At 42.3% G+C, this 72,089-nt stretch overlaps 1 long non-coding RNA gene across 1 annotated transcript; it reads left to right on the top strand.

Annotated features, from left to right (window-relative positions):
* The first annotated feature begins 26,118 nt into the window (after positions 1-26,118).
* Positions 26,119-52,116, top strand: LOC308185449. Its single transcript, XR_013943390.1, has 4 exons — positions 26,119-26,274; positions 29,047-34,831; positions 37,141-37,359; positions 46,416-52,116. It is a non-coding gene; the product is annotated as an uncharacterized lncRNA (long non-coding RNA).
* Positions 52,117-72,089: the final 19,973 nt, after the last annotated feature.

Here is a 72,089-nt window from a genome sequence, read left to right as displayed (position 1 = left end):
AACAGCACTACATGCTGTTTTGCACACTCTTATTAGCATTTTGATGTGACTTATAACAGACAATTCAATACAGAATGAAAAAGAAACATCTGGAAGAGGAAGAACCGTGCCTTGTTAACCAATATGAATTTCTCTGTGGTAAAATAGGCAATTCATGGGTGATTGGTTTAGAAAATATTTGATATCTTTTTTAGGGAAAAAGTAAAATGTGTGCATTGAGGTTCAGTGTATTGTACAAGCCTTTCTTCTCCAGAAGCCAAATGATCAGGTTTATACTCAGAAATAAACTGAATAAACAGTAATTTGAACATTTAATTATCAGAATTTCTTGTGTATTCACACATGGCAATTTGGAAGTGAATTCACTATTTTTTCCCTTATGAGCTAATTTCTATTGTTTAAATATATTTTCCCATGCTGACTTGTAGCTTATGCAGATTTTTTATCTGCATCTCTGATACAGCAATAACAGATGTGATCTCAGGCAGACCTTATCCTGTTACCTTTGATGCAGAAAATTGCTGAGACATAAGCTACATGTTAGTGAATTGCAAAGAAGAAGCAGGGAGACTAAAGTTAAGTACATAGTCTGTGCATTATGAAGCACAACCAAATGATCTTTTCAGTGTATTTCTTTCGTAGGCTTTCCTCCCAAGATCTCCAGACATTACTGCTGTGAAAAAAAAAATATCTCTAACTACTCCATCAGAAGACTATCATGTAGGGCAAGATGACTTGGAAAGCTTTACTTTTTTGTTTTAAAACATTTTTTTTTTCAGAACATAGTTTGCATGTTGTAATTTTGAGCAGCTCATTAAAACAGCAAGTGTTGCAAATGTCTTATGTTTTCTTTGTACTGAAGAAAATTGTGAAATCTGACTGATTAGTCAGTTCCTGTTTTCATTTTCTATAAATCTATTCTTGTTTCAATTTCTCCTTTGAGGCTTTGAAAGAATTGTATCCGCACACACACGTATTTATGCTTTTCATATTGAAATAGCTACCTCAAGTTGCCAGTCTTAATTTAAAATCCTTGGCAAGGAAACTCTGGTACTTTTAAGCTTGGTTGTAGGGTGTTCAGCCCACAGTCTGTACTGGAAAGTTTTTCTGCTGCCGAAGGGTAAGCCTGTGGAGCCCTCTCAACAGCAGAATTGTGATGGTGGCTATCTGTGAGCAAACAAGTAGCCTTAAGACAGAAAGTCACCCTGGAGAGTGGAAATGTTTACAGTGCCCGAAGAAGAAAGCAATCCTGAAAATGGATTCCCTCCGATGTGCTAAGGGAAATCCTGACCATGCTGAAACCTGTGGGGAAAAAATCCTCCCCTGAGGTTAGTGGAAGCAGCCTCCACTGCTGACTGCTTTGAAGCACTCCGTGGTATCTGTGCAAAAGCAAAATTCACCAAAAGACATGGGTTGTGAGGCCAGCCTGTAAAACCTTGCAAGACTATCAGCCCAAACGTTTCAGACATCTGCTCTGTCATGAGACACCTGGTTTCTCCATGCAAGAATTGCTTTCAAGTCCCAGTTTTCCAAGGACGGGTACCTAAAGGGTTTAGAAATTACAGACTCCTGGAAGCAATGCAACCCTGCGTATGAACACCAGGCCTTTTACAGGGCTGCTTGCTATCTGTCTTGGAGGGAAAAGCTTTCCTCTACACATATTCCAATATTTACGTTTGCATGAGGCAATTAGTCATTGTTCAGGATGAGGAAAAAAAATGGTACATACTGTAGGTAAACAACTGCAGATATTGAAATTAAAACCTAAGGAGGAGAAGCCAAGAATAGCTTTGCAGATAACCTGAAAGCTGGGCTTTGTCCTGCTGCTTCCAATCGGCCAAACTGGCCAATTCAAATACGCAGTTTCAGTTTTCAAAAATGCACTTTCTTTATTTGCACTTATAGTTGGTTGGAAACATCCCGGTTAGTCATATTTGTCTATCAGTTTTGCTATCAAAAGCACTGCACAATGTATGCAGTGCTACAGACTTCCAGTGTTGTTAGAGTGCAGGAAAGAAGAGTAACACAATTCATACCAGAGAGGAAGGATGTGTTGTGGTTAAAAGACTGCAAGAGGCATGCTGGGCATGCCCCCCATTTATTTATTTTTTTTTTCAGGAAGGTTGCTTCTGAGACTGAACATTTCTTCTCTGTTGCTGCTGCCTGACATCCTCATTTGTTGCATGAGCTACCGGTTCCTTTCAGCTGCTGGGAGTGAAATGTTTGAGGAAGCTGTTCTTGTGAATTATGCTATCCTCTGGAGTTGAGCAGTTGTGTTTTGGTAGGAAGACACTTAGGTAGCATTACTTTCCAGGTAGATGTCTCTCCAGACAGCAGGAGCAGTGGCTATTCCCTGGCTGTTTTGATGGCGATGATATGAGTGGAGTCAGAGGATGCTCAAATATTTCCAGCTAGCTCAGCATAATGGGAGGCAGGTTCAATTCAGTGGCCACAGATGTAGGCTCCTGTGCAGAGAACATATGCTTGCTCTCAAAATGTGATGAGTTTTTTCACTTCCAGAAAAGATATGATTTTAATCACAGATCTCAAATACTTGGGAGTCCCTGCTTCTGCCAGACACAACTTGGCTGGGGTGACTCTCTGAGCACATTCAGGTATACAGCAGCTTTTATAGACTCCACTCCCAAACGCGTTGTGTCAGGCAGTCACTACAGTTTGGGACCCAACTTGATATAGGTGACAGTGCTAACGACCAGGGTCCAGAGAGGCAGAGCAGGATCAGTGGGGGGTTATGACCCCAGAAAATTGGAGGTGGTGGCAAGATGCATCTCAGGAAGTGCATCCTGGAGGAAATGTTGCAAAAGGTCAGCTCAGGGCAAATATGTGCTGAGTCCATAAACAGCCATGATGCTGCCAATGCTTTCAGCAAGCCAACTATCAACCTGGATGCTGTTGTGAGAGCCTGCTCAAAGAAGGCAAAGAAGCCCTGATGGCAAGCATCCTGCTGCCTGTAGACATGCCTTATTCACTGTGAAGTGCAAGGTTCCAATTTTTTTTTTTTTTTTTTCCCAAGACAGTGCCAGATGTCAGTACTGCTGTGTGAAATGCCGCAGAACATGGTTCAGGCTCTTGCACGGCACTGACTCCCTGCCCGCTCACTGTGCTCTGTGCATCTCCTTTCACAGAAGAGAAAATCTATGCTGTGTCAGTGGGTCGCCTGCTCATCTTGAACATGTCATCTGTTGTTCTGGTGAGCTGGAAGCAGGTTGCCTAAGGCAAAAAGTGTGGGTGCCTGACTAAGTGTCTAATGATCCATAAGCCTTTCTCTGGAGTTTGTGGGGAGGAAGCACGTACCACGAGACAGCATGGGGGAGCTGCTCTCATTATGTCCCCCCGAGCCTGGCTGTAAGCAGGTTTGGGCACTGTGACGCAGGAGTTCAGCATCAGTTACAACACCCAGAAAGATCTAAGGGTGTCTCAGTCTCACTACCTGAGGGTATATGCATAGTCTTTTGCAGGCAGATAGTTTTGCTCTGCTTGTGCTCAGGACAGGAACACGAGCCAGGCTGCCCCCACAGAATGTTTATGGCCACAGACACAGCATCGCACTAACCACAGTCATATGGCTTCTGGTTCTGGCTTGCTTCTGGCTAGCTCAGTGTGTTGACAGAGTGTGCTTGTTTCTGTATGTGACATGCTTTTAGGAATTAAACTGTCACCCCAGTGAAGTGGTGACAAGGTGGAAGTCATCTCTTCTCCATGGGCTGTGATGTTGCTGAGCAGGGACTTGTACCAGCTTGCCCTTCTGCTCTGTGGGTAAAATCTGGCCTCCAAATTGTGCTTGCTCCTGATCTGTTCATGAAAAAGCTGACTGTCATCACATGGCATGATGCTGAGGCCACAGAAACCAGGATGAGAAAGGTACTGCCGCCCATCTTCCTGCTGCCTGCACTGGTTCAGTCATCAGCTCAGACTGTGTCCAGGAACAAAGTTGTTCCTGGTGTCCTGGGGAATGGCTGACACCAACAACCCATGCTTCTGCTCTCCATGGTGCCCTCAGTGCTGGCTGGTGCTAGAGTGAGGGATTCATTTATCAAATGGAACAGCACTTCTTTTAGGGCTGTGTCTGGTATCGTTGCTGTCTGTGGCATTTTCAGTGACAAAAGCATTTTATCCTGTCCAGCCTGAGTCCAGTTTCAGTGTGCAGGTCTCATGGCAGAGAGTATGAAGAGGAAAATACTGGATGGATTTGAAGTCACCAGCATGGGAGCAGAGGACTAGTCTCAGGGAACACAGGGATTTTGGTTTATCCTGCCTCTGTTTCCTCTTTTTTTTTTTTTTTTTTTGTCACCAATACCACATAAGTTTTGGTATTCTGAAATGTGAAAATGTGAGATTGGTAGCAAGCAAGAACATTAAAAGCTCCAGAAATGCCTGATCAGAAAAGTAGTAAGTTTTTGAAATAAAAATAGGTGAGTGTAGCTATAGTTTGTTAACCAAACTACTTTTTGTCTCCAAGACCGAATATTCTTGAACACTGTGCAAGTCTGTTTAACTAGATTACTTACCACTTCTAAGGAAGGGTGGGTGGCCTAATACAGCCTTCATGGGATCTTTGTGGCCAGAGACACCTCAAACGTAGCCATATGCCACATTTTCTGAAATAGTCTTCTCATTTATATAGGTGATGGGACAACCATATGCAAGGGTAAGTCCTAGCAAATAAATATTTGACATTGCCTGAGATTCCAGAATTCCTGTTTACACAAAGGTTGTCTATCACCTCAAAGGAGAAAAAGGTGGAGTGAGAAATGATGATCCCATTTATTAGCCATCAGGGTGATGTTGTTCAGTGAATAAAATATTCAGACAATGATGGTTGTAGCTCAGTAACCCTTCATGACTTGTTGTCTACCAAGGTACCTTAATTTACCTTATTTTATCCATGGTGTCTACATAGGCTGTGATATGAAATGTTAAGCAGTTGTCTGTTTGCAATTTTATTATTGGACAAGTGGGAACTGTAGTTGTGCATAATAATGACAGATACTTACACTGGCAGTGAAAATGCTACCCTACCTCATGTGCAGTCCTGGCATGCCTTCTGGACAAATGTTCCTCCAGCATCCTGAAGGGGTTAGCATAAGTGTGCATGTCCTCACATGTGTGTGTAAATGTGCAAATTCTTGTGACTGTGCTTGCTCATGTAAAGAAATATTTTGTTTGCCTTGGAAGGCTTTTCCATTTCTTTGACCTATCTATTTTGTGAAAGTCACCTTAGATTTAGCTCTTGGTGTTTCCACTCAATTTTAGAGAAGCAAAACTTACAGAAAGAATGACAAGAAGCAGAAATAAAAGAAGCACTCTTAGACACTACGAACTCATCAAATGTCACGGTTCTTTAACTTTCTTTCAACGATCACTGAAAATTACTTCTGTTGTAAGAAGACGTTTGTAAAAGGTGATTGAATGCAATCAATGTTTGAGTAAGCAGATAGGCTTTTCCAGAGATATTTATAACTATGTGGCTTACATGCGGTTTTATATCCATTAATATCTGATATCTAGAAATGTGATCATTTTACCAACAAAGTGACATTTACACAATTCCATCATAAAGACACATTACAACAAACACAGCTTCCTGTATACCGATATAGTGCAGATTTATATTGATATTGTTCTCCACTTAGACATTACTGCTTGAATGATGGAGTGAAAATGTTCTGAGAGCAAACACGTATTGATGAAGATCCCTGAAAGATCCCTGATATCTATCCAGCACCATAAACCAAGGCGAAAATCTGCCCTAAATTCAGAGCTAGTGTGAGTCCTACACATACATACGTGCTTGAAACTAGATTGTTAGCAGTGACTAGGAGTGAGTGGCATCCAAACAGCATTTTGCATCATTGCCATATGTAAGAAAAATATGTAGGAAAAGGGAAGAAGGAAACACATGGAGGAAACGCACTTTTTCTCCTCTTCCAAAAAGCAAAGCAGGAATGTACTTCAAAGTCTAGTAAAGTATTTCATCTTAGGAGAATGCTGAAAGGTTCAATGACACAATAGTCCCATGGGATTGTTTTAATACAAGCAAAGCATAAAGGTTGCACCCTGTGGTCAACTTTCCTTAAGTATTCAGCATTCAGGGAACTGTGAGCATCTCAGAAGGACAACAGAATGATTTAAAGTATTCAGAAACTCATTTAACATATGATGGCTCTCTGGAAAGACTTCAAGAGAAAAAACATGTCTTACCAAGGAAAAGATACTGTGAGGTGACCTAATTCTGGTTTACAAATACCTGAAAAAATCCCATTTGGGAATTTCTGCTTTTTACTCCACAGAAACCAAACCTCAGGGTATGACCTCACGTTAATGAAAGGGATGTTTTATTTGCATACACATTCATCAAGCAGCCTAGTAATGGGATGTGGGTTGACTCCCTAGTATGAACCACATGAAATGGAAGGGCAAAAGGAGCTAAGGGAAAGCTGTTCTTGCTCAGATAAATAGAAGCTGAAGGTCCCATCTTCATGTCTGCAAGGCACAATGGTCTAGGCCAAAGTTATTAATTAACCCTCTTTGTGTCTTAGTTCACAATGCACACAGGAGATCATAATACCTTCCAGTCTTATCAGGGTTATGAGAGGAACAATTGCTTGATTTTTGGCATAACCTCAGACACTGCATGGCTGTGTGTGATACACTGGTTAAAACAGTCTGATATTTGCCATTATCCTGACTTTGTACTTTGGATAGCATGACTTTTTCCTCATAAGGAGTGCTCTGTTAGGTCAGATCCAAAGTTTTTCCATCTCATAACTTTGTGTCCAGAAGTCACTATCAGGAATGTAATGGAAACTCCCCTGAAATATTTAAGGCTCGGGGGAGATCTCATCAATTTGCACTTTGCTCTTTTCAGTGGTGCCCAGGGCCTGGACAAGAGGCACTGGGCACGGAATAGAACACAGGAGGTTCTCTGTGAACATCAGGAAGCACTTTACTTTGTGGAGGACGGAGCACTGGAACATGTTACCCAGAGAGGTTGTGGAGTCTCCCTCCTTGGAAATCTTCAAAAGCTGTATGGACATGGTCCTGGGCAACCTGCTCAAAGGTGGCCCTGCTTGAGGACAGGAAAGGTTAGACCAGATGACCTCCAGAGGTCCATTTCCAACCTCAACCATTCTGTGATTCTGTGACACAACATAAAGACATCCTTTTCTTATTATTCCTTCTTGCTTTCTGTCAGGCTTAAAACATCAGAACCAAATGTTACTGCCAGTATGCTAGGGTTAATAGCTACCAATGGATTTATTCTTCATTAATTTGTTTATTTCCTTTTGAATCTGTTGAAGTTTTTGGTCCAGGGCTCTGCAGTTTGAGAAAGTAATTCGTTTCCAGAGTGTTTGAAAATGACTACTTGATAATTTTACTAATTTATTCAAAGAAGTTCATACTTCTTTGTTAATGTGATATCATGACTAATTGATTCCAATTTACTCTCTTTGATGATTTTGTATTTTTTTTCTTAACTATCTGGAGAACAGAGACTTCTGTCCAATGTAAAACTGGTGTTCTGCAAGTATTTCCCCAGATAGCATTTAAATGTAATAGTCTAATCTGAAAAGAAAGACCTCTGCACTCACAGTGGAGTGAATGCAATCCCTAGGAGTGTTGCATGTATGTAGAGAGGAGTAGAATGGTTCTTGGAAGCCACGTTGTCAAACAAAGCCAATTCATATCATCACTGAAAATGAATTTACCTTTCCTATCATGTAGCTCTCTCATCTGGTTACCCTGTGACATTTGCTCTACAACAGCCACTCCAACCCATCTGAAGTCATTAGCTGACTAATGTGAAACTATGCCTGTTTCAAACACAGGAAAGAATGAGACTCTATGAGAACATGTCTCTCACATTAGTAGTTCCCCTGTATGTCACCTCTGAGGCCTGATGTATCAGTGAAGGTAAGATACATTTTTCTTCCCCACTTAAGAACAAGAAATGTACAGTGCAGTTGAATCATTTTTTCTCTGCAATTATCAATTTTGCAGTAATGAATAACACATTGGTCTGGCTGTAGGCTAACTTCTTTAGGTACTAGAGTCAGCAGAAGCTTATATGCATATTGATTTCAAAGCATGTAACTCAGATTTACAGAATGTTTGATGTTGGCCAGGACCTCTGAATGTCATCTTGTCCAACCCACCTGCTCAAGCAAGGCCACCTAAAGCAGGTTGTCCAGGACTGTGTCCAGATGGCTTTTGAATATCTGCAAGGAGGGAGACTCCACAATCTCTCTAAGGAAGTGAAAGGGAGGGGAAAAAAATGATTAAATTTCCTTCAGTATTCTCAAGATGTGGAACATTCGATCAAGGAACATTAAAGGACATGGAAGATGGTGCAAACATAAGGTAGGCAGAGAATGCCTAGCAATAATAAATTACTTTTCATAGAATCATAGAATATCCTGAGTTGGAAGAGACCAAAAAGATCATTGAGTCCAACTCCTGGTTCCCCAAAGGACTACCCAAAAAATCAGACCATGTGTCTGATGAGAGCATTGTACAAATGCTTCCTGAACTCTGGCAGAACCATGACCGCCATCCTGGGGAGCCTGTCCCAGTGCCCGACCACCCTCTGGGTGCAGAACCTTTCCCTAACACCCAGCCTGACCCTCCCCTGTCCCAGCTCCATGCCGTTCCCTCGGGTCCTGTCGCTGTCCCCAGAGAGCAGAGCGCAGCGCCTGCCCCTCCGCTCCCCTCGTGAGGGAGCTGCAGGCCGCCATGAGGCCTCCACTCAGCCTGCTCTGCTCTGGGATGACAAACCAAGGGACCTCAGCCTCTCTTCCTATGTCTTGCCCTTCACCATCTTTGTTGACCTCCTTTGGAAATGCTCTAAAAATTTTGTATCCTTCTTATATGGTGGTGCCCCAAACTGCACACAGTACTCAAGCTGAGGCCACACCAGCGCTGAGGAAAGCAGGACGATCACTTCCTTTGACTGGCTGGCAATGCCTTTCTTGATGTACCCTGGGGTACGGTTGGCCTTCCTGGCTGCCAGTGCACACTGCTGGCTCATGTTCAGCTTGCTGTCGATCAAAACCCCCAGATCCCTTTCTGCAGGGCTGCTCTCCAGCATCTCGTCCCCGCACTCTGTACATGTAACCAAGGTTGCCCCTTCCCAGATGCAGAATCCGCCACTTGCTGTTGTTAAATTCCATACTGTTGGTGATGGCCCAGCTCTCTAATTTGTCAAGATATTTCTGCAAGGCCTCACCACCCTCGATGGAGTCAACAGCTCCACCCAATTTGTTATCTTCTGTGAACTTGCTCAAAAAACCTTCAAGTCCTTCATCCAAATCATTTATGAAAACACTGAAGAGGACTAATCCTAAAATGGAACCCTGGGGAACCCCACTAATGACAGGTTGCCAGCCTGATGTAACCCCATTTACAAGAACCTTTTGGGCGTGACTCATCAACCACTTGCTCACCCATCTTATTATTCTTCTATCTGACTTCATTCTGCTCATTCTGTTCAGAAGAACACTGTGAGAGGCAGTGTTGAAAGCTTTACTGAAATCTAGTAAAACTTTTGATAAATATAATATTTATCAAAGCCTTAGCTGGGAGGGACATCACTTTTCTACTCAGCCGAGCACATCGGTGAGCCTTGAGCCTTCCTCTGGGATATGGAGTGGAAATCTCCAAATGGCTGTTATAAGGATGGTTGAATCCTCAACTCACTGTGGTCACCTGTGTTTGTTCCAGCTCTTCATCATGGGAGGTAACAAACTGACTTTCTGAAGCACAGCTGGACACTTGACCCAACACAGGTGGCTTTGTTGTTGCTCCATTGCTGCCCGTACCCTTGGGTATTCACCTGACAGCATCTGGAGCTATGGCCAACATTTACTGATCAACTGAAGACAATAGCTCTTGGCCAGGGATGAGGTCAACATAACTGCATGGCGGGTGACAAACATGTCTTTAAAGCTGCAGATCTGTCAGTAATTTGCAATCTCTTCTGTCTGCATAAAAATGGATATTGGCATTTGGAAATGCTGGATAGCTCAGATTTTGAAAACAAAGTCGGGAAGGTGAGGCGATCAGCTCCGTGGGAGACACATTCTGCAGCGGAGCAGGGGATCGAGACAGGCAGGGCTTTTTTTTCGGCATCGAGGCCACTCGAAGCAGCCGAGGGAGCCGCCAGGACCCGGCAGCCCTCGCGAGGGAGGCTGACAAGGTGTAGGCGGAGCCAGCAGCGCCCCCTCCCCGGCCGTTCAAAAGCAGCTCCTAGGGTGCGCAAGCGACCAGGAGTGCGGCAACCAGGACGTGGCACGTCAGAATGGTGGGGTGCAGCAGTCTGCGGCAGTTTGCGCGGCAGTTCGCGCAGGCGGGGTGAGCAGGGAGGGCTCCTCGCTGCTCTTTTGCAGCGGTCTTTCCCTTCGGTACTTGTAATCCCTTTGGTACTTGTAACCTGCCTGTGAGGAACCTGGTCATGGTATCAACCAGGCAGAAAAACATGGCCTCTGCATCTCTTGCAGCCTCTCCAGCCGCAGTCACCAATGTGGCTACTCAGCGGGAGGGCTCGGGGAAACACAGCCATCCAGGTCTTGGGCTGCAGGGTGTGCCCGAGTCTTCTGTCGGTATCCGACAGCAGCAGCGAGGGTTATGCCTGTGGGAGGTGTGCCCAGATTGAAGAGCTGCTCAGCCTGGTGGCGGAGCTTCGGGAGGAGGTGAGCAGGCTCAGGAGCATCAGGGAGTCAGAGAGGGAAATTGACTGGTGGAGGTGTACTCTACCCTCTCTGAGACAGACTCAGGAGCCTGCCATAGCACAAATGTCTCCTGCTACACCAAAGACAAAAGTTCCCTCATCCCGCCAGGCAGTAGGAGGAGACCTAGGCCAAGGGAGGGAATGAAGGCAGGTTCCTGTTCGGGGTGGTAGGCAAGCCCTGTCCCTGCCCACCTCACCTTCCCATCTACCCTTATATAAAAGGTATGAGGGTCCAGAACATGACAGTCAGAACAACGAAGTAGACGAAAGCCCATCCCAGTTGGAGAGGATGCCTAAGGCAAGGCAACCTATCCCCCGCATTGCTACATCAACTGTCAAAAAAGAAAGAAGGGTTATTGTCATGGAGGACTCCCTTTTGAGAGGGACAGAGGGCCCAATATGTCAACCAGACCCAACCCAGAGGGAAGTCTCCCTGTTGCCTCCCTGTGGCTCGGGTGAGAGACTTCACTAAGAAAGTCAAGCGCCTGGTACAGCCCACCAACTACTACCCACTACTAGTCTTTCAGGCTGGTAATGACGAGGTAGCAACGAGAAGTCCAAGAGCGATCAAAAGGGACTTTAGGGCTTTGGTGCAACTACTTAAAGGATCAGGGGCACAGGTTGTGTTTGCCTCTGTCCTTCTGATAGGGGGGATCGATGCTGACAGACTCATCACATTAACATGTGGCTTCAGGACTGGTGCAGCCAACAGAATTTCGGATTTTTCGATCACGGGAAGGTCTACGTGACACCGGGCCTGCTGGCACCAGATGGGATGTGCCTCTCTCAGAGAGGGTTTGCGCTCATGAGTTGGCAGGGCTCACAGATAGGGCTTTAAACTATAGTCGAAGTGGGAAGGGGATAAAACCAGGCACGCCGGTGATGAGCTAAGGGACAGTGCACTAGAATCATAGGGACTGTGTGCTAGTGAGGTCCTTCGGTCAGCTCTACAAGGTGCTGCGCATAGGGAGGCGCATTTGAAGTGCTTCTACACAAACGCACGCAGTATAAGGAATAAAATGGATGAGCTAGAAGTCTTGGCCCAGTCCCACAGCTACGGCATCATCAGCATAAGTGAAACCTGGTGGGATGAGTCCTGTGGCTGGTGTGTTGCAATAGATGGTTACAGGCTCTTCAGGAGGGACAGGCAGGGTAGGCGAGGTGGCGGGGTGGCAATGTATGTGAAGCATGGGCTGGACTGTGTGGAACTTCAAGTTGGCGATGGCAAAGTTGAGAGCCTCTGGGTAAGGATTAAGGGACGAACAAATAAAGGGGATGTCGTTGTGGGAGACTGTTACAGACCACCTGGCCAGGACGACAACGCCGGTGAATTATTCTTTGCAGAACTAAGAGATGCCTCGAGATCAACTCCCCTTGTCCTAATGGGGGATTTCAACTTGCCAGACGTCAACTGGGATCACCACACGGTTGACACGATCAAGTCCAGGAGGTTCATAAAGCACCTAGATGATAACTTCTTGGTGCAGGTGCTAAGAGAGCCAACTAGGAAAGGTGCCCTCCTAGATCTGTTGCTGTAGAACAGAGAGGGTCTTGTGGGAGACGTGGCAATTGGTGGCCGTCATGGTCATAGTGACCATGAAGTGGTTGAGTTTAGAATTTATGGTGACAGAAGGAAAACTGGATATGGGGAAAGCAGACTTCAGGCTGCTCAGGGAACTGGTCAGCAAGGTCCCCTGGGAAACTGCTTTTGAAGGCATTGTCGTCCATCAGTGCTGGTCAATCTTTAAGCACTGCCTCCTAAAAGCACAAGATCAGGTGATCCCAAAATATCGGAAGTCAGGCAAGCGGGACAGAAGTCCGGCCTGGCTGACCAGGGATCTTCTACTGGAGTTTAGGCGAAAAAAGAATGTGTATGGCTGCTGGAAGGAGGGTCAGGTGACGAGGAAGGAATACAGGGATGCTGTTCGTGTTTGTAGGGAGAAAATTTGTATGGCCAAAGCCCAACTAGAGTTGAAGCTGGCCATGTCTGTGGGAGACAATAACAAAGTTTTTTTTAGATATGTGAACAGAAAAAGGAGAACCAAAGAAAACATAGGTCCGCTACTAGATGGGGAGGGTCTCCTCACAGACAAGGACACAGGCAAAGCAGAGATGTTTAACGCCTTCTTCACCTCTGTCTTCAACACTGATGACGGGCTTCGGGACCCAGGGTACCCTGAGCTGGAGGACCGAGATGGTGGGAATAGCAAACTCCCAACCAACCCTGACCCTGTGTGGGATTTGCTGCTTCACCTGGATCCATACAAGTCCATGGGTCCGGATGGGATTCATCCCAGGGTGCTTAAAGAGCTGGCTGACGTCATCGCAGGAACTCTCTCAATTATTTTTCAACCATCTTGGGAATCTGGAGAGGTCCCATTGGACTGGAAATTGGCAAATGTCGTGCCAATTTTCAAGAAGGGTAAGAAAGAAGACCCTAGCAATTGCAGGCCTGTCAGTCTCACATCAGTGTCTGGTAAAATTATGGAGAGGATGATCCTTGAAGTTATTGAAGTGCACCTGGGGGACAATGCAGTCATTGGTCCCAGCCAACATGGGTTCATGAGGGGTAGGTCCTGCCTACAAATTTGATTTCTTTTTATGATAAGATCACCCATCTAGTTGATCAAGGGAAACTGATGTGATCTTTTTGGACTTCAGCAAAGCTTTTGACACAGTTTCCCATAGGATCCTACTGGACAAAATGTCCAGCATACAGCTGAACAAAAACATCATATGATGGGTGAGCAATTCGCTGATGGGCAGGGCTCAAAGGGTTGTGGTAAATGGGGTCACATCAGGCTGGTGGATGGTCACTAGTGGGGTCCCTCAAGGCTCCATTTTAGGGCCAGTCCTCTTCAATGCTTTTATAAATGATCTGGATGCAGGACTAGAAGGTGTTTTGAGCAAATTTGCTGACAACACCAAACTTGGAGGAGTGGCGGACTCGGCTGAGGGTGGAAAGGCCTCGCAGAGAGATCTGGACAGATTGGAGAGCTGGGCGATCACCAACCACATGAAGTTTAACAAAAGCAAGTGCTGGGTCCTGCACCTAGGATGGGGCAACCCTGGCTATACGTACAGAGTGTGCGATGAGACGCTGGAGAGCAGCCCCGCAGAGAGGGATCTGGGGGTTGTGGTTGACAGCAAGTTGAATATGAGCCAGCAGTGTGCCCTGGCAGCCAGGAGGGCCAACCGTACCCTGGGGTGCATCAAGCACGGCATTGCTAGTCGGTTGAGGGAAGTGATTGTCCCACTCTACTCTGCACTGGTGCTGCCTCACCTCAAGTACTGTGTGCTGTTCTGGGCACCACAGTACAAAAAGGACGTGAAACTGTTGGAGAGTGGCCAGAGGAGGGCAACGGAGATGGTGAAGGGCCTAGAGGGGAAGATATATGAGGAGTGGCTGAGGTCACTTGGCCTGTTCAGCCTGGAGAAGAGGAGGCTGAGGGGGGACCTCATCACAGTCTACAACTTCCTCATGAGGGGGAGTGGAGAGGCAGGTGACTTATTCTCCGTTATCACCAGTGACAGGACCTGCGGGAACAGTGTTAAGCTGAGGTGGGGGAAGTTTAGGCTGAACATCAGGAAGAGGTTCTTCACTGAAAGGGTGGCTGCACACTGGAACAGGCTCCCCAGGGATGTAGTCACTGCACCAAGCCTGTCTGAATTTAAGAAGAGATTGGACTGTGCACTTAGTCACATGGTCTAAACTTTTGGGCAGACCTGTGCGGTGCCAGGAGTTGGACTTGGTGATCCTTATGGGTCCCTTCCAACTGGGGATATTCTATGATTCTACGAAGGAGGAAGGAAACATAGCTTTGAAACAAATGAAAAAAAAAAAAAAGTCAAAAAGCTGTGATAAGGCTGAAAAATGCTTCTAAAATCTTTTGGTCTGCAAGATACATGTACCTCTGTTAACACTTCTTTGATGTCTTTAAAACTGAAAGTGGAGGGCAATTACATGCTTCTGTGCTAGAAAACAGCACTTCTGTGTGCGTGAGTGGTTTGCACGCACACACACACACACACACACACACACAGAGGAAATCTGAGTGGGCAGAGAAATGAGATAGCATTGCAATGTGTTGCTTCTGTACAGTTCCAGAGAGGCTTAGCTGTATGATGTGCCAAGCTCTCCCTGGTGTCTCAGGAGCTGTGCTGGATCCAGTCCTTCAGCTGCACTTTGGTGCCTCCAGGAAACATGTAGTTTCCCTGTGTGGTGACCTGAGATGAACAGAGACAATAATCCTGTGCTGTGACACCAACATGAGCTGCCTGTGTGGAGGACATCTGTTCCAGTCACACGATCCAACATAATAAATCTTGTTTTCTGGGCAACCCATTGCCTTGGGAGCCCATAGACCTTTGGAGATCTATGGAGAATGTGACAGTTCTGCTTTGCCTCACCGTGGGTGAGATTGGGATGGAGAGGAAAAGATATATCAGTTTTTAAGTTAAACGATAAAGGAGCTGGGATGGGAACTCTGAACCAATCTGATCAGAGGACACCTTCAGCGGGATTCACCCCTTTAAATGCTTACATTTGTCGTTTTCTGCAGGTTTGCTCAGTTTGTCTGAGGAAGAGACTGAAGCTTGTTATTCAGAGACATGTGCCTTTGGTTATCTGCTGGGCTAGTCTCTTCACTGACGTTAACTCCACCGAGGCTCACTGGTTTGCAAAGCACTTGGCCTCCTTCATCTGGTTTAATTCTCTCTCTCTCTCTGCCTCTCTCACAGTCTGTACTCTTCTCCCGTTACCCTGGAGGGTGTAACCTGGCGAAGCTCAGCCACACTCCCTGCATGAGGCTGTGGCCCTGAATGGCTCTGAATCCTACTGACCTTTCCAAACAGGTCTTTGGGGGTTTTGCTTTGTCCTTGCATGTTCCTTATAGCTTTTTTGTTTGTTTGTTTGTTTGTTTTTGTTCTGTATGAAGCACACATTACATTCTGCTTGTGATTCCCAGAACTTCTGTGTGTCTGCCTAAGTTATCTCACCTCAGATAGAGCTGGACCTCTATCTGCAGGTGGTGTTTTGTCTTCAGTCCTGTTTCTCCACCTTCACATGCACTCCCTCCTCTCACCCCCACAGGCTGCGGACCTGGACTGTGATAAAGTGTGTGGCTACTCTGGAAGGATGGCATTACAGGAGCTTATAATCACATGGGAAAAAAAAATACAGAGAGGGAGATGCATATGTGAACATATACATTCTTTAATGAGGACGAGGACTCTACTATATGTTGACTGCACTCTTTTTGAGTGTGTTCTCTATTCCTTCCACAATGTCTGCCCTCCCTCTACCCTGCTGGGGTCAAACAGTTTCGCTGGGAGTTGTGGAGAGGGTGGAGAGGAAAACCCTATCTGCCAGTATGTTATAAAAAGGTGGCCAGTTCCAGGGATTCTTCTATATCTCCCCCCCCCCCCCCCCCCCCCCAAATTTTGTTCTGGAATGTGCTGGGTTATCAGGGAAGAATTCATATCAGCAAGAAGAAAATATTTGGGGCAAGAAAGCACCCCAAAGATGCAAACTGAATTCACAAGTGGTTTCAGTGTCACTAAAAATAGTGCCTGGCACCTTTGCTGCATTAATGATTTACTGTGAAATATGTCAGTGTTTCAGTCTGGCAGTTATAAATCACTCGCATTGCTCCCAACTTGCCTTTGTCCCCAGCACCGTTACACTGATGAAGACTGAGCTCCCTCTGCATGGACCCAGATTGCACAGCTGCAGGACTCTCTAAGGATGTCATCACTTCTATCAGTGTCCAGAGCCCGTCTTATAAAAAATGAGTTCCTAAGTCTTAAGGCTGTCAACTGATGTTTTGGGGGAGGAGGAAGAGAGAGACCTTATTCTGATTTCTGAGCATGTGGACTTTGCAATAGAGCAAAGATTACATCAGAGAGTTGATTTGATCTTTAATCAAAAGCAGTATTCCCATAAAGCTACCCACAAACCCATCCTCTGGAAAATCAGGCAGACTCCTAAGCATAGCTGAGGAGCCTACATGTCATTGCCTTTACTTCTCTTGCGGTTCATGGGGGCTGGGCTCATCTGGAGGTGGATTGAGCCACTTCCAGCCTCGTCTTGTGTGCCAAATGGGCAGGGAGGATGTGGCACAGCATGTGTGGGGCAACGCTGGGCTAGGAACCAGGGCATGAAGGGCTTGGGACTAGCCGTGATGCTGGCTGCCTACTGCTGGAGCTGGAAACCACCATCTGATGCAGAGGTAAGACCTCAACTCTTGGCTGGTCAGCAGCCCTCCCAAAAAGCAGCAGCTCATGGATCCTGTTGGATTTTCTTTCCATGTGCTCACTCTCTAATCTGGGAAATGTAAGTACAGCTTGATGCTCTGTCTGTGAAAGTTCACTTCCTCTGGGGCCACATCACTGCTTACAGTCAGGACTGCTCCCCTGAGAGTCAACAGAAAGGGGATTGTTCCCATGAGTAACAGACTATCCCTCCCCCTCTGGATAAATCCCCTTGATCTCAGCAGGAGCAGTTTTAGGGGTTAAAAACTCTCTTAAACCATGCTGCCCCCTCTCCCCTCAAATGACTTGATTTTTGCAGTTTATGTCTTCATTTTTAACTTGTAGCCACACACATCTAAACAAACATGTCCTTAGTCAGCCTTGCTCTGCAGGGGGGAGCTACTACACAGTGGGTCCTCCTGGCTATAAGGCAGAAGGATACTTATACTGCAGTTTCCCTTACTCTGGATAAACTTGAGATGAAACTCAGATGAAGCCACTCCTTTCTTCTGCACATTTGTTGCTCATGCTGTGTTAAACCTGATTATCATCATTATCTCAGTTCTGTCACACTGTATAAATACATGTCTAAATAAACCAAACAGCATGACAATTTTTGTCAAGGAAAACTACAAGGAAGGATTTCATTAGGGCTTTGCAGAGAATGCTTTGCAGAAACCAGAAGCAAGCTAAAGAGTCCAGGTCTTACTACAGATTGAGGTAGAGCTATCTCCTCGAGCAGCACCTCCTAGTAGCATGGGTTCTCAGCTGGTCTGGGGGCAGGAGGACAGTGGTCTCACATCCCTTAAGTAGGATTCCTGAATCTGTCAGAATGGGATGGGACTGAATGAAAGCTCCAACAGAAGAAAATCAGGTAAACGGTATCTTACAATGACTCCTAATCCCCAGAAGTCCAGACTTTCAAAGTCTTGGTCTAACCTCAGGATATTAACCCCATAGACGTTGCACACAAAAGAGCTTGGATGCAGAAACACGAAGCATTACTTAAACGAGCTAAGGGTGAGGGGATTACTGTTTGTATGTAAAAGGAAACACAGGAGAGATATTTTAACTTATACCTTGCAGCTCCTCACTGTGGCCTGGATCCAATGCCTATAAAAGTCAGTGGAAAGACTCTCATTGACTTCATGAGAACTGGATCAGGTCCCACATGAGTTACACCTACTTAGGCTCCCTGCCATAGGTGGAGGTAGTCCTGAAAGAGAGAGCAAGTGAAGGGAGTTTAATTTACATGACCTTACAGTTCACTCTCCATCTACACATCTACAGCTGCTCTTTTTTTTTTTTTTTTTTTTTTTTTTTACTAAAGAGGAAACATCTCCAGCACTGCAGAAGAGGAAGGCACAATGCGGTCCATACAGGTATTTTTTCTTGTTGTTTGCAAGATAAGTGACTTATGAACTCAAAGCCTCTCTTTTACACTTTGAAAATTCTATCTAAAACATTTTCAGACACTTTTTCCAAAGTTATCTGTGATCCTGAGGGCTTCTGTCCTCTTGCTTATGCAGTCATCACACTGGCTGCTCCAACTGGTTTCAAGGGGAAACTGAGATCCAGATTTTCTGAAAGTCAGGAGCAAAGGATTTCTACTCCGGCAGCCAAAGGAACACAGGCAGCCAAAATAAGAGATCACATGAAGGAGATGGTCTAAACATGCCAGCTGCAAAGTGTGGAGACTCTAACAAGTAATACCTGCTTTAAATTAGATAAGAATTACCTAATGCAGAGTGAAATGAGAGAGTGGAATTAAAAAAATTAAAAAATTAAAAACCTATTGGTTGCTCCCGGCAGGATTTAATTTTGGTTCTGCTCTCTTGGCTATTCACTGAGAGACTTACTAATACCTCATGGAAAACTTTACCACTCTTTCCATGTTGAAGCACTTAGAGGAAATATGTTATATCATGTCATTTTGTTACGTTTCCTCTTTCCCCACTTTCTCCCATTGCAGACAGGAATTTTGCCTGAAAGTCAGAAACTGGATTTCTGGCTGCCGTAGACAGGCCTAGCTCTATAGTGACTTTATTAATTGACTTCAGTGAGGGCTAAACTTCATGCCTGTCCTGAACTGTTACTTTCCCTTACATGTCAGTGCTAGTAAAACATCCTTGACTAATATGCTTCAAATCAATGACCTTGTTTCCAGGTTGATGAGACCTATTTCTTCACTGATAGCTTCTTATTTTGAAGCAAATATCCTGCCAGCACCTCCATGTACACGGCAGTGTGTTGTACCTGCAAGGAACCCGTGGCTCTACAATATCCTGATCCTTTTCCTCTTCACTGAAAGAAATATTAGGTGTGCTTTGTAATACCAATCTGCCTAGAGAACAAGCTTCAGCCCTGACTGTCTGTCCTTCAGTGTCTAGTTTACTTTCTCACTCTGCTTTGGGATGCCTGTGTTGACTCCAGTTTGAGCACAAGGTTAGGATGCTTTTTTTTGATGGGGTCTTATAGCATCATTCCAGAAGGTCTTATAACATCCCAAAGCACATCCACATGCCTTTACATCAAACCCCATGTTATGCATACCTTTGTATTTTGCTAGAGAAACAACATTCTGGTGGGCTGTAATGTGTCTCACATTCTTTCAGACTGAATAAAAGAGGAATTGTACAAGTAACATCAGGGGACGACAAAAATGTTTGGGGACCAGAGGAAACCAAGTATTGTCTAGTCTGAGTATAGTCAGGCTTGCTGTAGAGGGAGGCAGCCCTAAGTTGTATGGATGTGACTTCACCTGTGTACTTGTCCAGTCTTTTATGTACTGGCACTGCTGTACCCCACGTATCTATGGATTTAATTAGGTTTAGTTTTCCTGAAGACAGGAACTAAGCTATGTGCAGTGCGTGGTGGACTTGTGTCCATTTAGGTTCAGACTAGTGAATTTAGACAGTCTAAATATTCTGAAGTGTTGCAAACATCTGGTTACACAGAAATACTATACAGTAAAAAAGAAATAATGACCCAGTGTTTCTGCCATTTCCCATCTCAAATCCCTTTGTGACCACAGGCTTTCCTTTTAGGGAAAAGCTCTCCAGCATGCATTACAGTAATACAATGCAAGATATCCAGCATTCGGTGTTAAGGGCTGTTGGTTTTGCTTGTAATCGAACCTGGAATTCAGCCGTCCTCTGAGTGTTTTATTATCCTGTCTGGTGATAAATATCCTTGTGTGCATGGTGTGAGCTCTGTGGAAGCTCTTTGCTAGGGGAAGGATGGTCCTGTGGGAAAATTATTGGAGTTTTAACTCAGACAGTGGTGTTCTGGCTTTACTGCAGCTTTTCTGTATAACCATACACAAGTCACCTTATTTTCCTTCTTTTGTACAGATTCTGTGTTCTCTGCTGACAAAATAAAAGCCCAACAGTCTTGTCTCAATTACACATAAGTGGAACAGGTGTGGGTTCTTACTGCCAGATATGCAGGACCTGTTCTGTTGTCTGCATGGATCTCTTAGGCTCTACAGTGGGGCAGCTACTTAGGAAACCATGTATGTACAACTCCTTGGAAGTAGTTTAATACATATCAAAAATCAAAACAGTAATGATTATTAGTTTCAGGTAGTCATCACAGCTGTGGCAAGGAGAATTGGTCATCCTCCCATTTTAAAATGATTATGGAAAAGAAAGTGGTGTAAATACTGACAAAGTAAGGCACTATTTGTACAAACTGAAGAAAAAGAAGGAAATTCCTGTTCTCCTTATGACTGGAACACAAAAGAGAAGTGACCAGTCCACAGCTTGTATTTCTGCTAGTGAGGTTGCAGTGCCTACCTTAACATCTTTGGTTTATTGGCTGGGGCAGTACAGCTCCTGAGCTGATACCTGCACCTGCTCCACTTACGTGTAATTGAGACAGCACACCAAGAAGTGCTAGCAATACTAGCTCCCAAAAAGCAGTCACAGTGACAACACCTGCCAGCTTGGCTTAGTCTTCCCCTGTGCAACATGTACTAGTGAATTACTGCATGCAGGAAGGGTTTATTGCTCCTAATATGTGAATCATTGACTTGTTGGACTTTGTTCCTGGGAGAGAACCATCCTGATGGATGTGACAGGTGAAAAGGCATCAAGTGTACCTCTGAATGTAAAATACAAACTGAGCTCTTGCTCATTTGCATGCCTGCGGCAGAGGGTTACTGAGTGTATTTTTGGAGCAAAAGCCACAACTCAGCCACAGAAATGTTTTCCCATTGCCGTCTGTTTGGCTTTTTAAACATTATGCAACCCAGGGTGCGTAAACAAACAGAAGGCTGAGCAATGTCAGGTTGAAATATGACTCCAAGTCTTCAGGTCTGTTAGGAAGGTCTTTGTGACTGACCTGAAGCAGGAGTGATTGACATCCTAGAGTTATTCTGGGTGTCCTTGGAGCTTTTCATGTGCAAGAAGTAAAAGTTAGTAACAGGGCGTGGTTTAGTGTGGCTAAATACAGCATCTCTTCATCTGAAAGTTAGCAATGAAATCACCAGAATGAATGAATGAAGAGTGTTAAAGATGGGGAGAGGGACACCTAGATCCATTCCAGGCTTCCCTGTCTAACATCTGGAAACATTAGGGCCCATGAAGTCACAAAGTTTAGCTGCTCATAAATAACACCAAACAAATTTGGCCATTACTGCTTCAGTACCCAGACTTTTCAGCCTGTGTGGCATCGAGCGTTGTGGTCTTCTCAGCTCAATTTGACTGATCTTCAGACAAATTGGGATCTCTGCCCATTCTCCACTGGGCTGCGTGGAGACACCCTTCAAAAATAACATCCACTTGAGAGTCAGAATTTTAAATGAAGTCAGCGGGACTCCACAACCAGAGCTCAAGTTGCTAATGGTGGTTAGGCTCTGTTCCACTTTGTGTAGTGAGGTCTGTGCTACTTAGAGAACATCCATTGTCAAAAATGTGGAAGACTTCATTATCTTCTTTCAGTGATAGTTAGGGTCTTCTACAATGTAATATGCAATAAAGAAAATAACTGGAAAGATACGCAACTACAAAGTAGCTCACATTCCCTGTTCACCCTATCTGGTGCCTGTAGGTCTCTGGAGGGATTTTTATGAATAAATTTCAGTTTATAAACAAGCTAAGTAGGAATCTATTGAGCATGAAGGTAACATTGAATCAGCTCTCTTTATCCCTTTGCCTCTTCTGAACCCAGGGATTGTTGAACCAAGGGCCCCAAAAGAAAAATACAGCTCAGAGAGGGAGATGAATCAAGTGCAAGCAGCTGCAGGAGTGAACCCCTCTGACTGCCATAGCTGAAAGCCAAAAATGACTTGGTAGGGTATCTGTGATTAGGTAAAGCTTGTAATTTGTGTGTTGCTTTAGTCAGCTCAGTGGGATTTGGGGACAAACAGCTGCTCTATGCTACATATAGTTTGGAATTTTGCGGTTTTTATATAACTTGCCATTCAATGGTGGAAAGGGAGCTGGAAAAAAGAGGGAAGGACTGGTGCTCTGAACTCAGGGTCCATGGGCAAGATCTTCTGGGGGATAAAGCAGTGTCTGATATGATGTTCTTTTCAGCTGGATTTGTAAGGAGAAGGAGTTAAGTGGCTCTTTTATTAGAGCAGAAGTAAGAACCTGAAGAATTTTCAGACTTGGTGATGAGTCTCAAGCTTCCTCTTTTTCTCAGTGGCTTTCTCAAACTACAGTTGAATGTGACAAATGTAGGAGAGCTATAAGACAAGTGATAACTTCACAGATAAAATAATAAAATCTCAGGAAAAAGATACATGCTTGTCCTCTTTCCCTTGTCACTATGCAGTAGTTTGCAAACTATTTGAGAATCAAAGAAGATACTCTTACAGACCAGCTCTGAAAAAAAGTAAGAGAACCTGGCAATGACGTATTCTGACCACTTGGCCTGGAGTGGGGAGAATTATTGGAGAAGGAGGTAAATAGATTGCAAAATCTATGAGCAATATAGCTGTGTTGAAATATTCTGGCATTCTGATAAGATGTCTGCAGTTCCAAAGCTTCATCTTCCAGAACTGTACATTTCTACATGGCAAATGTTCTGATCAGCTCATGTGCTAAAGAATGTGCTTGATTTTCTCCCTCTTCTCTAAGGGGTGGAGGGAGAGTTTTGTCAGGTTTTTCAGGTTTTGCCTGAACAGAGGGAAATGCCAGAGGGAAATGCTAAAATTCACTCTTCTGCAAAGCCTCTAACTACTTGATGAAATCATCTCTAATTTGCTCTCCAGAAATACTACATGCAGCTTTGTCCAATTTGGGGTCTTGTGGATAGGTCTGTACAATAATTTGATTAGATTACAGTTTAATCTCTGGAAGAGTAACTGGATACTCACAGATTTCTTGAGTTTAAAGCCAAAAAAACTGCAGGCGGAGAGCATATGAGTTTGACTTCCTAAATTATAGTTCCATACTATTTCATTAACTTATCCCAAAGCTGAGAGCAGTAATTGGCATCAGAATAAGGCACATATTCCAGGAAAGCATTTGGTCTTGATGTACATGTAGAGATGACATCAGGAGATGGCTGGGACATTGCTGCTCTGATGGGACTGCACCTACTGCACCAGTGATGTTGCTTCATTCTGCCCTGACTTTGCACCCTGGTGCTTTTTGTCCTTGTTCAAAGGTCTCATCTTCTCTCAGTGAAGTAAGAGTTCAAGAAGGGAAAATGGAAGTGTATTTCAATGATTCAAGATCAAATCCTTGTCGATGGAGGGCAAGGCTACCCTAGGTAGATATGATGACATTATGAAGAATATTTATCCTGTTTAGTTGATACATAAGCCCATAGCATGGTGTTTCTCTCAAACAATTCTAGGCTTTTTTTTTTTTTGTCTTGCTACTAGAGAAAATGTAGGCTGAAGGATATAGGTGACATTTAATTTGTATATGGTCCATAAGTATCAGGCAGTGGGAAATATCTTTTGAATCCTAGTGTGTGTGTTGGGGGCAGGAAGTGGGATAAATCCCATTGTGCAGGTGTGACTCAGATATAGTAACTGCTTTGGGTTTGTATGTTGTTTGTTTGTTTGTTTTCATTTCTTTTGTTTTGTTTTGTTTTAATTGTAAATAACAACAATTCTGTTAAGTAATGAAGGAGATCGGACTTTGAGGGGAAAAAATTGACCATTATGAAAGCAGGGGAGTTTCAAAAGACCAAGACAGGAAGTGAGATCATATGTCATGGTACAAAGACATGGAGGTCTTTAAAAAGACCTCCTTTACATGGAGGTCTTTAAAAGACGTTTAGATGTTGAGCTTAGTGACATGGTTTAGTGAAGGACTTGTTAGTGTTAGGTCAGAGGTTGGACTAGGTGATCTTGGAGGTCTCTTCCAACCTAGATGATTCTGTGATTCCGTGAAATCATCAGAAACTGGACACCTCATGTCTTCAGATGGTCCCAGCATTGAAGGATTAATTGATCAGTAAGGAGAGACTGCCTTCTTTGGCAGTAAAGTTTTGGAGTTTCCTGAGTATGTCATATGGAAGGGTTGAAAACATCTTTTATGGTCAGTCATGGTGTCTGGAGTGAGAAGAAGGAACTTGCCTTCCTGACATTAAACTCTTCAGCAATGAAGCCTATAGATAATCAAGGCATCCCTACCAGGCAGATTTAAAACCCAGATTCTTTCCACAGTTTTTATTTTACCAGATCTAACACAAATTGATAGGTACAATTGAAAGGGAATTTGGCAATATCTTATATCCATCACGCTGAAGGCTCTGCTGTATACACCATACAACTTTATAACCCACCAAGCAGCAGATATAGAGTAATGTTTGCAAGCTAGGACCACTGTCAAGCCTCTCAAGAATTCCCAAACATTTGGGTTCAGGTTTAAATGGGGAGACAAGGGAGGGAACGTCAATGCCGTTATATGCATACTATCACTGCCCGTGGTAGAGTGCATAAAGAATGTTTGCAAATGTAATAATCCTCCTTGAGAGACATGAACATAAAACCTAAAATGTGTTCCATATGTTCCAGGGTCCTGTTGCTGCTGTAATTCCAGCTGAAAGCATAAAACTTAGCAACCTTTATATTGATGCTAAACATTGCGTCACTGCTAACATTGATATGTTTTATGCTAATACAATTAAACTTGTTTTAACATAATTCTGGTAAGATAAACACCATTGCTGTCATGATAAACATTGCAGCTATATATCTTTTAAAAATAAAATGGAAGAAAGGCGTTATCCAAAACAATATAAAGAGAATGTACCTCTGCCATGCTCTGATAGTTACCTCTCTATTGTTTTTACTGATGAGTGTTGTGCAGAGTTGAATGTTGTTGCTGAACATGTGAAAGCTGTCACAGCTAATATTGTGTGCCTTCTACACTGAATAATAATAACAAACTGAAAATAAAAATAATAAAAAAAATTCTGTGGTTGGAGTACGCCTTCAAGTACTCTTGCGTATTGCAAGCCACCTCTAAAAAGTGTGATTCCCCATGAGAAAAGAGCCTCATCTCCCTAAGTCTGCTAGTGTTTAAATTTCTTTGTAGAGAGTTAAAGCTGCAACATCTGAAACTTGGTGTGACCATTGAATTTATTATCTTTTGACAATTATTATCTAATTATCTAAGTATTATCTAACGACAGTTTTATCTTCTTCAAAAGACTTCCCTGCAATTTTGATAGGTATCTAGTTCTCCCAAGAAGCAAAACATTGGACTTATGACCTTTAGATTCTCAGTCTGAAAGCAGTTGAGGAAAGACATCTTGCATATTTTGAGTAAACCAAATCAGCATCACAGAGGAATGTGTGAGTGCATTCAGGTAGGGAAAGTCTGGCTGAGAGCTGGCAGTGTTATAACAACCTGCTCACGTATATGGTGCCTTCTGTTTCATTTCTAATGCTCATCCACTTTAAAGGGTCTGGTGGATAAATGTTTACAGTGACTTGATCAGGTCATATCAATAACCTGAACAGCAGCAAGATCTAACCACCTGCACAAAAAGCCTGAGGGAAAACAACAACAACAACAACAACATTTCAGCTCTTTCAAATTGTTGCATTAAAAGGAGATAGGAAAGGGTTAGCAAAGTGATGGACCAACTCTGACTCTCAATGTTTCAAACCAAGCTAACAAGATGCTGTTTGTTCCTATTGCCAGGTCACGGCATGCAGGAAGACAGGAGAAAATGATGTGAAAGCTAGAAAGGAAGTCTGATGGATGTTGATACAGTTATTTTTTACTAAACTGCATTGACAACTTCATGACATTGAGGTCATGTAGCAACAAGAAGAAAGAAAATCTTGCCTGACCAAAATGGTAAGAAATGTAGTATTTCACATGGGAATTTAGAAAATATTCTGTGTAAAACAGTTTGGGGCAGAATTTACTCATATCTTGGATCTAGACCAGAATCCATTTGGGTAACCACAGTCTAGAACCCTGAAAAGGCCTAAAAATGTGGGGACGCTGCAAATGAAGCCAGACACTTCAATTCCTCATCTTCCTAGAGACAGATGTCTTGGCACTGAGCATAAATCAAGAAAAAGCAGGTGGGCAAGACTTCGTCTGAGATCTGAAAATAACTATCTATCTGAGATATTAAATGATTTATATTTTTGTTTATTAATTATTATTAATGGAGTTGGTGCATCATGCCTACAGCATAAACAGCCCCCACTCTTCATGTCCAGACAACACATTGTCAGGTACTGCTGTTCCCTCCCATTACACTCAGCCACAATTTCTAAGGGTGCCACCCTGAAAAGCTTTACATGTCCAGAGCAAGGACATGTAATAATAAATTTGTGTGTATAATTTACCACTGATGGATCTTGCAGTGTGGCTTTCTGGCTTCAGATTTTCCTTCCCCCCCATTCCACCCCCCCCCCCCACCTTCCTTCCTTCCTTCCTTCCTTCCTTCCTTCCTTCCTTCCTTCCTTCCTTCCTTCCTTCCTTCCTTCCTTCCTTCCTTCCTTCCTTCCTTCCTTCCTTCCTTCCTTCCTTCCTTCCTTCCTTCCTTCCTTCCTTCCTTCCTTCCTTCCTTCCTTCCTTCCTTCCTTCCTCCCTTCCTCCCTTCCTCCCTTCCTCCCTTCCTCCCTTCCTCCCTTCCTCCCTTCCTTCCTTCCTCCCTTCCTCCCTTCCTCCCTTCCTTCCTTCCTCCCTCCCTTCCTTCCTTCCTCCCTCCCTTCCTTCCTTCCTTCCTTCCTTCCTTCCTTCCTTCCTTCCTTCCTTCCTTCCTTCCTTCCTTCCTTCCTTCCTTCCTCCCTCCCTCCCTCCCTCCCTCCCTCCCTCCCTCCCTCCCTTCCTTCCTTCCTCCCTCCCTTCCTTCCTTCCTCCCTCCCTTCCTTCCTTCCTTCCTTCCTTCCTTCCTTCCTTCCTTCCTTCCTTCCTTCCTTCCTTCCTTCCTTCCTTCCTTCCTTCCTTCCTTCCTTCCTTCCTTCCTCCCTCCCTCCCTCCCTCCCTCCCTCCCTCCCTCCCTCCCTCCTTTCCTTCCTTCCTTCCTTCCTTCCTTCCTTCCTTCCTTCCTTCCTTCCTTCCTTCCTTCCTTCCTTCCTTCCTTCCTTCCTTCCTTCCTTCCTTCCTTCCTTCCTTCCTTCCTTCCTTCCTTCCTTCCTTCCTTCCTTCCTTCCTTCCTTCCTTCCTTCCTTCCTTCCTTCCTTCCTTCCTTCCTTCCTCTTTCTCTTTCTCTCTCTTTTTCTCTCTCTCTTTCTCTCTCTCTTTCTCTCTTTCTCCTTCTCTCTCTCTCTCTTTATCTTTTTCTCTCTCTTTCTCTCTCTTTCTCTCTTTCTTTCTCTCCCTTTCTCTCTTTCTTTCTCTCTTTCTCTTTCTGTCTTTCTGTCTCTCTCTCTCTTTCTTTCTCTCTTTCCCTCCTTCTCTCTTTCTCTCCCTTTCTCTCTTTCTTTCTCTCTTTCTGTTTCTTTCATATTTTTTTTTCCAGAATATCTCACCTGAATCTTTTTAGAAGTTAAAAGTCTAAAGCTACTGAATGTTGTGTGAATTTAGGAGAGGTTTAAAGGGTCCACCCTCACTGCCTCTCATCAGGGCTCCCTCTGAGCAGATCTGTCAGGTCTTACACCTGTGCAAAGTTCAACTGCCCAGATCAGGCCTCTCAATCTACCACCCTGGCAATTCAAAAGTATTGGCACTAGGGCCTCCCACTGTCACCAGGTCTTTACCTTCATGGTTGTCTACCAGAGCCTTGATCTGCTGAACAGCTTTCCTGTGAGGTAGAGAAGGGAAGAGGGGCAAATCACAGCCTGGGGACATGCGTCTTTCTTCAGCTGCACATCTTGACTTCTTATTGCCACGTGTGCCAGAGGGAGAAGCAGGTACCTCTGTGTTTCCGCAGCCTGGGTGGCAGTGTCATGAGCATGGCTTTGTAGGAATCATATTTGAAGTAAGCACCAAGTTAATTCCACTGGAATTTTATGGGCTGCCTTGGAAGGTTAAGACTTTTTGTTTACAGAACTTGTTAAAAGAGGATTTAAAATATTAATTGTTAAAACAAACAAACAAATAAATAAATAAATAATCAGGCAGGGATTCATTATGTGTGTTGTGGTCTTTTTTCACTTCTGAGCTACTATCTCTTAGACCTTCTTTCATCTGTGAATTATTTCTCATGTAAGCTCATTCCTAGGCATTCACCATTTTGAAATAGAGTTTAGAAATTAATAAGCACTTTGCAAATCCACACCTATCTCCAAATGCTGACACAACATCTCTGTTGCTTGCCAAGGACTTCTCAAGAATTGTGCTGTTACTTTTATGCAGGTTGTGAGTTTAAGGGTGTATAAATGATTGCTTAGCAGGCAGCAGAGCCTGCAAGTCTTGCTGAAGGTAACCTACTAGCTTGCACCTCGGGCTCAGACACTTTTTGGGGCCCCTGTGCCCCATGGAGCACTGCTAGGAAGAAAGCTCCCCAGCTGCAGTTGGTGGCCATCCCCTATGACCCCCTGTTCCCTTCTTCTCCCTGGTCACAGAAGTACCTCAAATGCTGGTAGTGAAGAAAACTGGGAGGTACTTTAAGTGCTCAGGCCGTAATGAGCTCACCCAGATATAGTGACATATACTGCACTCTTCTGACAGGTACAATTCCATCGTTTCCTGAAGCTTATTCAAGTGCCAGAACACCACTTCTCGGGACAACACTGGGTTGGGTGACAGAGTGGGACACCTGCAAACCATTCATATTTCTTGAAGAAAATACCGCTTCACAAAGACCTGAGGCAAGTATGAAAGGTTTCAAGGAAGCTTTTGTTTTGGAAGGGCTGTGGTATGATGGAAGAAATCTCATCTAGGCAGTGCAAGGAGAGATGCCCCTCTCTTTTCTTCATGCTTACTTCGGGGTGGAAGACGGAGATTCCTTTAGGTGTCATCTTTGTTTCCAGACAGGAAAACAGGGTTAATAACTTTCAGGGGGAATACTCCTTTCACCCAAAGAGTACCTACAGAAGCCAGCTTTGAATCAATCTTGCAATAGAGAAATGGAAGCAAAATAGCTGATAGCAGAAAAGCAAATATCCATGGAGGGTAACGTATTTAAAACCTCTTCAGCAACATGTAGATTAGCTCCAGAGGCTCAGTGCTACCTTCTGAATCAGTACCGAGAACAGGGGAGATAGGAGAGGATCTCCTTGGTATCTCTAGGACAAGCTACACTTCCTCTTCTCCCAGGGCCTGAGTGTTCCCATCTGCAAACTGAGGTTAGCATTATTAATCTTCTTTCTTACGTGATCAGAGAAACACAGACTAAAAGCACTAACAGGCAGGTGGTCTTATTATTATTACCTACGTAGGTAATGTCACCACTTAGTTTAGAGCCATAGGCTGTAGAAGATGCAATGTACCAGCTCAGAAACATTTTGGTTCCTGCTCTGCAGTTCCTTTGTTAAGCAGGAACACGTCTGCAGCGTGGGACTGTTTGATCTATTGACAGCCAAGGTGGTGATAGTCTCGGCCACCCAGCATGAAATAGCATTTTACAAGCAAATACAGCATCAGACTTTTCATCAGAGCCCATCTAAGAAGGTTGTTACCCAAACTGAACTAATTAAGCAGGGTCTGGGTTACAGGAAACTCCTGTGGGGTTACTTTTACGGAATGGGGTCCCCGGGAAGGAGATATCTGTAGAGAGAGTCTTGGCTCTGAGTGAGTGGTTCCAGAGCAAGAAGACACTGCCAGAGGGACAAGCCTTATCTTGGGCTCTGGGCCCCAACTCTAACAAGCTTCAAATATGTCTTGTCAGCTCATTGCTGAGCACATCAGAGCGGAGACTGGGAACAGGTCCAAGCACAGGTAGATAAAAAGGTGTGTTACAGCTTTGTCTCCTTGTATCCATTTTCCAGATCTAGTAATTAGTTTCTTTACTTTGTATTTTAGATGGCTGAAACTCGCTTTACTTTTTACCTAAATCTTGCCTGCTGTGCAGACTGATTTCAGGCTGATACGGCAACTTTGGAGGGACTCTGCAGGGAGGAACAAATGACCCTGTGTTTCGGCTTGGGACCCCAAGAGGCAACTGAGGTTCCATGGGTCCCCGGGTCACTGCACCGTACATACCTGTTTCGAGGCTGCTGACAGTAAGCCCCAAGCCACGGGTGGAAGCTTCCCAGCAGTTTGTGTGAGGCAGAGCAGAGACGCAGTGTGGTATGGAGCAGGGCGCTGAGACACAGCCTGGGAGAAATGGGGCATGGGTCTCCCTCTCTCACTATTCCCTGCCAAAAGGTTTTGAGATACTATTCCCTTCACTCTCCCCTCAAACATGTGCCTTTACGAAGGGTTTGGTGGTAAAAATCAACCTGTCATCAATAACTTGCAATAGCCTCACATAGCTGTCCAGGTACATATTTCTTTCTGTGATCTATACAAAGAGTCTCAGTCAATTTGGTCAGAGATAGGCATCTCCACATAGCTACATGAATCCCACCACATTAGCTGCTAAGTGGCCCATGCCCTGTCCACCACAGTGTTTTGTTGTTGTTGCTGTTCCAGGTAAAACAAAGGACGTCTCAGTTTGTAGTGTCCCTTGCAGGATGCCAGTGCTCACTCCGCCTTGACTCTGAGTATGTACGGCAAGTAGAGAAAATACAGTGCAGGGCATACTGGGGGGTTCTGGGACATACAGGTGTACAGGGAAGACACAGTCAAGGTTTACAAACTTTTCCAGGGTGGAAGAAATAAAATGATATTTTGGTAACACACTAACCAAAGGAACAAAGTTGAGCTTTATTGAGAAGAAAAAACAAAGTTGGTCTGTTATGCATAGTCAGTCTCTGGCACGTAAACATTACAGGAGAAAATTCCTTTAATATAGCCATTACTTGACACCTACAATGTGACATCACTTAAAGAGAGGCAAGGGTGGAAACAGATTGCAAACACAGAGACAATGTCAGAAAACAACACTGCTGTAGCTGTAAAGGGCTAATTCTGAAAGGGTGGCAAGGTCATACCTTCAGCCAGCCATTTAGTCAAAAGGCTGATGATGCTGCCATGTGTAATGGTCAGGGGCCTGTAGGTGTTAGTTCTTGTGATGTAGATATCACTGCTCAGCATGGCTTCTTGAATGCCGTTGTCTCCATTTAATCTGGTTTCTGTTTCAAATCCTGATTCCGTGATGCTTGAACCTGTGAAATCCCTTTGGTCTCCATATAATGGGAACTATGGCAGCTCTTAACAGACAAACAAGACATTTGTTGGCTGAATAATCTCTGACTGCTAATTCACATCTGTTGAATGGCTGGGATTATGGGCCTGTCTTTAGCACCATTTCAGTGAATGTAATGATAATCAGCAACTGCATCTTCCAGGCTGATAAATACTGCGGCCATAGACACACTCTGGAGAGGGTGGAGGGATTATTTTGGCTCAGTGACCATCTGCACTGCCTCAGGTAGGAGACCTGAACTGATTAGTCTTTTCTCCAGAGGACTACAGCATTCCTTCTTTTGCATCCAAGCCAAAAAATAACAACAGAAGAGGCCTTTTTCTTGTGGCATCCCAGAGGTCTTTTTTTTTGTTTGCTTTCCCCTTTTTCTTTCCATTCCTGTTCCAAATCGGGAAGTGCAGAGGCGTGTCAAAATAAAGCAATTAGACCAATTAGGTTAACCAGCCCCTCTTCTTGTCCTCCACTACAGCCATGGTGTGTGCAGTAGCATCCAGATCAAGCCAGATGGGCCTCTGACTGCATATCCCTGGACAGCTTGACTTTGCTGGCTGGAGAAGAAATCTGTTGATTGCACCCTAAGCAGTGCAAGAGGGTCATCTTCTGCACTGTTGCACCAGACAGAGCAGCACAGCACAGCAACCTGGGCAACTGACAGGGAGGGTCAGATTCTGGGCTACTCAGGTCAATTGGGGGCTATTACAAGAGGTGCTCTTGCAAATAGTAAATCCAGAGTTTACTTGGATTATTTTAGCTTCTTCCAAGCACATGTTCTTGTAAATGGGTCTGTGTGGTCTTGCAGACAGCAGGTACAGTCAACTATGTATGGCCACATATGTGTATCAGACAAAACTTGCTTGTTCCCAGTAAGCACTGCAAAACTGATTAAAACAAAAACAAAAACAACAAACAAACAAACAAACAACAACAACAAAAAAAACACATTGTTTTTACCATGATGCACAGTTAGGGTGTGGAACTCCCACTACAGGACACTGAGAACTCAATAATAAGAAAGGAGTTCAAAAGGGAATTAGAAAAATATTCCTGGAGGACAGATGCACTGGCACATATTTAAAATGATGCAGTGTATGCAGAGAGAATCTACAAACCACAGATGGAAGCTGGGGAGAAAAATTACAAAATATTTGTCCTGTTTCTTGTATACTTTTCCTGAACATGTGCCTCTGACCACTGCTGGAAATAGTAGATCACCTGTAGATGAATCTCTAGTATGAACAAATACCATAATTTCGTACGGGTTTAACCAAATTTACTTACACTCCACCACAGCATTCTTGTTATCAATATTAACTGGAACTCAGTATGAACTCAGACTGCCAGGACTTTGTTTATCTTTCTATCTAGCTGAAAAGAAATGTTATGTTTTTGAGTAAAGGGAAGAGTTATGTTCATTTTGTTGGTATCCAGTTCCTGGCCAAACAGTCTGCTCTTTGGAGAGTTTATCATATCCCTTTATCATGTGACAATTTTGTCACTTTTTCTTTGAGAACTCCTGTTTCTCATGTAGGCTAATCAGAAGTGCTCCCGGGACTGTTTTTAACATGGACTGACAGAGGTGGAGATGCACATGCACGAGGACTGATTCGTAAAACAGCTAATAGGACTTGCAAATTGCACTGCGCATTATATGTCAGGAGAGCTGGTCTCTGACCTCCTCGCTGTAGCTTGGACAGTATTTTACACTCTCTTGCCTTTTAGACTGCAATTTCTTTGTAAGTGGGCTTTTAAAAATGCTGTTGTTGTCTCTATGGCCAGGCTTCCAATGATTTTATTTTAATTTTTTTTCCTGAAAATGATACTGTCACTTAAGAATAGACACCAACATCCTTTAGAGGCTAGCCTGTGCAGAAAATGGGGAAATTTCTCTTGACCACAGCTCTTTCTCCTTAGAGATTTATTACTTATTACTGTGGCATCTTTCTTTTCTGAATATGAACGTGAAGTCTATATACTGTTTTGCTGTCTTCAGAAACCACACTCTTGTTGATGTAAAATAGTGCTACGCATTTGGTATTTTCAGTTTACAGTGCAGATGAGATCATGGAAAGTATTTAGGTTACTTTCTGGCAATTCAAAAGAAGGTAGGTAAAAAAAAAACTGTGAATTACCCAGTCTTAAAATCACATAGGACTAATCAGACTAGTTCTATTGATTAATTTGCTTTCATTAGGAAAAGCATCAAATAATATCTGCAATTGTTTGTCTTAAGAAGATATCCAGAAGCCTAGCTGTAGATCCTGACTGCCATTCACAAGGATTCATATATGAGTTGAGAACAAAGCTGTTGATCCTGCTCCAAACATTTTGCACAGCATTGACTAGTTCTGTTTTGCTTTCCTTGTATGACATGCTCCTCTCATGAAATGCTCTTGCATGCCAAATGGAGACTGCTTTTACTCCTGTTTTGCAGTCCCTTCATTTTTCCCCACAAGATCTGTTGTCACAGAGAATAATGCCTCTGAAGCACCTTGTCTAGGTTGCTGCTGAATCCTGACAAGGCCAAGAGCTACAAACCTTTTCTCCTGTGTGCTGTAAATGGAGACAGATACTGTTTTCAGCCTCAGTGTGTCAGAGGACTGTGGGGCTGTTTGCAACCATTGAGTGACATCGACAGGTTTTTGCCTACCTCTGGGACGAGATAAGGACTTGCAAATGCAAAACAAAGACAGAGATTAAGCTAGCAGGAGAGAGTTATAGCAATAGGGAAGGGGAAGAAAGCCATGAAAAGCATTAATTTTAGAGCTATCCAGCTGATATATGGCAACAGCTGCCTAGGACAACATTTGCCTGTCAAGGATAGCTTCAGGGTTTGTGGAGCTGATTCAAAGTCTGTTATAGAAAATAGGTGCTTGGGAAGAGGAGCAGGGAAGATATTCCAGTGGCCAAGAAGGATTTTGGCATAGGTTTGCTATGTCAGTAGTGGCAAGCACTATTTTGCAAGACAGCTGTAAGGGGAAGTTAATCTTTAGCTTGTCTCTTAAAGATTGCACAGTAATCTCTGTGCCTAAAGATCCCTAATGCATTTGGTCTGCAGCGCTGCCAGTGGAACAGGCACTAATGACCATCCTGTTTCAAATGAGGATTTCACAGAACCATTGCAATGTTTGGAGACATCTAGTCCAAATTACTCCTGAAAACAGGACTATCACCAATGCTAGTTCATGGCATCTCAGCTTTATCTAGGTGAGTCTGGAAAGCTTTCTTGGGTGGAGGTTTTGCAGCACCTCTGAATAAGCTGTTCCTTTGCTGCATTATCTTTGTGGTGAAGATTAGCTTTTGTCTGCAGATAATATGATGCCAGTTAAAGTCTGGTGTTTCATTGTTGTTGTCATTTTGTTTTGCTATTGCTTTTTTGTTTGTTTTTAAGCCATGAAATATTTCTGGCATTCTTACAGAAAATATATATTTAAAAAATCTTACATTGAAATTTTACATTATTATCTTAAGCATGGAGAAAATAAGTGTATGTTGTCCAACGTACACAAACTTACTATCTAGTTTCCTGAGCAGCCTGAAGTCTGCTTTCCCCACATCCAGACTTGACATTTTTCAGGAAATTTTCCTCTTATACGAAATATTTTAAACTCAACTACTTCATGGTCACTGTGTGTAACACAGCTGCCAATTGCCACTTCACCAACAAGACCATCTCTGTTTACAAACAACAAATCTAGGAGGGCGTCTTTCCTAGCTGGCTTCCTTGGTTCTTACTTGCTCATTTATACTGAGCAGCTGCAGCTCATTGGACAAAGCCATTTCAGAGCTGACAGCAATGTAAAGCTTATTGCTTTACAAAAAAAAAAAAAAAAAAAAAAAAGCTCAGTGGCTTTTTGCAGCAGGTTACTCATATTCCCATTTCAGTCTTAAAACAGGTGAAGTTCTCACATGATTTCTACTTCTTTGCAATTTTCTAATGGTCCCTGAACACACCAAAAGTCATTGCTTCATGAGAATGCAGGCTAGTTGAAGAGTAAAGCATATAACCAAAAATGACACCATATGATTCCTGAATCACTGTTCCCACAGAGTACTTCTGTATTTTTGTTGGCATTTCCAGCTTTCAGCAAAAAATAATGGATGTTTTTAACTTGACAAAATATCAATGATTTCTGTGAAAACAGATAGTTTTCAAACACACTATTTATTTTTTTGTTGTTGTTCTAAACCAATTTCCTCTTAAATGTGTTGCAGTATAGTATGTCAGTTATTATTTTTGAATAAATAAATCCAAACGCAAGCAATCATATTACATGGCCACATTTCTGAAGGGTATGGCAGTCTATTTCTTCTTATAACGTTTCCGAGAACATTTGGCTCTTCAAAACTGCTAAAAAGAAAAATAATATTATTTAGGTAACTGTAGTGAAATGTGAAATGAATCTAAAACACCACTCTTTGTCACTGTAATATGTGCATTATGGTTAGTGTTTTTTAGAAAAAATATTCCAGGATTAATTGAAACTTGCAAGAAAATATTACTTGCATCCAGAAAAGAGGAAAAAGAAGCAAAAAATAATAATAATAAAAAAAGCACACACACAATCACAAAAAAAAAAAAATCAGTTGCATAACCTTTTGGTTTATCTGTCAGCTGAAAATGCTGGCAGGTCCAAAATCCAAGTCATAAGTCTGTAGCAGTGAAAGATATTTCAAAACAGTGATGCATTAAAAAGTCTCTCTGGAAATAGCCCGACAGCCAAGAATTCCCCTCCATTAGGAAACACCCTCATTCCAAAGCCTCAGACATCTACTTTGAATACATATAATTTATTGCCCCGTCATCATAATATCATTATTATTTATTTACCTAAGATGATAACAGTGACTAAGGTCTTAGTCAGGATCAGAGCTTGATTATACCTTAAAGATATAAAATAGAAGATAATCCTTGTTTTAAAGAGTGTTTAGTGTAAACTAACAATAGTCCTGGTATTACACCCAGCAATGGAAAGAGATCAACAGAAAAGGTCTTGGTAGCAGACATTAAGATTCCCCTAGAAGATCAAGAGACATTAATCCCATTCTTTAATTCAAGCATGTGCCTGGATCTCTAAGTGTCTTGTTGCATAGAAAAGTTTGATTAGCATTTCAGTGGAGGTGCTATTTTCTCAAATATTTTATAGTATTGATGTTCTTAATACCAAGCCAAGATGCAGACACACACTGAGTCTGTTAGTTTTGAAACTTTTTTTGAAGAATGAATGAAACACATCATAATGTGTAATACAAAGTAGTTTCAAGTTGTTAAAGAAAGTTTGTTTTTTTGAGTAGGCACAAAACCATAGCTTAGATCTGCATCATTATTACTATGCTCATGAGAGGAAAACTAAATTTCCTAAAGACCTACATTTTTACTAGAAATATGTTGCTTTAAACACAGCTATTCACACTTGCTGCTGTGATCTTTAGTGACACTAAAGCACAACTGCTGTTTTTTGGGGACTAGCATATTCTCACTTTTATTTATTTTCGTTTCTCCATGGACTTTAAAGGATAGCATATGGATGTCTGTTGCCTGTGGGAGACCTGGGTCCATTTCCCAACACTATCATCTGCTTTCATTGTGGACTTAAATATGAAATGAAACAAGCAGCTAATGGAGCACATCAAAGATCCAGCCAGCCTGATATCCTGCCTGCTAACCTAGGGAAGAATGCAAGAAACAGGTGATCATTTTCCAGGCAACTCTACCAAAGATTTGTTTTTCCAGAGTAAGTAATCATTGATTCAATGATTTATATTGAGGAAATAGCTATGTCTGTGGTGGTGTTTTGGGGTTTAATATCTCTTGGTATTTCTTTCTTTCTTTCTTTCTTTTTCTTTCTTTCTTTTTCTTTCTTTCTTTCTTTCTTTCTTTCTTTCTTTCTTTCTTTCTTTCTTTCTTTCTTTCTTTCTTTCTTTCTTTCTTTCTTTCTTTCTTTCATTTTCCTTCCTTCCTTCCTTCCTTCCTTCCTTCCTTCCTTCCTTCCTTCCTTCCTTCCTTCCTTCCTTCCTTCCTTCCTTCCTTCCTTCCTTCCTTCCTTCCTTCCAACTTACCTGTTTTGTTTTATTTTTTTCCCCAACCATTTCAGGCTTCAGAGTCTACACTGCTTAGTGGCAAATATTTCAGCAGTTCACCATGAGATTTTGTGGAAGAAGTATCTCCCATTTACCTTTGCAATGATATCTACAAATGTCATTTGACCGCTCCAGTTGTGTGGGGAGAAAGCATGGGCAATCAGTTCAGACACCTTTTCCAGATCATGCGTGCTTTCCTATAACTGCCAGTTGCTTTCGCACGGCCTGAAGAGTAAGCTTGGTCATTCTTCTGGTAAACATCATGCCACACCTTTGAACAGGATGCTTGAGACCCCAATTAATGCTCCTTTTCTGACCACACTGCTGTGGCTGAAGTGTCTCTTTGGCTCCAGTAACCTCTTCTGCCACTGCACTGTAGTCTTCAAGGCTGTGTATATTCAAACCTTCAGTCCAGCTCTCAGGACTCAAATACTAACACTGGCCTCAGGTGATGCCAGCACAGCAGGCTTCCCCACTGTGGCAGGAGTCTCACATGCTGCCATGTTGATACTGGCCATCTCAGGACTGGACTCAATTTGGGCAGAATAAGGGAAGGAAAAGAGGAGTGAGGGAAGAAAGAGGAGTGAGGGAAGAAAGAGGAAAAGGAAAAATCAGGGAGATGGTCTTTTGTGTGTATGTGGCGGGGACATCTCCTGGGATGGGTGACTGCCCCAGAGAGAGAGGACCCAGAGTTCAGACTGGTCAGGTGGGAAATGCTTGTTACTTTGTCTGCCAAAATTGGATCAAGACCCTTTCAGAAGAGAGCTAGGGCTGGTGGCATGGCAGGAGCTGTAATCGCTTTATCTCCTGCTGACAGGTCCAGAGGAGCTGGTGAATTAGGGTCCTCAGGTGACCTAATCTGTAAAACAGACAGGACAGTGAGAGTAGACTCACTGTGGGCTTCAGGTGATTAGATTTCTACTGCTCCATTACCAGTTACACAAGCCTGATGTGTGTTCTTTGCAGCCCTGTCTATGGCTTCAGCTTATTTAAGGCAAATTCCAGCACTGGCACTCCAGCAGCATGGAGCTTGGTGCAGGCCACAAAACCTGCCTGCCAACCTGCCTAAACATGCTGAGGGCTCATGTGATGATCTTGTGCTACCATAAAGTAGTGCTAGTCATATCCAGCTGGCCTTAGTGACTCCAGTTTATCACTGCATGGTGGATATATGACCATCAGAAGAGGCGAGAAACATGCAATACTCCACAAAGTTGTGTGAACCAAGTGTCTCAAACTGCAGAGGATTTGCCTGTTCTCAGCCCCGTTCTGTTTAACAAAGATAAGCCATCAGGTTGCCAAGTACCTGTCTGTTTCACTGTCCTGATTCCTGCTGAGTGAATTTCTGCCCAGTTTACAACCTAGGCAGCCTAATTCTGGCCAAATTCTTCCTGTTGTTCCTTTTCCTGGAATGAAAATAATTATCATCAATTACATTGCTAGCAATTGCTATATATATATACAGTAGGAAAAAAAAAAAAAAAAAAAAGGAAAAAAAAGAGAGAGAGATTTAGTCCTCTCAGGAGTCATAAGGATTACAAGGATTGAGACTTAAGATAAATGGCTCTCAGTTTCCTGACACTTTTTCATCTGCTCTTTCATAAGCCAGATTGTGGTGGCTGGATGTCATTTCTGTACTTGTTTATATTGCAGCTTTCCTTCTCAAGGGCTAGGTTTTTTTTCCTCAGGAGAAACAGACTTTGCTTAGTCTTAGCTTCTTCAGAAGGCAACATTTCATTACATGACAATAAGGACTGTTACTGTTAACAACGTTTCTTGTAACTAAGAATAAAGCCAGGATGGTTGTTCTGAAGTCAGATGCTTGAAAACCTCTCTGGTCTGATAGCTGATTTATCTACTCTGTAGACTGAGGGGTGGGCGCATAGAATTGGTTAGCAGGAGGACTGGGACCAAATCCTTCTAGCTAGCCTTGCAGCTAGCCTTGCATGCTAGCTGCTGCTGCACTCTCCTTTCGACACAGATCTGGGCATAGGCCAATTATCTCTGTTGATGAAGCTCGATTCCGGGACAGGACCTCTGAAGTGCTTGGCATTGCACCACAAAGCTAAGTGCTGCCCCCTAGAATTTTCAGGCTATGTAACCATACTGATACAAACAGAAATGTCGTCACTGAATTTCACAGAAATAGAATCCAGGGAAAAGTGGTTTTCCTCTGTTTCTGAAATGCCCAGAGAAAAGTGGGTCCTTTGTCCCAGACTAAAAAGATAAAATAAGTGGCAAGAACCCATTTGTATCTCTATGCTAAATTTGCAAAATGAAAACCCAATGTACCTAGAGGACAATCCAGGGAATTACAAGAATCTGTATTTTCCTGTTTCAGTCACGGAATCTTCACAAAAAGCAGAGGACATAGCATGTGTGTGGCAGGGTACAGTAGGAATGGGGTACAGATCTGCACAGGGGTGTTCCCACATGACCTGTCCCACTGGGCCTTTAACCCTTAGCTCTCAGACTCTTTTGAACAGCAGCTGGGGTTCCTAAGTGAGCAGATGATCCCAATGGTAACAGGTAGGCACTTCTACCAAATGTGTGACTCGAAAAGCCTTCTAGACTGAGAATTCAGCTTTGAAAAGGTATATGAAATGATATGCATTTGAACAGGTCTGTGTTTTCACTACTAAGACTTGGATCAACTCTGGCCCACTGGTCCAGACATACACTATATCATCACAGTGTTAGAGAGGGATGCATCATTATACTGCAACAACAACAACAACAACAAAATAGTTTTAATCTTTGTTCTCTTCATTTTTTGTAGGACAGCCAAAATGGGAAAAAATGTTATGCTCCATTTGGTCCCGTAGAAACATTTATTGTTTGGAGATCTGGCAGTGCTAACATGGCTTTCCTGACTGTTTCAGCTTTCAACTCTGGGCAGGATTACTCACAATTCTGCTTTTTTGGGGGAACATCTTCCATATTTCCCATCCAGAAGAATATTCTACTCCTTAAATAGCTGCTGATAGGAAGCTTCAGATTGGTACTCTCAGTTCCCAGTCAAGATCGGATCTGTATTTATAGTGGCTTTGGAAGTTCCTGCAAGTAGTGGCCACTATACAGATTCATATGCCAAGGAATGGCTGGAGTGGCTAGGAAGCTGGTGTCCTTGTTTCAATATTTGTGTTAATTGAAAATACAGAATGAAAAATAACATTTTTAGTTGCTGTAAGGAGGGGAAACTTTCTAATGATGGGATGCAATCAATGTTATAGAGAGCATTGTGTTTGTTTGAGACTGAATAGAAATGTTTTCCTACAGACCAAATTCCCATGGAGGAAGTTCACTTCTGGTAGGGTGTTTCAAACTGAGGTCTGCATCTGGGAATTGAGTGGTGAAGAAAATAGAAGGGAGGAGAGAAAGAGAAAGTGAAAAGGAGAATAATTAAATAATTATTTCAATGAGGCCAGTGTGGTAATGAGCTCCAGATGCTTGGGATTCCACGGACAGCCTCTGAACTGGAGTAGCAATGGTGGGTGTATATATGTTTGTTTACTCCTCCCACCCTAAGTCTGACTACTGCTTTCTCTGAAAGCCAATGAAGAACAAGCCTTTCCTAAAATACCCCTTGGACTTTGCCTCTCCACTCCAGATTCTGATCTGAGTTACTCTAGGCCAATGTAACCCACGAAGGTAGTGGCAATAATCCAGGTATGTTCTGGCATAATTGCAAACACAGTTTGGCCTTCACTCTGTAAATAGTCTGTTCACAATGAAACAACAAATGAGCACATGAGCCTATACTTACAACTTGCTGGGGCCACATCCGGATCTTTGAATCCCTGTTAAATAGGTGCCAGTCAGGAACAGAACAAGAATATTACGGTAAGGGAAATTACAGCAGAATTAACCCTGGCCAACTAATGGATTTATGCAAGGTGTACAACAATATGAATAACAAAGTAGTTTGGCTATGTAGCTGTTTTTGAAATGTGCAGTTTAGAAAAAAAAAAAAAGAAAAAGAATTCCACAGCCTATCCATATCTGACATGACAACTGTCACTACAGGATGTCATCCTTTCAGATATCAATTTTCAATTCTACTATTTCAGGGAGGTGAAAAAGTCTGTGAGCTGTTGAGGGCTTATGCAGAGTAAGTGAGGTGATTCTCAATGACATAGTAAAAGGCCATATTTTGTTGGTAGCAAAATATTTTCCAAAAATTTCTGAGTTCTGAAATCTGTATTACCGGGGGAGTGTGAGGAGAAGAACCTATAGGAACAATATCAGATGTCCATTTTTTGTTGTTGTTGCTTTTTGTTGAAGAAATCACTGAAGTTGATTACCTTAACATAAGAACTAGAATAAATCATTTTGAGTGAGAGGAAATTTCTCATTTTTATGAAAATTATTTTTTTGGGGTGATTTGATTTTGTTTTGTTGTGAAACAAGTTGTTCCCCCAACACCTTACTGGGCAACATAATGTCCTGTGGAACACATCTAGTGATTTGTCCTGCCTTCTTTGGAAAACTTTCTGTATTGGTGGGTTTGTGGAGAATGGTAGCACTGCTGCTCCCACATGGCACCAAAACTTGTTAAATATTCTGAGCTGCACTCAGTCCCACAGGAGGATGTCTCTACATCTTTGCTACCTGGTTTCTAAGATGCTGAATATCATACATGTTACATAACACTGGGTATTTAATGTTACCAGGCAATGTTCTCATACTTCACAGCTAACCCCAAATCTTCTTAGGAACATCGAAATGCTACCAGAAATTCACAGAGTTCCCAGTAAGAGAAGAAAACAAAGTGGTAGAGATGACAGTGTGTTTTGTCAAGCAACAAGGGTTGCAAGCACTTCAGAGAATGAGGCTGATATTTCTGACTGTGTTTTATCCACACTATATGACAGCACTCTAGCAGCTCCCCAGTTATGGGTATCACTATGGTCCTGTCTGAGTTGTTAGCCTCACTCTCTTTCCCTCTTCTCCCATAATCTGTGAGAATAAAAGTTATTCTTTCCTGATGAGTAGAAGGGTTCAGCCTCTGACGCCTATCAGACTGGAGAAGGAGAGATACAGTGATGGTGTCTGGTCCTGATGATATACGGCTTGGATTCTTTCCAAAATACTTCTGAAGCTAGCTGGCCTTTGCTCAGCTGAATACTGAGGAAAGGTGGCATAAACACCAGCATTGCCAGCTGAACTGTACTTTACAGTGACACATCAGAGGATTCAATCTATTATTACCTAATGTATATTATTATTAGTGTTTTCAGTCCTTCAGGCAATGAATCAAGCCAAGAACGTATCCTAGAGGAAGCAGCATTGCACTGTCAGGTGGAAAGACTAGTTTACTTTTTCTCATCCTGAAATCGTACGATTCTTTATCACCTTCTCCTTGGCCTCACTCAGGCTTTATGAGAGGGAATTTGGCCAGAAGTTGTGAGGCTTTGCTGCTCTCAGTATAGCTATCAATTTTCAAATCCTCTGTTCATTAGTGTGTGCATTAAGTATAAATGTATTCCATGAGAGTGGAAGCTGTGATGAAATACTTTTTTTTTTCTTTTTCTTTTTTTTTCCCTGTTTCTTTTTGTCCCAGCCATAATACTCCCCAAAAGACTTAGGATCTTAAACTGTTCCCCTCTTACTGGCTTACCTTGAAAACAATTAAAATAAATTGTATTTGGAAGGTGCCTCCACAGTCGTATATGAAAGATACAGGTGAGACAGATCCTCATCTGAATAGAATCATAGAATCACTAAGGTTGGAAAAGACCTTGTGAGAAAAATCTCAATAATTTTCTCCAGACAGGATCTTCTGTGAAGCTATTTTATTCACAATTGTAATGGGAGGCATTCTGCCAATAGGAGCACATTATAGTAAACATATCATAACTTTTTATTCCCTATTACCTGACACCTGATTACCTCCCCTGTTTCCTCATTGGCTGAGTACTACAGGTTTACAAGCTACTCGATGCTCCTCTATACCATATAGGTACTTTTTTTTTTTTTTTTTGATCAACCCTTCAATTTCTCCTTTTTCCTTTTTTTTTTTTTTTAATTTTCTCTTTTCTTATGATTAGAGAACTTTTGATCTTTGTTTTTACTGTTCTCACTCTGCTTGTCCTGTTTTTCTCAGTTTTCTACCTTATTTTGGAACAGTGCGGCCTTCTACCATCTACTTATCTACTTAGCATTTCTCTGTTATGACTACAGAATTACCTTTGAATACAGAAGATTGTTTTTTTACTGCAAAAACACACTCTTCTTCGAAAACATGTTCTACTGCAAAAACACAACTTAGTTTCTCACAACCTTCAAGATCATCTGGTCCAACCATCCCCCTACCACCAATATCACCTGCTAAACTGTCTCTAAGCACCACATAAAACCTTTCCTTTCCATTGGCTTTCCTGGCCACCTGGGCACACTGCCGGCTCGTGTTCAGTTGAGCATCAATCAGCACCCCCAGATCCTTTTCCTCTGCACAGCTTTCCAGCCACTCTGCCCCAAGCCTGTAGTGCTGCATGGGGTTGTTGTGACCAAAGTGCAGGACCCGGCATTAGCCATGTTGAACCTCCTACCAATGGCCTCTGCCCATCAACCCAACCTTTCCACGTCCCTCTGCAGGGCCTTTCTACCCTCCAGCAGGTCAACACTTTCCCCCCAACTTGGTGTCTTCTGCAAACTTACTGAGGGTGCACTCAATTCCCTTGTCCAAATCATCAATACAGGTATTAAAGAAGATGGGTCCCAACACTGACTGCTGGGGAACACCACTCATGACCAGACAATATATCTGACATATTATATATGACATTATATATATATGACAATATATCTGGTATATATTGTCATGGTTTTCAATGTCATCAAATTGCCATCAGTCTAAACCTGGAAATATTTTTCTTTGTCATTGTCCCACTGTACTAGTTACTGCACTCCTCCTTCTTTCTCCTGCTTCCGTTGTCATTCACTTGCAAGAGAGGATCTTTAAGGAAAAAGGGTGTTTTCTTCCTTCCCATTTGAGTACAAGTTCACAGGACTTTGGATTTATTCAGGGTCTTTCAGGTCTCAGGACACTGATGTGAATTGGTACAGGTACTTGTAATAGCAAGTACATTTAGGCTAAGAAAATTTCTACCAGCAAGAATGTTAAAAAAAAAAAAAAAAAAGGAACTGCTGAACTGCTGAACTGCTGTTCCTTGTTCTTTCATTTTCCCAGAACCAGGCTCCTGGACAGCTGTTTGCTTCCCTACAGAAACACTGCATGTACTGGGGACCCTGTAAGAGAAAACTTCTGAGTTGCTCCTCAGTGCTGAAAGTGTTCAACAACTGGCAAAAAGAGATTTTTTCTCTTCTTGCTTTCAGAAGATTTGTTTCACTGGAGATGATGCCTTTCTGAGCCAAAAATAAATAAATAAATAAATAAATAAATAAATAAATAAATAAATAAATAAATAAATAAAAAAGCAGAAGATAAGCTAAGAGGAATGTTATTTTTGGATTACCTTTAGCTAAAAGTTCGGTGGAAGAACAAAAAAACTGTTGACCACTGGCTATCTCATGATCAGCAGATAGTTCCACTTCTTAGACTTTCAAATGTGAAAAGGCAGGCATGGGCTTATTATTATGCACTGGCATTTTCCTGGATTTATACCACTGTTATAAAGAATTTTGCAAGAATCAATTGGAATCCTACAGTGTCACACTCTGGGCATTGATCTCCCTTATATAAGTAGGGAAGCTGTTCTCAGTAAGTTCTGGGTGCAGATCTCCAAGGTCCTAAGGACACCAGGATGTGCCTGTGGCTGGCTTTGGCTAGGTGGACCAGTGTGCTTACTTTGCTTATGTGAGGAAGTTAACTCTCCATTATTGACACCTCCGCAAAGCAGGGTTCAGAACTGGGAGGCAGCTGTGGGCTGGAAATCCCAGATGGCTCTCCAGGACTTTCTTGAGCTCCTCAGCCTAGTCTTGCATCTAGGGGGAGAGCCAGCAGCCATGATGTCATACACTGTCCATTTTCTCACAGCCGGTCTGGGAGGTTGTGAAGGATGGTGATACGCATGAAGGATTGGGACAATGGTAAATGACAGGAATGAAAGGGTCTGCTGCTGCCTGCAGGCAGACATACTTGAGGTGGGTGGGCAAGAGAAAAAATTCCTGCAAAATTCAACAGATTGCTCTCAACCCCCTCCAGTCTTCTAGCCTTCTTCCTCTCCCTGACCCTTCTACACCCTCATATCCAATTACCATCCTCACAATTGAGCTGCCACTCCTTCTTATCCCTTTCCACCTACCCTTTCTCTCCTGAGCCAGCGCTCGCCTTTGAAACACCACATTAGAAGCCTCAGTGCCAGGGCTGGAGGAGTCTTTTAGTTGCAGAGCACTACGCAGTGATACACATCATTTCCTGGAAGCTAAATAGCCATGTAACCCTGGAACCATGCCTGGGGTAATTAGTGTGAGGTCTCAGGGCTAATTGGGCTGGGCTGCTAACTGGTGAGGGGGAGGCAAGGGACTCCTCTTCCTCAGCATGCCTGCCTCCCTGCCCTTGTCCTGCTGCTGATCTGCTTCCTGCTGAGACTGTTAGGAAAATTCTCGTGACATTGTTGACAGGGGCAGGAACCAGCCACAGCACTAGCTGCCTGTAGTTATTTTTATTGTATGCAGAGCGAACATTTGTGAAAAATATAAACAGTAGAAAGTGTAATAGTAAGTAATCTCTTTTTTTTTTTTTTAGCTTGGTCTCAGAAACTACTTTTCAGAGGAAAGGCCTGGAAACAAGGGGAAAGGAAGCAGACGAGTGGATGTCACAGAAGGTCAGGGAGCCTCCCGCCTGGTTTTAGTGCTGCTGCAAGTGTTTTATGAATGGGCTTTGAGGACAAGTGGGAGGGTGTCAGAGAGGAGATGCATTTGTGGAACTTATGAGGGAGTCTGAAGGGGACTGGATGAGCTCTAAATTTTTGGGATGGAGGCAGGTGGAAGGAGGAGGAACAGTTCAGACTGGTCCCTAAGTGCTGGTAAGTTCACAGTCTTTTTCCTTTGGTGGGAAAGTGGAAGGCTTTATCCTGTCTTGGCTGTGTTCCTCAAGGCAAGGCCTGGTGTAGCTCCCCTTAAAGTCAATGGAGATAATCCCATTGACGTCAGTAAGACTTGGGTCTGTGCCATAATTACTGGAAAGACCCACAGCCTAAATGAAGAAATGTCTGCAGCCATACATAGCTCCATTCCAGGTTAAAAATAAAAATAAAAAGAGCATTTCCAAGTTTAACATCCCCAGCACTGTAAATAAATGTCTCCCCCATCACAGAAGCAGCACTGTTCAGATTGACTGTGGGCATCTTACACAGCCAAATGGCCTGAGTTTTCCCCCAAGACATAGAAATAAACAAGAATGCTTCATAAAAGGAAAAAAACAAAAGAAGAAGGAGGAAACGAAGAAGAACAAAAGAAGAAAAAGTAACCATGGTAACAGATCGTCTTGCTGCCCAGACAGAAAATTTACTGGAGCATTTCATGAGCTCCGGCCTTCAGGAAAAATAAAAATAGAAAAGAACAACAAAACAAACAAACAAAAAAAAATCCACCAAAACCAAGTGAATCCTTTTTCTTGAGAGAGGTAAAAGTTTGTTTCATGTTTTTTTTTTGTTTGTTTTTGTGTGTTTTTGTTTGTTTGTTTGTTTTATTGTTGTTGTTGTTTGAAACTGAACAGCTGAGGGAGTAGCTGCATGAGGGCTGTACTCCAAACATACATCTAAGAGTCAAGGGTGTGCAGCCCTGACTCCCACACCTTGCTTTGGCTTGTTCTTGGTGGTAATAATGTCAAAAAAACAGCAAATGAGGATCAGCACATCGGTGTCTTTCTTTCTGTTCTGACAAAAAAGTTATGTGTGCCAGGAGCCAGACCCTCAGCTGGGGCAAGTTGTTCATTTCCCCTGTACTCCTCCACTACTCCCCTCCTCCTCGCAGCTCCCTTTCGTAGACACAGCTTACATATGTGGTGTCACCTGCTACCCCTGGAAACACTGGCAAAAAATGCCCCAAGTATCTCTTGATACCTGACATGTGTAGGCCTAATATGAGGGTCAGTAATCTTGCATCATCCCACACCTTGCACTGAGACAGGCCACAGTGTGACACGAATGAACAGACATAAGCAGGAAGCTGCTGGCTTATAGACATTTACACTGTGCTGTCCCACAGGGAAAGCCCTGCCCTGCATTCACATCCTGGAAGGATATTTGCTGATGAAGCTAGCAAGTGGTTTCACTTGTATTTGCTAGGGTTGTCTGGTGTTATTTTATTATGAAAAAGCATGAATTAATGGCAAGGCTGTTACTGCTGCTTTAAGGCAGGGTCTGTTTGTTTTGGTTTGTAACTCCATTCACTTGGCCAGATAGTTTGATGTGCTGATGCCTGTGGAGCTGTTTTGAATGTGTAACCACTAGTGTAACATCCTCTGGTTATTGTGAAATACCATTCGTGAAAACTGCTTTTATTAAACCATTGCTTAACAGGGAAACTGAAACACTCTAACCAATCATCTCATGCTCTCCTGTTAGTCTTCCTGTGGAAGGCGTCTCATTGGATTTCCTCTCTATCATGACTGCATCACAAGCCCCCTTGGAAGCAAGGGAGCTTTTGCAGTTGACTCCAGCAGGTTCTGGTTCAGCCCCCCTGGGAACTATTCTGACATTCAAACCTGGCAGGAGGACAGCAGGGTTTTTCTGTTTGTACCAGCTGTTAGTACATATACGTCGATACTCTTGTCGTAGGAAAAAGTAGACAGGGCTGAATTCTTCCTTGATCCACAGTCTGGTATAGCCTTTGTCTGCATGGTGCAAAGCAGGTGCAAACAAATGGGAATAACTTACACACTGAGAACAATGGTACAGATAGAATCACTACACCTGTGGGACTGGGGCAATCTTATTAAGGAGTGTCCATCACAGAAGAGGAACTTACTGCTTGCTGTTTGGAGTCTGCTCCTTTCTCAGCCTTGCTCAGCTGGATCAGACAGAAGGTCTTTCTCCCACAGAAAAGCTCTTGTTCTTTCATGAGCACACTACACGTTCCTTTACCTGCTGTATTCAACAGTCTTCTAGTCAGTAGTCTGGGGGTCTACCAAACCTTGAAATCTCTGGACCACGCCTGGAACTACACTTGCAAAATTCCTTTCTGAAACCATTTATCCTTTCTCTCTACACTGCGTTGCATAGAAATTAATTCCATATTTATTGCCTTACAGGTGATGGATGAAAGCACGCTTCTTTTTATATTTTGGTCTTTATTTTAAAATTGCTTCCTTATACAGTTTGTACTGCCTGAGATGACAGTGTGCCTCACAGCTCCTCCACTCTGATACACAGCAAATCCTTATCCATTCAGCTTAATTGTTTCGTTCATTATTTTACAGATGTCTATCACGTCTTTCCTGCATTCAGCATTTTATAAACTGTCCTACTCTTAGAATCCAAGTGTATTTTAGGCTCTTAATCATCCTTTTGATCAGCCCTTTGAGTCAGTTTCCACTTTCACAAAATAAAAATATCATGATTTTTTTCCACTGAAGGATGTCAGAGTGCTTAGCAAACTCAGAACTATCTAAAGAGGTCTGATAAAGTAATCTTGTTTGTGGTTTTATTAGTGTGGTTCCTGAGAAGCTGCTATTACAACTGGATATGCACTGCTCCTGCCCCAATGGATGCTGGAATAGAGGTCTGGAAATCTTCTGAGAAAAAAAAAAAAAAAAAAAAAGAGGAATTCCTCTTTTCCTTGCCCTCAGTCTTTATTTTAGGAAGCAAACAAATTACTCCCAGCTGGGTGGATCTTTTGTTTCCGCCTTTCCTTTGGTGCAAGGCTATTTTAGTTCTACTGTGTCCTGATAAAAGTTTAAAGCTCAAAAACTACAGGTAGCTTAGCAGAACCATATTCGTAACAACATTTGGACATGTGCACTTTGACCTAGTGGGACCAGGATAATTTAATAGAAACAGACTTAAAATTGTCACTTGCTAGGTATGCTTTAAATGTAGAACAACGTGGGAGAGACCTGATGGAAATCAGGAAAAGGAAAATGTAGGGAATATATATGTTATGGGGATCTATGTATTCGTCACCTGAAACTTTACCTATTTCTTTGCTATAGATAGAAACAAACCTTTATATTCTGCTTCATAAATATGTTGTGAAGTAAATAACTGCAAAAGGAAGGGCATCATTTAAAACATTTTCCTCCCCTCCAAGGAAACCAAAGGGGTTAAGTGTACAGCTGATTTCTTGAGGTATTTTGTAATCACATACTGGATTTCTGTAAAAAAAGCTGAAGTCCTGCTAAAGCCGCCTAAAAGGCATCCACATTTCCTCATTTTAAAGAATTCTTCTCTTTGTGATCTGCTCAGTTTTGAAATCCTGGCTGCAGCCCAGCTGGAACATCTGACTATGAACTCCTTTGAAATTCCATCTCCTGCCTCCCAGGGTCCCCCCTATAAGTTGCAGCATCAAATGTGATAGCAGTAGATTCATCAAGAGCTGGGGAACTCTTCTGTCAGGCAGAGTGATTATGAAAATAAAATTCCCAGGTAAAATTAGAAAATCACATCTTCCCTTTAGGCCCCTGCAGGGCTCTTCTTTAATTATTATTATTTTTCCTTTGGTACCCACACACCTCATTTATCCAAAACACTTCTGTTTACACAATAGCAGGATTTTTCCAATAGCTCTTGGCCTATTTCTCTTTCCTCATCTGACACCATAGTTCCAAGGAAGTTACTTGGAAAGGATATATTTGAGGCTGTCACAAGAGTCATGATGACTCAGTATATTGAAAGGTCAGTGTCATTAAAGCAGTTCTGTTTTCACTTAGATGAGTATTACAGCACCTTCTGCAAGCATATCCTAGCTTAGAAATCATATGTATCAGAAAATGAATGTACTAAAATCTGAATCTAATGTGTATATTCTGATATCCTAATGCACATATCTAAAATCCTGATGGGATGCAGCCAGGAGTGCTATGGGAGCTGGCTGATACCATTGCAACTCTGGAAGAAAACAAATGTCACCTCTGTCTTCAAGAGGATCTGGGGAGCTACAGTCAGTTCAGCCTCACATGACTGAGGGAATAATAATTTTGGAAGCCTTTTCCAAACATATTAATGATTGATAGTGGTCACTATCAATTTATGGGTTTACAAAGGGAAAATTATGCCTAGACAACCTAATTGCCTTCTAGGATGAGATAACAAGATTGGTGGATGGGGGGAGAGCCATAATGGCTGTTTATCTTAACTTTGGCAACACTTTCAATACTGTTTCCTATATAATCCTTACTCACACACTGATGAAGTATGGTCTAGATCAGCGGACAGGGAGGTGGATTGAAAACTGGCTAGGTGCCACGCTCAGAGGACTGCAAGAAGTTCAGGTGGAAGACAGTAACCAGGGGAGTGCCCCAAGGCCTGACGGTGCTCTAAAATGTTTTCAGTAATGGCTTGCATGATGGGACAGACAGCACCCTCAGCAAGTTTGCAGGTCATACAAAACCAGGAGGAGTGGCTGATACACCAGGTGATTGAGCAGACATCTAGAGAGGCCTCAACCAGCTGAAGGTTTGTATCGACCTGTAAGTCTTGAAAATCAGCAAAGAGAAATACTAAGTCCTGCACCATGCTCCAGTCCTGGACAACCTTCTCTAGGTCTCTCTGCTCTGAGCATGTTGGACTAGGTGATCTCCTGAAGTCACTTCGTACCTCAGCCATTCTGTGATTTTGTGATTTGTATAACTCTTTTCAGACAGTATTCCTTTCTCTTTGTATTTTTTATGAGTTTACCTTCATCTCCTGTGTGACAGGCAAATATCACAGTGTGGAATAAGCCTAAAAATATTTACACAAACCAATGTTCAAATTGTTTGTGGGTCCATGGGTGAAATTCTTTTTCTAGTGGATTACAATGTACTCCAATAAATATGCTGTTCCCTGTAAATTAAAGTTTGTATCCCTCATTACCTCCCATCCTCCACTTCAATGTCTGAGTGCCTCACCCACAACAGGAGTTGATAAGAAGAGTCACCACTGATAAGACGATTGAACAGAGGTGTGGGAGGCGCATTCCCTCTTGCTGCTGCTAAAGGCTAGAGTAAAAGTTATCCCACATAAGAAATCTCCCAAACTCATGCTGATTTTTCAGGACTGGTGTTTTTCCCAGTCCCACACTGACTACATGATACCGTCCTTACAAGCCTGCTGCTTTTGGAAGGACCTGTCTGGAGCTAGTCACAGCTTGAGGGGGCAGGTGGGAATGACCTGTCAGGCTGTGAGTCCTGAAGGTCTCACTGTTTTTTTGGAAAGATTGAGGAAACCCTTTCTCTATGCAGGAGGAGTATATATATATGTATTTATATGTATTTTTCATTAGTTCATGTGTTTTCTCTGTTTATTTGCTTCTGATTTTCAGCATTTGGGGACATGAACTCTTTGTTTGGTGTTCATGACAAAGAGATGCTTTGATTTTAGCTGGTGCTTCCAGCTCTGCTGTGACAAAAAGAAATGATGGCAAATGCAGCAAAGTAACATTTTAGGTAGAGGTGAGTTCAAGAAACATTTGAATCCGGTCAGCTACTCTGTTGAATTCTGATTTATTAAAGGGACGTAGTTAGTTTTAGGTCTTCCGGGAGCCTTATACAAGAAACTATCAAAATGGATGACCATTAACTGTCATGTTTCCAATGTATTCTATATTTCTATCATGATATCATATATATATATAATATCTTTTAAATTTCTATCACTATATCATGATATAGTGATGTGGGTGTTAGAAAAAATGTTTTCAGGGCAGTCTTTAAAAGGCAAAAGTTGAATGTACTCTTGCTTTTGGTCTTACATAAAGCAGTTTCATTTAATAACAGAGCCCCAGAGAGCTGGTGGCAGAGCCAGCTCTTTAGCCCACAGATGCTGGGTGAAAAAGCACTTTCCCAGGGCTCCATTCCTGTCCAGTGCTGAGCCTCCTTCTCCCTGTTCATCCACTCAGACTTTGACCACAGGGTCTCAGTCTCCATATGGCCTCTGCATCTCTTCCCTAGTATTTGGCCCCAGAACTAGGTGATATTTCATCTGCTGACAAAGCAATCCCACAGCTGCATTATGATAAATACGAGGTGTCTTCAGGGAGTGTCTCATGAACAATTTCACAAATGGGGGGAAAAGCAACAGTGACAACCTGAAATCTTCCTACAACTAACCAACCCGTCAGCTTCTGGCAACAGAATTAGCTTAAACTGATACTCTTTTGAAGCAAAAAATTCAGGAGTGGATGTACACACTCAAGTAAACCCATTTAGCTCAAATCTACATCAGAGCCTGTTGGAAACTGAGAAGCACTGTGATAGTAGTGTAAAAAAAGCTGAAATCAGTTAACTTCACTAAGGAGCTGTATATCTCCATTCTTATAAATACACCACTTTATGCTTCCTCTTAATTCATTTTAAGCACCAGTCTCTCATCTGTTGTAAATGACCATAAAAAACATTAAAGTCTTTGGCTTCATAAGTCTCAAATAACATTATTACAAAGAAGGTATTTTATATATATATATATATGTGTATATATATATATTATTATTATTATTATTATTTATATTATTCTACTTTCTCTCTACATCTGTTACCTCTATGTCTGTACCACAGCTTCCTGCTTTCTGTTTCAGTGGCATTCAGGTACTAACTAGAAATCCAGAACAACAACAAAAGGGACACGCAGACTTTATGGTGGGACTGTGCTACAAGAAAACATCTTGGTTTTATTATTAATGGATGTACAGTGATTTCCATTTTTCTTTAAATGAGAAGTAGTAGTTTCACTATGAATAATTCTATATAAAATTTATTTACAAAGGTCTAGAGACTAGGTAAGACCAGGTTTACAATGGGAGCAAAAAGCAATGTAAATGTTTCTGAAAGGTAATGAGGAAAACTGGGCACAGAACTCTTGTGAAAATCTGTCTAACTTGCCTGTACTGTTAGTTTTTTGGCACTTGTTTTTTTTTTTTTTTTTTTTTTTAAATCTGTGAGTAAGAAAGCAATGAAAATGATGACATCAGAACAAACTTTACAGTGCAGACACTGAACAATAAATCTATGCAGAGAATGATGGTAATATATCACTGACTGCTCTGGACTAGCATTACTCATGCAGGATGTACAAGGAGTGTTACTTTGCTTTTAACCTTTCAAGGATACTCCATTTTCATTAATTCATCCATGGTGTTCATCCTCCATGCTCCTTTGTGTAGGAATAGAGAGAAGCAGCACATATCCCATAGCATGGTAAGGAGTAAAGTGTTAGCCTGAGTGTACAAACAGGATGCTAATGCATCCGCACGGCTAGACAGGAAGTTCTGGGGTGATAAAAGTAAAGTGGTAGTCAGTTTTCATAAGCTCCCAGGTCCCTAATGGATCAGTGAGGTATGATTTCAGACTGCTTATGCCCTTTCCACCATGAACGGCAGTCAGCTCCTCTGAGACTGAGATGAATCGGGCTTTGACGTTGGACAGTGCGGAGCTGAGTGCTGGCAGTGTCCGTCATGTGGGATGGCTAATTGTGTCCTGACTTCTGGCTGTGGAGCGGTTGAACTGACCTCACTGATCCGTGATGATGCCCAAGGAAGGAGGGGCAGCTACTGGCCCTGGATGCTCCACTTTGTTACAGAAGTGCAGCAGGGCAGAGCTTGTGAATGCTGGACGTGCAGAGGGGATGGGGTCTGGTTTGCCTTGGATACGGCTTCAAGTTAAGGTTTCAGAACTGTTTCAGTTCCCACTGGAGTAGAAATGAGAACTAGTGGAGTTAAATGAACAAAAGAGGCAGTAGTGTGTGACTCTCTGCACAGCGGACTCCTCATGCATACCCCCAGAGGGAATGACATTTTGATACCTATGCAGAGGGAACTGAACCCAATCCCCCACTCCTTGAGTCACTCTCCATTAGCTCATGTTTTAATCGGATGTCTTTCATGCTGAAGGTGGAGAGTAACGGGAAAACGCCCTGTTACCTCCACAGGAGTGTCTGGAAGGTCATCCTCATTCCTGTGCTGGAGACTCATGATGGAAATTGGATATACATAAATCTACAAGGATTCCTTTCCTCAGCATGGGAGCAGCATCTGCCTTGGCAGCCAGGACAACAGTGACCAAATCAACCTCTTCATAATGAAAGGCACTGCAGTGTTTCTGCTAATCCTTCCCAGAGCTTCTCTCTGGGAGTCTGTATAATTCCTCAAACAGCTTAAATTGGCACTGCTTCCAAAAGACGCCATTCCAGCTGTTTGCATGCTCATGTGGTAAGCCAAAACAGGGAGATGATTTTGCTGAAAAAGAAACATTTTTGTCATTGTTTGTGCTGCATCTACTGGTGGCCATTGTGGGACAACCTTGGGCAGAAGCAAGCAGGCAAGGACAGGAGGAGGAACTGCTGCACGCAGGAACAATGCTGGCTCCTTGTTCAGTGAACCACAGCCTGAAGTTTTCTTCTGATTGCTGTAACTGAAATTTTTCTTCTCCTGTGTATCAAGTTACTTGTGCAGTGCTTTATTCTTATTTTATATTCAATCTGCAACAGAAATATTCAGATGGAAAAATTGCCATGTGTATAGCTTCCTGGAGGTGCCTTTCTCTTGAGCCAGTATAAATGAAATTCATTTCCAGAATAGGCCTCTTTTCCTCAAGTGAATTGTAGAGCTGTCTAAGAAATGCCAACTCCCATCTCCTTGGCACAAACGTCTCCATGTTACTTTCAGAGGATCGCAGCCCTGTTTTTCCAGAGAGCACTGAGCAAGAGTTACCATACAAGATCTGCAAACGTCAAGGCTTAGGACACGCCTGTATCTAATATCTGTAAAATACAGCTATTTATCCCAAGCATAGCAGTATATCATTGTGAATGCTCTGTGAATGCTCTGCCTCTGAGGAAAGGGAAAAGAAACCAATAGTAATGAACTTACACAATCATTTTTGGTTTGGCAAGTGTCACTGTTTAAGATCTGATCAGCTGTAGTGTTTATCCAGCTCTCCCCTTTCAAATCAGAGAAGGAAAAATGAAAGAAATATCAGCGAAGCAGAGGTCACACCGTGCTTGTTTCAAAGTACTACTTGGGACTCAATATCCACATGAGCCCTTCTGGATTCAATGTATCTTTGCATATGAAAGGGTTGCTATTGGTTTTGTAATTGAGTTTCACAAGTAAATATGACTTGGCATAATGATTTGCAGTTTACAGTTTCTGATATGGTTTATGGGTGGCAACAGCTTATCAGACCTCTTAAAAAATACAGCTCACCTCACCTCTGACTTATCTGTCAGAGAGAAAACTGAGTAATAGCTCCATTTATATCTTCTTTCACATGTTGATGTTCAGAGTTCAGCTCTGCACTTGTACCACGGCAGTTGTGCAAGAACTCCTATGGGAGGTGGGACATGGCATTGTCTTCTCTCAGGAAGCTGATTTGGACATCAGTGTCCAGAGAACTAAAGAAGATGTTTTAGAAAGTACCAAAAATGTATGACATCCTTCTCTTGTCTCCTCTGTGTATGTGACTGTGTCCTTTCCCCTCTCCACCTCCCCTTTCAGTACAAATAAAGTTTGGCTTATGTACAGAGAGGTGAGGAATAAAGGGACGGACTCAAATTCCAAAATGTAGGTATCTGGTGCTAACTGAGCTGCTCAAGGGATCAGAGATAACCCCAGATGGCTGGCAGATATGGCACCAGGCCTACAGGAGACCCTAGGGCTCTTCTGGATGGACAGGTGGAGGACAAGCAGGGTACCTTAGTGCGATGAGATGGCAGGTAAGCGCTCACAGCTTTCATGTCTCTGAATTTCACCTCTGCGGTCACATCCCATGTTTGGCCCTCCAGACTATTGGCATCGCAGACAACTGATTTCCCATCCTTGCTTCTTGCTGGAATATGGGGTGGATATGTTGCATTGGAAAATATGGATTTGCCACAGCCAATGTGCTCCCAAGACTAGATTTTTCACCTGAGCTGACTTCTCGTCTTTTCCAGCTAGACGGGATGTCACTTTGATTAACTCCCTTTCCACTAAGTGGAAACGAAAAGTTTTAGTCTTAGGTGAATCAAGCAGTTGAGAACTATTAAAATAAAAATAAAAAACATAAATAAAAAAAACAGTTGTTACAGGATTTTTGTGCTCTAACATCTGTTGCTGTGTCAGGGTTTATAAAATGAAGTTATTGGTTTGCTAACAAATGCTATCGATGTAGAAAACTTGGGAGGAGTAGTTTCCATTCCCTTGACTGAAAAAGAAAAAGTTTCTTTACAGAAAATTAAAAAAAATAAAGGGAGTATAATCAATCACCAAGCTAGTGATAAGCTAAGGAAAAATGAGGTATATCCCCTCAGGTTTTGCCCCTGACTTCTCATGTTCCAGCACCAGCCACCAGTGCCCTCCCTTTCCCTGTGAAAAAGCAGAGGAGCAGTGGAGCGGGTGGCCCTTTGTCAGCTTACAACCACAGCTCTCTGAGGACCCCAAAGGAAAAGTGGCTGGCAGTACCTTGTGATAAAAGTCTGTTTCAAACCTCCCTCTTCAGAAGTTATGTTGCCAGTTTGTTTTATTTGGAGTCACAAATGCCATCACCTCTTCAGCCATGGAAGTGAGCTGTGGTCTCAGGGATATCATATTTGATATTTTCTTGTCCTAGACAGTTGCGTTGTATGCCTTGCAGTAACCCACACTCGGGATTTTTGAGATGACTTCTTTACATATTCTCATTGCTGCTCTCTTATGGAAACACCACCCCTCTATCTGATAAGTAGGAAATAGACTCAGTTTCCTGATGTTGCCCATCTCAGTTTCACATTTGTCTTCCAAAATACAAGAACAGCCAATCAGTCTCTGTTCTCAACAGAGAGACAGGAGACATTACAGCCAAGTTGCTTATTGTTTACAAATAATTATACATCACCCAGCATAAAACTTCTCAGGGACTTTGGTCTCATAATGCAAATCTTTGCCTGGGCTGTTTACATGAGCATGATGGAGTGTGAAACCCTTATAAATAAACAATGTTAAGCAGTGGTTAACAAATGCCTCACCCTTGTTTATCTATGCAGAGAACATGTCTCTTCTGTGTGGGGGAATGCTACAATCATCCTTAAACCTGTTTGGTTGTGTTCTCTTTATCCCAGGCAGTTTCCAGGGTGGCACTGATGCCCAGCAGTGCTTGTTTGTGGGAGTGTGGGGCTGTGTGCAACCTCTGCAGCCTGCCCCAAACACAACTCACAGCTCAGGCCTGCGGTATGGCAAGGGCAGGCTGTGTCTTAGGGTGAGGAAAACAGGAACCCCTGGTCTGACTACTAGTGGGAAGCTAAGGGAGCTACTGTGCCCTTTTCCGTAAGGAAATGAGATGAGAAATTACATGGACAGTCTGGCCCTATTTTCTGAATAATTTCATGTTTACTCCATACACATTTATCACTGGGCTAATGTCTCTTGGCCTCTGGTCAGAACCCACCAGCTTATTGACAACCCCATACAGGTTGACAATGTGGTGGTGTTCAGGATTTCTCAGACTAATATTGATCTTACTCTTTGTAATGGTTTGACACCCCACTGCTCCATCCTTTACTGCAGGGGAACTCTGCCTGAAGTCAGATTGCATCCTTGCAGGAGTAAGGCCAGTCTGGGGGAATGAGGACATGCAGGATCTTGTTCAGTAATTATATCTACCAGATCAAAAATGTTGCTCTAAAGTAAACCTCTTTTGCAAGAGATAAATGTTATTATTATTAATAATTTAGACGGTGCAGTTACCATTTAATGACATAATTGTGCCTTTTGATGGAACCTTTTATCCAGGGATCTCAAAGGGTTAGTGGTAATGAAGCTGGTGTTGCTGAACTCCAGGGACAGATGTAGAAACTGAGGCACGCGAAGTTTCTAGGTTCACCTTTTCAGATAGACTGTGAGAGCCTGCAGCAGATAGCCCATAACTCCTCTGCCTCTGCATCCTCTGCCTTTAGCCACAGGCTGGAGATCAGCAACTGTAAGTCAGAAGAAGGTCTTTGCTCTGTACTCCTTATGGTGTCTGACCTTTGTGATGCACAGAAGATGTTGGATCCTCTTCCGTTTTTACCAAGGAAGTTATAGAGGATTCCTGTGCCATAGATACACCTTGAATGGTGCAGCTACAGGTAAAGATAGACAAGAAAATAAAACATTAACCAGAGTCCCATCTACAGGAAACTCTTTCTTATTTATTGCTCTATTATTGTTGCTCATTAAAATCATTCCCCGAAGAGCTCATGAAACAAAGAAGGCACTCCTTCTCCCATGGTAACCCTGCACATTCAACTTATCCCTGGTGAGTTCTGAATGTCTGCTTGATCACAAATTCATTTAACCCTGGATGATAACTAGTGTGTGTGATGAAGAGCCATATGTCAATGTGGTCATTCTCTGCATGTAAGAGATTGTGAAGGGAGTTAGCAAACAGTCCAAGGGCACGCTGAGTCAGATTTTGTCCCTGTATGACAAAGGAGGTCTGTTTCAGGTCAAGGCTGGGGTCAGTGGCAGACCAGCAGAAATCAAGTTCCTAATGCAAAAACCCTTCATTCATGGCTTTATCATCTCAGTTCCCCTTCCTTTACACACCATGGGGATAGAACAACTCTCTTCCCCTCCCAGGCACAGAATGGAAACCAACAGAGGACAGGTCTGCCTTCTGAAGGTATTCAGCTCTTCTGGCTTGTTCCCACCTCTCTGCTTTTCATTCGTTGTCTCTGCACAAGAGTAATCAGGAGGAATTTCATTCCCTGGCAGAGGCTATTTTTCAAGCGACTTCACAAAAAGCTACCACAGTGCCAAAACAAACAATATATTCTGATGAGCAGCATCGCTACAGAGATCTGGATTGAACTAGCCTTTCTTGTTATTATTTTTCTCTTTTTGCCCTTTCCTGACCCTTATCTAAGGCCAGCAAAGCAGTTGCCTTCCCGAAAGTGCTTGGGTCACTGTGACTCATGGGCAAACTCAGTGCTTGAGACACACTCTCTGGGGCTGATGCCTGGGCTGTCTGAGGAGGCAGAAGGCAATCAGTTTGCTCAGACACTGATGTTCTGTGGTCAGTTGCTATAGATTCCACAAAATATTAAGCTGATGATGGCTTTCTGACTTTCAGGGGCGGAACGAAACTCATGCTTATAGCACCCTCATCCTGATAGTTCTCAAAGCAACAAATATAGATGTCACCTCAGTATTTTGCTGGGGTGTTACCTGTACTCTTTGGCCAGCAAGTGTTTCTCTTTAGTGTCATCTGCAGCCGATAGAGAAGTAAACAAGAAATAAATACTTTGGGTAATGAAAAAAGAATTTTTGTTGCCTTTTATGTAGAAGACAGGTCAACTTTGTTAGAAAGTAATGGGAAAAACTCAAGCAATGGTATCTGGCAATTCTTAGGCCTTCCCTGTGGTTGCATCTGGGTCTGAATGGGAGACACCCAATTTGAATATACTTGCTGAAAAGCAGTATTTCTGCTTCACTCCAAATTGCTGAGCCAGCAGAACCACCACGTGGAAGGAGGCAGTGACAGGTAGGGATGTTAAAGGTTGACAAGTTCTCTCACCTCATGTATGATTAGGTTGACTGTATTGGAATTGAAAAAAAGACCTGCTCACCTTGTATCCTGCACCTGACAATGGCCAACAGTGGATTCACAAAGAATAGTATACATAGTAATACCCTGAACGTGCCCCCTACCCTGCCGTCCACTGTCTATTTGCAGTTCAGGAGCTTTATGACGCAAGCTGGATCCCATGTTTTTAATAACACTCAACTTCTTCTTCCAGGAACCTGTCCAAATGGCCATTAACACTCTGTAGTGGAACAGGATAGGGAAAGGAACCTGTAATGGTTGGTGTAGAAGAATGATCATTACAGGCTAAAGCTCACTGCTCCTAAGGAGATAAAGAAGCTGGGAAGGGAGCAAATATTAGCTCTAGAGCAGCGGTTCCTGACAGGTGGAGGGTGGCAGCACTGTTAAAGGAAGGCAGCCTGCCAAGTCTTATCGTTCATAGTTAGATGGATTGTAAAGAGATAAAGACGTAAGCCATGACAGGGCATCAATCTGTCATTACAAATGTCTCTCTTTCCACCTATCATTCCCCTTCATAAAAAGTAGGGTGGAGAACAGCAATGGTCTGAGACTTAGACCAGAAATCAGAGGACAGTTAGTTTACATCTGGGAGACTATGAAGAGGTTTATTATTAACCTTATCTGAACTTCACAGCAACTGAATGGAGTAGTCTGCATGAGAGAATTCAGCAAAACCAGCACTTTACAATTTCTTTGAGTTCAAAAATTGCTTGCAGTATCCTAAATATTTATGTATTGTGTTTATGTATATTTTTTGTATGCATTCATTTTTTTGTTACGAAACTATTTGACATCTTCTCTTTGAATGTTGATCAGAAGTCATAAACTGCTAGTTATCAAGTTTTACATGCAACAACCCGAAGGTTTAATTCTGCGAAGTCTTCCCCAGTTGTTTGGGAGATATGAATGCAGGGCCTCTGGCAAAAGGTTACTGTTAACTTCAGAAAGAAAGAGAGTATTGTGTGTTACAGCCCTAGCACTACCTTCTCATCTTTCACAGGCAGGCATTAACCAAGTTTGAAGTAGACCATGGATTTTTCACTCGTACCGTATTCCCCACAGTCTTGACATAAAGTCCCAACACCACCAATAGTCCATGTTTAGAATGTCAGCTTTGTCCTCAGAGAATGATTTTCAGAAGGCAACAAACAAGAAAATAAAACCAGGCAGTAATTTGGCATGTTCCTACATTTGCTGCAATGAGTTTCTGTTCTGAAACTGCCTCCGGGGCCCATGCTGTTCCAGTTACTGCCATCACACAACACTTGCACAGCTTTAGTTTCACAACAGTCAGCAGGTGTAGTGACGTAGGGTGCACCACACTGTCAGCAAATCACATTTAAATTAAGAGTTAATCCTGGAGTTAAAAAATAAATAAATAACACAGTGAGAGAGAATTTCTACAGCTCCTTTTGCTTCCTTCGAGCCAATTGTGCTTACCACACTTCTGGCACATCCCTATTATATTCCTGCTTACTATGCTCCTTGAGTAATCACTTCATGTAGCAGCTTCCTGCATTTCCCTAGCAGCTCTTTTACTTGATAGTGAAGGGACATCCAGGTGCTTGTAGGTCTGCTTTAATTAATTGGGAGCACAGCATGGCAGGTGATACCTTTTTATTGGTGAAACCACTTTTTGTTGGCGAAAGGATGACACAGGAATCTTGGCCTTGTGATTACCATCTATGTAAAGAAACTGATGATAGATCTGACCTTAGAAGATGATGAAGGTGACCAAGACTAACCCCTTCACATCTTGGGTTGAGATCTGAGCAGAAGGTTGCATATATGAATATTTGGTAAAACAACAACAAAAACAAAAATAATCAGTCCCATTTTTTGCACATAACTGATGCATTCTACTTTATAGACCTGAGGTGAGCCCTTGGACAGATAGGGCTGTTGTTTCCAGCTTTGGAACAGTTTTCATCACTTGTGGTTTCCATACGTTGGTTCCTTAAACCTGTCAAAGCTGATAAGAAATGGTTTTTAGGTTTGGTTTGGATTTCTTTGCTGTTGTTGATTTGTTGTTTTTCTTATTTCTGAAGGTCATAGCAAAGAGTGCTTGTTAAACACAGGTCTTCACAGGCTTCATGCTTGCAAAAAGTGATAGTAGCAGCTGCTAGGGGAGGTAGAGCTGTTTGCTGCCATGCTGGATGTAACTGAGTGACCACCATCTGCTGCCCTCCTGCAGCGGATAGCAGCTCTTGGATTCAGGCTACCCTGGAGAATAACAGAGTGTAAGACCAATGAGGTTTCCCAAAGGAAATAAGGCTGGGACCAATAAATAAATAAAAGGAGGCTTATGTACATGTGAGGGACACAGTTTGTTTCTAAAAGAGGGCCTTTAAAACTTTGCTGGTTTAATATAGCGAATTGCTTAACAATGTCAAGCAGGGTAACAGACTTTCTCATGATTTCCACACACTGGGAAGTGCTTTTATAAGAGAAAATCTCTCCCAGAACAGCTTGAACTTTCTCTCAGACAGGTGTCAGGGACAGGACCACAGCGTAGAATAGTGTGCTGGTGCTCAATGATGAGTGAAGGACCCTGACACATGCAATCTGTTTTTTACAGCTCCACATTCAGAGTTCTCTGGGATTTACTGAAACCAGTGGCTGAAAAGCTGTACCTCAGACTACACATAGCCTGTTTTACAGGAGTGAAGTCCTTTTTTTGTGATCACTGGTTCTTACTGAGATGCAAAATGTCTTTTTTTTTGCTTCTGTTTCCATGTGACATCATGGCAGACATTCACCAAAATCTCAGAAATGGAAACAAGTGGACTCCTTTCTCTCTCTTTTTGTAGCACATTCATTTTTCTTTTTCTCTTTGCTTGAATGCTTTGAATTCCATTTCCTTCACTCCTTACCCTTAGAGATGGACCACACATATTTTCAGTGGATCAGCTGCCATGAGAGCCCTCAGGACCAAGCGCTGATATCTTTGTTGTACTGGATGCACCACTGTGCTACAAGCTGCCCTTGCTGCCAGCTGACCCCATCCTGCTACAGTGCTGGTGAGTGAGCCCACCATGCTAGAATTCGGATATCTACGGGACACCCACACCAGCACAACAGCTCTGTGGTGTTTCCCTTCGCCAGCCAGAGGCCACACAGTAGAAAAGGCACAGCTTGTTTTTCGACTTGGTCTGCAGGTGTGGACCTTTATATCTAGAAGAAACAATGTTCAGGACACCAAGACAGGTCTACAGCTCTCCTGTTACTCGTGGTGGTTTGCTGTGCTAGGGCTCGTCAACGATATTCAGTAGCATCATCACTAACCTGTTATCTCATTCTTCCCCAGGAATTGTTCCCCTTCTTCTTTCCTCCTGTCATTTTTACTTTTTCTTCTGTATAAATGATTTTACTACGCTGAGGACAAGACCCACTGTTTTATGCCAGTACTCTGTATAAGAAAGGGAATGACAGCTACTGAAGATGTGTCAGCCAAATTAAGCCACCGAAGACATATGGGCCAAACAAAGCTCTCAGACCCTCTCAGACAGCAGCAATGATCCTGCAGCTTCTTGTAACCCAAGGTGAGGAAGGGCCCTTCTCTGGGGTGCATTCTAGTCAGTTATTCTTATTTCTGTCACTACTAGGTGTAGCAGGGGAATGAAAGCAGCCAAATATATTGTGACAAATTGAAGCAGTACTATCTTGGTGCTGCCTACAAAAAGGGGATAAGGAGATTTTTAGTTTTGTATATCTGAATTTGCTTCTGGCTCAAGCCCTGTTTGGTAAAGAACAGATCAAGTGTGAGTAACTCTTCCTGCTCTGCAATGCAAGATGGAGATAAGCTTTTGCACAATGCAGTGATAGCTGCTGCACAAAATCAGTCCTGAAATGCATGGACTTAGCTTACCTCTTTTTGTTTTGGTGGTGGTTTTTGTTTCTTTGTTTGTTTTGTTTGTTTTGTTTTGTTTTGTTATGGACCCATGAAAGTACTGAGATGATAACTTTCTGGTTCATGGAGATGCCAGGGAAACAGATGGCCAATGGCTTCAAGTATTTGTAAGCAAGTGTCACAGCATAAGGAAAAAATTGATGGTGCCTGAGTGTCAGGATACAGATTCCAGTTCTGATTGCAATATGTTGACATTTCCTGAATGACCAGAAGACTAAATGAGGTTAGATGCCTTCTGAATTAGGACTAGTAGCTTTTCTATTCAAAATTCCCAATCTGTATAAATTGAATCACCATGGTGGATCTTTGGTCAATCACAAATGCATGATCCTAAGTGCATGCATGCCGTATATTTTATTAACAGAACAAAGTCTGGTAGGTTATTTTCAGAGGAGATGAGACCTTTAGGCTCAGATGTACCAAACATGAAACCTTGAACTCTCACAAATGAGTTCATATACTAATTTTTCCCTGTACCTAGCTAATTGAAGGCTCTTGCTAGACAGGCTCCATTTATTACGAGTGCAATTAAGGTGTTGTAATGATCATGAGCTGTGTGCTCATGATCCAGCATTTATAAAACCAGGATAATGAGCTTGGCAGTGAAGTTTCAGTACTGTTAAAAGGCTGCAAAGGAGTTGCAGAAATGAAGATGATAAAATGACACACACTCTTATGTACTCTGAAGTTTACTCTTGTCCCTTTGAACCAATTATGACTCAGTTACTTAATGGACCACATGCATTTTGGATGCAGATATGTTGTTTCAGTGTGCTTGTATACAGGTTTGTGGAAAGCCATTTACTTCAGCAAGCACCTCTGCAGGAAAATATTTAGTGTCTCATGGGTCAAGCTAACTGAAGCCAAAGGGATCTCAACCTGATTCTTTGGTCTTTGTGGTGCTGTACATGTTGGTAGATAATGCATATTATCTCTAATTCAAAGCTAGGAGCCCTAACACCTGCACTCGTACAGATGATGGACTAATTCCTTTACTGTAGTAATTGTGCCACTGAAGTCAGTGGAGCTGCTGGTGCTGGTTCTAGAATCTCAGTTTTAATATTGTTTGCTCTGAAAAAAAGTGTGAGAATCTTCTATCTGTGTTTTCCAAATGTTTCAATTCAAGGTTTAATTTTTAAGCTCCATCTATTTATTCTTAAATAAAAGACATGATTATTCATATCATATTTCTGTTTACATTTTATAATCAAATTATTTAAATGTGGTTCTAACCTTGCTTTTTATTACATTGAAGAAATGAAACTTTCTATACACTTACCACACATTCACACAGGCTCTGTGTTGTCTTGAAAAGGTGTTAGTCAACACAGAGATTCCCTATTGAACTCACTGAGGCCAGAATCAGTCTTAAAGGTCAGTCAAATAATTAATAAAATTCTATAATGAAAGTTATTATATGACTCCCTTGTATTTTTTGCCTCTGCCTTCTGTGTTTTCTTAGCACCACAGCCTGCAAGGAAGCTGACAGTGGTGCAGTTTGTGGCTGTTATTCACAGGATTTGGGATTTCACTGGTAATTACAATGATTGCTTTTCTCAGATTAATCCTTGAATTTGCAAAGTGTTATTTCAGAAGAGTCCCCCCACTTGTGAAGTTCCCATGCTTATTTGTAAAAAAGGCAGCCATAAACAAAAAGCAATCATTAAAATATTAATGAGCAAAAATTATCTGTAAGCACCTGGATCATAATAACTCAAGATTTTATTTACCAACACCAGTCAAGGCACAAAATGTCACTTAGCCTTTCAATCTGTAGGGGAATTATTTCATGTCCAAAATTCCTTATGTAGAAAGGAAACAAAGTACTTCCCACTGCAGTAAAGGATGAAAGTCAAGCTCACAGATCCCCAAAGAGCTTTGTCTTGTTAAGCTCTGCTCATCAGGTGGTTCTCAAATTTAGTATTTTACTGCCTGTCATAATCGCTGGATTTTGTATCTCACTTTTCACAGCAATGATTGCAAAGCGTTTGAGTGCAGGAATCATTTCACACATTGCTAAAATGCTGCTGGGATGAGTGGTTTTGGGGTCTTCACACCTGGATATCACCTGTCTCTCTCTTTTTCTGCCTATCATCTCTAACCTTTTTGCAGAATAGACAGCATAATGCTTTTCTATGTTTCTGTGTTTCTCTCAGTAGAAGTTTTGAAAGTAAATTATTCAGTTCAAATTATGGGTACACTTTCAGCAGTTATAAACTGCTTTTCATACAGATCATTGATACAATTGCCATATGGAAATTTATGCCAGCTGGAGATCTGTGCTTCAATCTGAGACCACATCAGTATACAATTTTCCTTAGTCATCTGATCCAGGAGATGTAAGTGGAAACCTCTCTTTACAATAAAAAGATATCTGAGAGTCTTCTACACTCATCATCAAAATACTTAGTTGAAGTTTAACTTAATGTTTGTGATCACAGTAATAGCTGCTCAAGTGCTGTGCTGAATCAGTTCCACTTCCAGCCCATCTTTCTCTTTGAAATGCAAACACTACCAGAGATTAAAATGCAGTAACACAGATAGTCTTGTAAGATTTATTCAGCACAAATCATGCAAAAAATTATGTAGTATTTCCACTGATCTGGAGTTAATTTGGCTGATCCAGTTGCCAAATGATATTAATTTTCAGCAAGCCACTGCATTGTCTGTTTCCACCGGCCATAGCTGCTCTGTGCTCCTGCACTGTTTGAGTGGGGTGAGGATGCTGCTTATCACAGAAGAACAGGCTTCCACAAAGCCACTCTGTAGAACCCTAACACAAGGACAATTAGATGAGTCAAGTGGATATCCGACCACACCTTTCTCAACCAGGTCTCCACATGTGTTCCAGTTAGGTACTCCAATGGATGAAGATTAAATGTGAGCTCCACAACCAGTGCATATTACTTCCAACAGATTCATTCTTCAGGGAAGAATGGTTCAGGCAAAGGTCTGCATGACACAGAAAGGAATTTGATCGACATTTTCCAAAATTTTCTGATCTTTCTTGTCTCTTATACTTCCCTGAAATTCTGACCTCTTACTGACAGATACTTTTTGCTTTTTATCTTATTTATTTATTTATTTATTTTTATCTAATCACTCAGTAAAATCTGTGTGAAAGCCAGTCATAAAACTTTACTATGACCAGCGAATAGGTGTGTTTGTGCTTAATTAGCAAACTATAATAACTCAGTCATTTTTGAAGCCATCACTGAATTTGACTATCAGCCATCTAATATTCCCAGTGAATTGCTCACTGTCACATTGAACAGAAAACAAAACAAAACAACCACCCATTTCTCCCCCATACATAAAAAGTTAGGTTAATTCAAACAAGTATCTTCAGCCCTGAAGGAAAGTGGTTGTGTAGAGGCAATATTGCATTTTGCATAGTATTGTTATAGAAAACCGAGACAGCATAGTTCTAGTCAATTTCATAAGCCCTGGTTTAATTTCACAACCACCTGTTTTGTTAAGCTTAATTCAGCTATTTTTCTTTTTCTGGTTGCTAAAACTGAAATGAAAAAGTGGACCTATATTGAGAAAGAATAAACTCTGATGACCTAGTTTTTCATATCATACTAGACAAGTAAAATACAATTTAACATTTTTAGTATTCAAGTCAGGCCCAGGCCAGGAACCACTTTAAGTAAAATACTTGTTGCTCCTTATGTGGCTGCATAGGAAATATGTAGAAGTAACCAATATCTGTCACATTAAGGTATAGTGACTTTGACATGTGATGCTGCAGACTCAGTGTTTGGGACTTCCAGTCTCTCAGGTAAAAACACATAATTCTCTTGGAAATGAAGGGGGTGTATTTCATTGACTTTAACAAAGGCAAAGACAGTCCAAGATGTTTTTAACCTATTATAAAGTTGAATGTCCTTCTGCCCTTTTTCAGTCACAGCTTAGAGAATGAAGGTTGTCGGAATGACAGCCAGGAGTTTTAACTTTTGTAGTTGGATGGAGGAATATGGAAATATTTTAGTCTGCTGTCTCCAAAAAGAACTTCAGGGAATTTGATTTCTCTTTTCTTTTGTCCTGGTATGCCTACTGACATGTCTTGATCAATGCTTTGAACAGCCAGGTGAAAATCATCTACTTCCATAACAAAGCAATTTTTTCATCTTAAAAAAAAAAAAGAGAGAGAGAGAAAGAAGAAACAAAGAAACATTTGTTACATTTTGAAACGTTGACTTGTAATGGAACATCTCATTTGTTAAGTATTGTGTTGAAACACAGTTTCTCAAAATACTGAAGAAGGAAAAAGACCTTTAAATTTTTAAATTAGCATTTCTGGTGTCTTCTCTTTTTCTTTTTCTTTCTGACTCCTCTCAGAGCTTTTGGCTTAGTTTCAGAATGGTTTAGTCTGTCAGTGACATGGTTGTGAGGAGCATGGATGACTGTATTTCATTGCAGGGTGAGTTTCCTGCCTAGCACCTGACTGATTCAGCCTCTGCTCTCCGCACACACTAAGCTTACCCGCTATTTTTGATTGTTTTGCAATAAAGGACGGGCTATGGCTGCTTTTAGAAGGTAAGGAAATCCCTTTCAAGCTAAATAAAGCAGTTGTGTTGGTACACGCCCAGTATCAATAGCAGTTTTATCAATCAGACCACAATCTTGTGGCTTGTACTACACAGCTTAAGAAAACAGGGCAAGTTCCTCCTTGCTGGTTTGCCCTCTCCCTTCACTCTGTGGTGCCTGCAGCACTGATCTAGACCCCTTCACTCCACCTGGGCTTTTGCCAGTGCAGGTGGGTCTGGATATTTCTATCCTCTGTGGAAAATCCCTGCCTATGACACTGATTGCTCTCCTAATGCCAGAGAAAATAGGGCTGTGCTCTCATGCTCTCATCCTCATATCTAGTCAAGGACATCTTCACTTCTCTCCAGTGAAGAAGGAGCAATGTTTTTTTGTTTGTTTATTTTGCTTTGTCTTGTTTTCTGTCACACATAGTAGTGTGTCTCCTTGGTTTAAACAAAAAATAAGAAAGCCCACACTGTTTTAGGGCTACAGAAGATGTCCAGAAAATAACAGAAGAATAGGCAAACTTGCAGTTATGCCTCTGCCTAGTCACCAGTGAGCCCCCAGCCCTCTCTGCCTTGGGATTTCCATCCTAGAGGTTGTGTCTCTGTGTTACGAGTCCTGTTGGTTGCTGTGCTGGGGACATGCTCAGTCACTGAGCTGCTGGCAGGAAGCTTGCAACTTCATGAGGCATTAGCAAGGAGCCACCCACATCTGTGATTTCCCATCCTGGCAGTTTTGTTTTATAACTCTCCTACTCAGGAGGTGTCCTATCTTACTTGTTTTGATAGAAATATTTTTGATAAACTCATGATTAGGTTATGTTTTGATAAACTCATGATTATGAGCAGTCGGGGGTGAACAATATTCTCACAGTAAGGGTTTATTTTAGTCATGTGTTATATGAAGGATTGCAAGTAACTACAGCATTGCTCCAGATATGACCATGTGTAACTAACAAAGATAACGATGGAGATATTGCAAAATATATGTATCTTTGCTAGGTCTTTGCTAGTTTCCACCATCATCTTCAGTGTGCCCAAAAGCCTTATGGACCACATAAGAAAGCAAGGAAATGACAGCAGGGTACACAGATAAAACATCTGTTCTCCACAGCCTGTTGCAATCACTGCAGCTGCTTGCTTTTTTTTTTTTGTAATTTTTTTGTATTTCTTTTTTTGTAATTTTAAGCACAACCCATACCATTTATCACTAGAAGTTTGTTTCTGCCAAAAACTTTTTTTCATGTTTGAAATTATATTTTCATATGGACTTCTCAGGAGTTAATTTTGCAACAGTTTTGAGATTTGTATTCTCACCATCCTTTCTATGTCACATTATGTAGAAAAGACATAAAAATGGCTAGAAAATTTTCTGGAGTCAGTTATTTAGAACAAGAAACTAAGTTGATGACTCTGAGTTGCCCTCAGCAAGAATTCCTCTGTCTCCCGTTATTTATACAGTAAGCTGGCATCTTAGTTGCAGCTGTGACTAGTCAGTAGGAATATCTTTCCCTCCACCTGCCTTCATTACAACTCAGAATGTAATTTCTGTTTCAGGTTTTATGCACTGTTCTCCCATTCCATTTTTTTTCCCTTTCTTCTTCTGTGCCTTCTGATGAACTCCAAGGGGTCCCCGTCCCATATTTTTATTTTTATTTTTATTTTTATTTTTATTTTTATTTTTATTTTTATTTTATTTTTATTTTTATTTTTATTTTTATTTTTATTTTTATTTTTATTTTTATTTTTATTTTTATTTTTATTTTTATTTTTATTTTTATTTTTTTCAGATTTATTCACTTTCTCACTTTATTCTCTGCAGTTTTTCCAAAGTCTAGCAGGTTTTTAGACTACACAGTGGAAAACTTCTGAGAAAAAGGAATGAACCCCAAACGCTAAAAACTTCAGGTGTTTTCACTTCATTGTTTATGGTGGCATATCCCTTGTCAACACCCCAGTCAGGAAACATGGTAGTGAAGGAAGATGAAAGGCAGAAAGGATGGGCAAGCAGAGCAGAGCTCCTCATTATATGAGCATTCATTCCTTTTCCCCCACTAGACTAAATGAAACCTTCAATACTTTTTCGCCTTTGAGTCCTGTTAAAATGTACCCAACAATGAAATAGAAGGGTTGCAAGTGTGGTGATGTTTTATTTTTCTGTCTGAATTTCCTTCCCTGTTTGGTTTAATCATGAAGATGGCAGTGGAAAGGGAGGTCGACGGAAGAGGGACAAGAGACCAGTAAGCCATGGAGAAGATGAAGTTATGGTGAGAGAGCAGAGGAAGAGGTGGATGCAGGGCCATGGCTGTGAGGTTCAGAGAAAGAAATGGCTTGAGGAGGCAGCTGATATAAACCAAGCCAAGAGTTGCCTGCTTAAAGCTGTAATCAATGCCATTGACCACAAACTTCCATCTCGTCTTTGTACACACTGCCAAAGGTAGTCAGAGCCTCGGCAGCACTGCAGAGCATACAGAGGTGGTGCTGTGCTGGATCTGGCCTCAGGGAAGGGCCATCTTTGCAAGGACTCACAGGCTTCCATTGCCTCCTGGCAGGGGCCTCCACTCTGCTTGCCCACCCACCTGGGCTGCAGGAAGGGGCTTAGAGACTCGCTTCCTCTTTGCACATGCCTTGAGCTTCTTGCTTTTTTTCACTCTTCCCCCCCCCCCCCCCCCTTATTTTTAATATATAATTTTGTTAATTATGGGCTTCACAGAGCTGAGAAAATCTAATGGAAAATGTGGCTTTATTATCTTTCCTCTTCTCCCAACCTTCAGCTTTTCAGGGTCATGTTGTATTTTTTGCACCCTTTCAACCAACATTCAAATTTTACATCTGAGATTTTAAATATGTTTGGTCTTACAGGTGAAATATTATTATTAGTATTACTTTGCATGATAAAGTGAAATTCAGAGAAAATTCACCCAGCAGATGAACCTGAGATATACCCACAAGCACCTTCTAACTGACCAGGACTGAGGTGGGTGCTTACACTGCAGGGCTTGTTTTACTCATCAGTTTTTCCTGATAATAACATTTCCATTGTACTACATGTTGTAAAATACAGGGGAAATAAAAGACCATCTCTGTGCAAAAATGCGTTCCAGACAACTTACATAGTATGTACATCAAGCCTAAAGTCAGTGCTGGTTAAAAAACAGACAGCTATAAGAGAGAGAAAGCCCGTTAGACCTATTCACCATATTTCATATTTCACCAGCATTTTACTCTGTTTTGTTCCTTGGGTGAAACACCTCCCCTGCAGGTCACTACAAGACAGTTAATCTTGCAGTGAATATTCCT

Source organism: Anser brachyrhynchus, assembly GCF_964034855.1.
Source record: "Anser brachyrhynchus genome assembly, chromosome: Z".
Classification (NCBI taxonomy): domain Eukaryota; kingdom Metazoa; phylum Chordata; class Aves; order Anseriformes; family Anatidae; genus Anser; species Anser brachyrhynchus.
The sequence above is the reverse complement of the archived record's forward strand: the minus strand, read 5'-3'. Positions and strand labels throughout refer to the sequence as shown.